Below are 69705 nucleotides of genomic sequence, written 5' to 3' on the forward strand. Positions count from 1 at the left end.
ATGAACATATCAAAGGTTTCCTCTCTTTATGATGAAAATGAACTCGTCGATCACGAATTTCTATTTAAAAACCATCAAAAAAAGAAAAAGAAGGAAATATTTTCCCTTACACAGAAACCGCATAAAGTTTTTCATTTTGGAAACTTCTTATCAAGAAGGAAAAACCCCTCAACAAAACACGCAGGACTCATACTCTGGTAAATAAAGAAAATCTAGAGAGAGAGAGAGAGAAGACCTATCGTTTTTGCTGACACGTTTTCGGTAGAGGTTTGATCCAGTGATCGAATCAAATACTTACCAATATGGAGTCGGGTTTGAACCAATAGTGATCGAATCAAATTAGTTTTTTTACGTAACATGCATAATTTTTAGTAAACTCATAGATGAGTCGAGCTAAGAGAAACACCCATCATTTGATATTGCCTTGGCTAACACTACACGAGCTTCTTGTAACTCTTTTAAAGAGTCAAACCAAGCTTTAGGTGAGCCAAACCGATCCAAGCTATGAACAGCACGGCTTGTTTACCAGCCCTGTTTATTGATGGTCAAATATGCGTATAAATGATCAAGTTGGATTATATTAACCAAATTCAAACCCCATCCAGTGTTGTCAACGGGTAGGGTTTGGTTTGGACCCAGGTGGAATCAGACCCAAACCTGATTTGAGATGATGGTACCAGGTTCGGACCCGGGTCTAATCAGACCCACCATAAGAAAAATCATACCTGGATCCTATAAGGATTACATGAACCAGACCCAGACCATACCCGATAAAATAAATTTTTTTATCATTTTTATATTGAAATTTTGCAGATCTTAACTGAAACTTGGGTCGGGCCTGGGTCTGGTATGAAATTTCATAAACCATACCCAGTTTCATATATTAATTGGACTCTTTAAGTCTGCCCCCGATTCTAATCAGGCCTTCTTATTTATCACTAATTAGCCCTGACCCTATAGGATTTGGTATGTGTCGGGTCCAGGTCAAACCCGACCCATTGACACCCTTATGCCCAACCAAGGGAAAAATAAAGTATGTCCAAACTTCAAACGAGTGGTTTTACTAGAGGTGTAAGCGGCCATTTAGAGTTTTCTTTGATGTGAATGTGGATCAAATCCAAAAATTAGGCCCAAGATCTCGAGCCAGTATAAATCAGGTTTGAGTTGGTTTAAGTATGTTGTTATTTCAGACCCGTATTTGTTATCAGGTTTCATGCACTAGATTATGCGCAAATCAGCTAGGTATATATGGAGTGGATTTGGTTAAGATGTAAATAAAAAAAAGTCTACATAGGTTTGGGTTGGAATTGGTTGAGGCCATAAACAATTAGGCTTTCTAGTTGCATCAATCTGACAAATATCAACGATATTTTGAAAAGTTTGAAAACAAACGTTAATTGAGTTGTAACTTTAAATGGCCAAAAGTACATGGCATTTTCAAAATATCGTGACATTGTCATTTAGGTGGAATATCACAACTTTATCTCAATATGCGTGTTTATATCAGCATGACATAATTGAAATTCCAACTACATTTTATTGTGTATTACTTAATGTGCTTGCAACTTTTTTTTTCTATAATATCGTCTATTTTCAGTTTATTTGTTGTTATTGAGGTGTTGCTGATAAAAACATGAAAACACATAACTAGCTCATATCTGATTATGCAATATTCAGCAACCATGATACATGTGATCTGGGGATGTGGACTGGTCCATGTTATGTGATATATGACTTAAATTTGACTCTGATTGTCAGATTGAGTAACCAAATACGATCTGATTAATAATTGGATTTGGATCCCCTTTCATTATCTTACTACCGAATTTGATGGATATAAGATCCTGACAGATATGCAAACCCGCTTATATGTAATCATTCAGATTTGTCAGTACGCTTTCTCCATCCAAATCTAAATCGCATTAGCCAATATCCAATTAGTAGGATCTGTTACGGACTGCAACTAATCCAAATACGAACCATCTACATCCCTAATCGAAACCCAAGCTGACCCGTTCAGATCCCAGAGTCCAACTTGACTCGGAGTCCATTGTTCAACTCGGAGGCCCTTCTCGCTTGAAGAGAGGGAACAATGGCCAAAGAAGGAAGGGTCAGTCGGAGGCCCTTCTCCGGCAGCTTCAAGAGAGAAAGAGGTTACCGAGGATCGATGGCGAATCGGCAGAGGAGGAGGGCCAGCCGGTAACCAGTAGGGAGCGACGAAAGCAGAACTGAAAGGGCCAACTGCGAATGAAAACGAAAGTGAAAACTGAAAATTGTGAAATGAAATCGGTCTTGTTGAATCGTTTCCGCCTGAATCGGCCTACTTTCGAAAGGACCGATTTTGTCCCTTGTATCGTATAAAAAATCTACCATACAGTAGGTATCGGCCGTTTCCGATACTGATAACATTGGTACAACTACAAATCCGAATCTGGAAAAACTACGCTTGTACGTATCCAAATCAAAGAATCGGGCAAGCAAATATAATCCAATATGGGACAAAATCGGGTCTAACCAACTGATCCGAACTTTGACACATAAACTGTAACGCCCCAAAATTTCGAACCTTATAATTTCCTTGAAATAGTTGGAAAATTCCTTTTCTTTACAGAGTTTATTTCTAAAAATCAGCGGGAACAATTTCTTTTAAAAGAAAAAGGACAGGTTTGACAACCTTGGGCACGTTAGCGAGAAAACAAAGATTTACCATGGATGATCTGCAATAATACTTAGGAAATCATTTCTTCTATTAAAGTGAGTATCAAGTTTGTACAAAATTTGGATTTCCTCAAGGGAAAACCGTATCAAAAAACAAAATGTCCAGGAGAAGAACTACGAGCAGAAACAGTGGATCCTTAAATAATCTCGCAGTCGCGCTATCGCCTGATGCACCTAATCGTCACCTGTACCCATGAAATGGGTTAGTTTTGCGAAAAACTAGTAGGAGAGTACAAAGACAGAAAGAACTAAATTAGGCATAGATAATTTATGCAGCAGGTAGTAACGAGCAAACTAAGCAGATGGACTGAAGGAATAAGCCAAGTACAACAAACTGAAAAGGGTGAGCATGCTCAATTTAGTTATTACTTGATAACCGGCCATGCGGGTACATACATGGCACGTGAGTCGAAACAGTCGAGTCCAAGCTGAGTGCTCATTATGTTAAGTATTTTAAGATACCTCGATTGTCTAACTGAATCCTATTCCTATGGAGACGACTGATGGTCGAGAGAGTAAGTCCCTAACGCCTGATAGGGATGCATCCGACTTTTGCAGAAGTGTTAGGCTAACTTATGTAGCCCCTATCCTTCCCCCTAACCTCTGATGACTGGGGAAAAACGAGTCTTTTGCCCTTTTAGAAAGTCATAAATGGACTGTCCATCGGAGTTGGTACCCTTCGTCCTCTCTCTTGACTTGAATTAAGCGCGACGGGGTTTATTAGCCGTTGCCTCATTCTTCATGCTCTGGTCCATTAGACCGAAACGAGCATCTTGCCTATGAAGGCGATCCCACTTTTATATGTGTTTTCAACAACATGCACTAAGCATTAATCGAGGTCATAAGACTCTCTCATTCAATCATCGTAGTACTAACATGCCTCGCATGTTCAAGAGTACACTTACGAGGAAAGGGATATACGTCCTTAATAGGAGCCTCGGGAGTGTATTTCGCAGAGATATAATGTTTTTAAAAGCTATTTTAACATTTCAAATCTTTCAAAACGACACACAACTTGCCAACATATGGCATGTGATTTTCTCGAATCTGACATCCGATGACGTAGTGTCTGGATGCTATGTAAGTCACGACACTGGTTTTGGTAAATGAGCTTCACAAATGAACCCATCACCCAACAACTTGATCTTGCCCCAGATCAAGGGTTTTCCCAAAACATATAGGGTAAAAAGAGGAATATGTATTCCTCCCGAATACGCTGAGTCTATGGGAAGGCAAAAACGAGAGACAATAATGCGAAAAGCAAGAGCCTGGGCGCGAAGCGCGACGACAACCGAAAACAGAAAATGCAAAAGCAATGGACAAGAATCGCGAACCCGCGTCCTTGAATTAAAAGACAGTAAGCAGTAAATACGAAAGTAAAAGCCTGGGCGCAAAGCGCGACGGGAAACTAAAACAGGAAATGCGAAAGCAAAGGACAAGGATCGCGTAACCGCGTCCTTGAATTAAAAGACAGTAAGCAGTAATTGCTAAAACAAAAGCCTGGGCACAAAGCACGATGACAACAGAAATAGGAAATGTGAAAGCAAGGACAAGGATCGCGAAACCGCGTCCTTGAATTAAAAATGTACTTATATACGTATATGTATATAAATATATCATTAAGTCCTTTCGATCTTTAATTATTTAAGCTTGATTTAATTATTTAAGTCCTTGTGCAACTTCTCCTGCCTTGGGGTATTGCGAGAATGGAGTCGTCTACGAACGTAGGTGATCGTCGGTTTAGTTCGCGGGGTGCGAACGGGCTCCATTGCGTAAACTGCAAAAATATGATTTTAGAAGGCATAAAAAATGAGCAAAGGTAGAGAGGAGACTCGGCTTCTCCAACCTCGAATGGAAGGGGGGCTTCCCACCCCCTTCCGTTGGCCTGACAGAAGGCAAAACAAGAGAGAGACGAGGTCGCAGGGGCCAAATGCACACCTGCGGCCCTCAGAAGACAAGGTAGGGGCCAAATGGCCCCTGTCGAGTTTTGCTCGATAAGAAATGGAACAGGGGCCAGAGGCCCCTGTCGGTCTTGAAAGGGGCAGGGGCCATTGGCCTCTGCTGGGTTTTAAGGAAAAGAGGGGGAGTGCGGGGGCCAAAGGGCCCTCGCCCTGCGGCTTATCAGGAGAGGTGGCAGGGGCCAATGGCCCCTGTCGAGCCTCTGCTCGACAGGAAAGAGAGACAGGGGCCAGAGGCCCCTGTCGGTCAAGGGAGGGGTAGGGGCCATCGGCCCCTGCTGGGTTTCCAAGAGGTGAGGCAGGGGCCGAAGGCCCCTGCTTCTTTTCTTAAGAAAAGGGTAGGAGCCATCGGCCCCTACACGAAGGGAAGGGCAGTGGCCATGGCCCCTGTCGGAAAAGTGAAAAGGGCAGGGGGCGGAGCCCACCCCCTGCCTGCTAAAAAGATGATGGCAAAAGGGAGGCTCGGCAGGGGTCGCCGGCCACCTGCCGGCCTTCCGGCGAACTAGAGGAAAAAAGAGGGGAAGGAGGTTTACTTGGGCTGCCAAGGGAAAGGAGGTCGCCGAAAAAAGGTTGCCGTGAAGAGGGGCTCGTCGGAGAGGTCGTGCCATGAAGGGGGGTTGGCCGGCGTCGGCAAAGAGAGAGGCGAGAGATAGAGTCGGGGGAAAGAGAGAGTAGAAACAGAGGGGAGAGAGACGAGAGATGAGAGAGAGAGTCGGGGGGGGGGGGGTCGGGGAGGCTCGTAAGCCCTCCCCTCTCCCCTCTTGTCTTAATATAGGGAGGGGGCGCACACAGGGCCCGCCCCCTGTGTCGCCGGAGATCCCCCTCCCTCTGCGGGCTGCCAGCCCCTCTGAAAAGGGTTTTCGAGGGGCTGGCACGGGTTGGATCCGGGTCGGGTCTGGACCCGACCCGGGTCCGATCTCTTTAAAATTTTTTTTACTGGCTTTTACATAAACAGTAGCTTTTACATGACTCTCTACCACAGATCCTGCTCAGACCCGGAGTTTCACTAAGTTGTCGGTTCAGGATCCCAATACGGGCGCAGCACTTCCAAAAAATAGACACAATATTGGTTTAAACTTGACCCGACTCATATCCGACCCGTTTTTATCTGAGGACGCGATGGCGTCAAAAAGGCCGCGCGAGGTTGGGAAGATTAGATCCCATATTGTGGCCACGTTTTGAAACCACCATCGTCCATCACTTTAATCACTACCGTTCATTATAAAATGATGACATCATCACTTATAGTTGACCCCACTGCCTGCACAAATGAATGGTTGTGATGGAATTGTGATTTACAAATGTCAAAAAACATAAAAAATTTGTGTTTTTTCAAATCATTCTGATCGCGTCCTCTACAATTTGCCCTAAATTCAAACATCCGGATTCCCACCCGACGGGGGCGCGCACTCGCAGGAAACTATGGCGTCTTCGCCGGAGAATCACCCCATTGGCGTGAATTCCGTCAAGGATACAGTCTCCCTATACACAAGGAACGCTGTAACGAGGATCTACGGCTTCCTCCCGTCGTCCGATTCGAGACTCTTGCCCGTGATCCAACGCCTCTACCTGCCTAAGCGATCGCGCCGGAGGAGGATTCCGGGCCTCCCTCTCCCACTGCCGTCCAGATCACTCGAACAGCTCAGGTAATGATTTCTTCACTTGTTATTTTCTGCTTCGAATCGAAACGTTGCATTTCTTCCTTGATTCCATGGGGTTTGGATCGTGAGTTCTTGGTTTAGGACTTGGCCTTCTAGTCCGTTTCATTGTATCGTGATCGTGTCTCCGATTTTGTTGCAAACCGTTTAGAGTTTTGGGTTTTCATGGGGAATTCTCAAGCTGCTGCAGTCGTAATGATTTAGGTTCAAGTGTCTCCGATTCAAGTGATTTAGGTTCAAGTGTTCTACATGGTCGGTGTGTAATACTAACTGATGCATGTTGGAAAATGTCCAAGTTTAGTTGTTCTGCATTTATGATTGTAATTGCGTATTAGGAGCATCTGGTGTTAGGGGGTCGGGGTTTCTTGAGGAATTCTGAATCTGCTGAGGCGATGATGGTTTGTAATACTAACTGCTAAATATTATGAAGGTTTCCGATTTTAGGTCGTTAGTGTGTCTATTTTATATGAGGCGATGATGCATGCTATCCTCGTAGGTAAGGATCTTCCTAGATGGAAGTCATAGAGAGAAGTTATTTTGACCAAATCTGACCCCATGGATGTGTTCAACATGGTCAAAATAGTAAGAAACTAGAAACTGTCCCTTAGATTGTATTTTTTTAAGTAAAATATGATTTTTGAAGGTTAAAATTTCAGTACATTGTAGGGCATTGATTTCTCAACCCCCGAGAAGTCCTTACTTCGGAAAAACATGATCTAAGAGCTGATTTTTGTTAAACCAAAAAAATGTATACCAGATTTAGAGGGTCAGATGTGAAAAAAGAGAGTTTTTCACTAGTGGGTTCCTTACCCCCATGAGGGTAGCAAACATTGTCCCTCTCTAGAAAACATAGTTGTAGGTGTTGCTTGGTCCAAAAATGCAGATATGTGTGCTGCTACACAAAGGCCTGCATAATTTAAAGCATGACCTGCATTTCGTTGGCCTACATTGGTGTTACTAAGGCTTGGCTTAGAGAATCAGTTGAATCCTGGTGGATTTGGCTTATTTGCTTAATTCTATGAATGGGTTTATCAAGTCTAATGATTCCTGAGTCAACTCTGGTTGTCGTTATGTGTGATATAGATTCACTTGTCTGACCCTTCTGATGATTCCTGAAACAACTTTGGTTGTGGTTGTGCGTGATAAAGTACAACTTGTCTGACCTGGAGACATTCTGTTAATCATATGACAAAAATATTTGGACTGAAAACTTTAAGATCTAATCTATGTCAAAACTATCTTTCAGTTATTAATATTATAGTTGTAAAAGGTGCGTATTAGACACAAGGACATTATCATGGGAAAAGAGGGGAAAACACCTTTAACAATGTAATTAACTATGAGATATGAACAATAAAATGAACTAGGTGATCTAGAGTGTGTAAGGGACATGTTATAAAGTGCATGACTAAACTAAAATAAAGAAATGTTCCTTTGTTGTTTACTTCAGAATCCAGACGGAAACATGCAGAGCCTTGCAACTTCTAGAAGAAATTCAAGAGCGCATGCTTTCATTCTTACATTGCATTCGGAAGAGCTTATGTTTTTGGCAGTCACGTGCTGAGGTGCTTTTCTTTAACACCTCTACTTGAGTTTCTTGTTTAAGGGATTTATGGATTGTTTTTTGTGGTATAACTATGTTGCTAGGATTTCATATTGGATGTCAATCATTTCCCTTATTTTTCAGGGGACAGATGCTCAAAAAGCATACTTTATGGTCTTTGAGAGGGGACCATGGGCTTTTGCTGAAGAAACAATTAAGTTGATACGTGGATGCATGACAAAGGGACCAACTATACAACATCTTGCATTTTCTGCCTCTGTTAGAATTTCTGAAAGAATTTCAATCTTAACACATTTGCAGCATTGGTTAGCTATGTTTTTAGCACAGGTTTGTTTGACTCTATTTATATACTAATACTATAATTTATTATTATTATTATTATTTGTTCTTTGTGCTTCTGGTTTATACGACTAACCTTGACATTTTGAGTAGCGCAATTTTATTTTAGTTATTATATTTCTCTAATTTACAGCTTAGATCATACAATCTCTTTGATGTTCTTCTCTTAACTAAAATGAGTAAATTCTTTGGTCTTTCTTGCTCAGTTCTTCTCTATAGGATTTATTTATTTTAGTTGCTAAAAGTTTATTGTTGCGACCTGGTTCTCTTGAATAATATATTTTAAGAGAATCATATATTTAGAAACTCATATAAGTAGCATTTTTATATTACAAAACCATAGAGTTGAACTATTTCTTTTATTAGATAGAATTAATTGTGTATGTATGATTCATTGTATTGATTTACTTGTAGTTTTACATGGAAATTGACTCATTCGGGGAAGCATTGACAAAGGATCTTGACAAGTCATTGCCTTCATTGCTAGTTACTATCAATAACCTATTTGCAGATCTACAACAGTATTCTTTACATGGAATTGAAAAGGTTTGAGTGAAAATTTTATGTTTTTCATTGCGGATTGATTAAAATATGGGACAATTTTTTAATAGCTTTATTACATTATGATGGGTAACTTCTTGCTTTAAATGCTTAATTTTTTTTTATATCATTTTTGTAGGGAGATTATCCAACATATGTGGAGAGGGTTGATGGTAATTCACTTACTCCAGAATTTGCGAGACTACCTGAGGTTTTACAAGAGAAGTCTCAGTGGACAGATGTTGAATTAGGAGATGCTATCGATATAATACATTTAAATCTTGATAAACTTGATGCTTACTCATCTCTACTTGTAAGTTATCAGTTCCTGTTATCTGTAAATCATTCAAGAAGTCCTTTTTCTTTTTGAAAAGTAATGAATTGTCACTCTTGAAAATGACTATTTGACATTCTTATTTGGTGCCTTGTGCATAGTATTCTCGACTAGTTCCTTCTTTAATATAATGAGTATATTATATTGTTTTCACTTTTTTTTTCTTCATCAATGTGTTTCTACATATTAATGGTTCAAATGCTAAGTTTTATTGTTATGCATCATGGATGTTTTTCATGCTATAAGTTTTGCTTACTATTCTTTTCTTCAAGCACTTTAAGATGCATCCTACTACTTTGATTAATGCTAATTTTCATTCTTGGATGTGAATTTGTATAAAATATATTTGCACAAAGAAATTTATATGTTTGCAAGATGATAAATTTCTATTAGCACTAGTAGTCCCATTTTGGTCTTTTATAGTGGAAGTCATAATTGTTAACTAAGCTTCACCCCTTTGTATTTGCCTTTTCTTTCTCTGTTTTATTGGCAGTCTGCTTTGATTTATGCACTGTAATTATTAGTATTGTAAGTATCGTACGATATTGTATGATACATATCATTACTCTTGGCTTTTGGGATACGATACACACTTGTATCGCGATACGACTGTGCATCGTACCTATATCGGGTGTATCATATCCTGTATCGTGCCGTATCGTACGATACACCTTCGACACACTTTAAAAAGGTCATTTTTTTTTCATTTTGGGTTTTAAATACCTTTTGAGGGATGACTTCTCCATTTCTCTAGAGGCCATTAGAAGTTCATTTCCACCATTTTTTCACCCAAAGAAGTGGGTTAAAGTAAAAAAAAAGTGCATTTTCACTCAAGAAAATGGGTTGGATCCACGAAAATTAAAGATTTATATCAAGGTAGAAATAAGACTCCACACTTCTCCTACAAAGATGACATCAGATGATCCGTCATGACAATGGGGCACTCAAGTAATGAGTGGAAACCGATTGAAAATCGAGTGCAACTATTGACATAATATTTTTGTTTATGTAATATGAAAGTATGAGTCTTGTGGCATGTTCTTAATTGCAAGATATTTAATATTTTGTATTGTTCTTGTGAGATAATTGATGTTTGATGATGTCTTATGCATCTCATAGAGATATAAATGCTTCATATATGATTTTATAGTTGTATTTTGTGCAATTCATCATTGTTTCATGTGATATGATTTTTTTAGAATTTTTGCAAATTCTTTCTGATTTTCCTTGATTTTTTATTAAAAATTTATGATACTTTTACGATACGATACAATACAGTGTTACTTTGGGCCCGACCGATACGGGTAACGATATGATACTTACAACCTTGGTAAGTATTGCTTGTCATTTTGAGTTCAGACTCAACCCGAAATTCCAAAGAAGGAAAACCATTAAAGAGCCAACATTCTATTTGCCTTTTGAAAAAAAAAATCTTCCCTTCATTAGGTGAAGGGTAAACAAGATACATAAAGCAGAAGGAAAACAATAAATGCTAGTGAAATCTTTATTATCAATGAAATCTGGTGGGACCCTTTTGCTACTATACCATCTTTTTTTTGAAAGAAAAATAAAATTATGGATTAACTCTCAAGATGGAAAGAATTACATCGAAGATTCTAAGTGATGAGGATGAGATGGTGATTACATTAGATGATGCTCACTCATACCATTGGTAAAGTGCCAACAAGATGAAAATTACAATTGTAGACTAAGTACATCTTGAGGTCCTCCTTGAACACTTAGGCATATTACTTGGAGTTCACATTTAGCATCTCAATTTCAGTCCTTTTTGGCCTGCACAAAAAGGACTGAAAATGAGATCCGGTGTTTTTTTTTGCTCCTATATCACCATATCAAAGGCAAACATGAAAATAATTAATGGCATGAACAAGAGTGAATGCAAGGAACAACAAAACTGTGAGAGGGAACTAAAGAGATTGGAGGTCGATTAAGTTTCTTTATACCCTAAGCAGATCATGTTTCTAAGATTTATTTTTTCATCATTATTTCTCTATAAGCTAGTTGTTGACATCTTGATTGTCTTGTATTATTTGGCAGATCTTGCATTAATTACTTCTGGTTTGTTTGCAAGTTTTGATCAGTGCTGATCTTCTTTTATGCTTATGCTTCATAATGAGAATTGTGTCTGTTATAAAGTTTGTGATCGAATGTCTTCCTTGCTTTAAAAACAAGTAATATAGGAGAAAAGAAAATAAGGACTATTGAACTATACGTATTGAAGCAATATCTTAAAACTCAACTTCGAAAAACTACCCATATATAGTGGCCTGTTGTTGAAGTTTGTTTGGAATCCCAATACCTTTTCTTTATCATAGTTGTTGAGCTATTCACTAAATTAATATCCACTGGATACATGTTAGCAAAACTTTGTACTCTCTATTAACTATCACTTGGCTTTCAAAGACAAATTATAGGTTTCATCACCTCTTATTCCATTTTGAAGCATGAACTAAATTGCTTTTTTCTTTTGCTTTGAAGATTTCAAAATATCAGAAGCCAAAGAGAGTAACTTTATATTGGCTACGTTATACATGTGGAACAGTTGGGTTATCCTTATGTTCAGCATGGCTTTTGAAGCATAGTAGTTTGATGGGCAGTTCTGATATTGATAATTGGATTCATGATGCAAAGGAATCAACTACTGCATTTTGGAAAGATCATGTGGAGTTTCCAGTATGTTTATTAATCTCCTTTTCTCTTTGTTTATTTCCTAATGTTTAAGTTTGCTAATTGTTAAGATGAGTTTGGGATTTCTGACAAAATACGTTACAAGATTTGGATGGTTGTGGGAAGCTTATATTTCACTGTTGAAACTTTTGATATGTGATAAAATGATTTCTTGTACGTTATTATTGCTTTGCCTCTTAAGTGCTACCTTATTCTTCTGTTATTTTTTTTATATAAAAGTAGTTATTGCCAGTTATTTCTTATGAACAATTATTACGTTACCTCCAACTATTCACTTGCTATATTATATATAGGATTCTGGTTAAAAAGTTCACATATTTATTTTATGTTGTCTGACGGCACAGTCAAGGTTGCTAATACATTTCCATCAGCCAAGTTGTATGTTCAGCTGTAGATCAATATTGCTCTGTGCCCAAGAGTGGAAATCTTTCTAGATAATATTGTGCGAAGAAGATTGTGACTATAAGCTTTGTAGGTTTTACATAAATGGTGTCAATTGCTAAGAAGATTACTTTATACGATTATGGACTACAATCTTGTCATAGTTGGTGGTTTATTTTTTCTTAAAAGTATTTCTTATTATGAAAAAAATGATGTGTTATTAGTGCAATATTTAAACATTCCTTATTATTATATATGTTCTTTCCTTAGCATAATTTCCTTTTTCTTGATTAATCTGCATTTTACACTTTTGAAATAACTAAATTTAGGCCCTTGTTTTATTGTATTACTTATGCTAAGTATGCCACTTTCCAGCTTTTGTCTATTAGAGATGAACTTTGTGAAACATTCAAAAGGCGGCACAAAGGTGTAATGGAGCTTGAAGAAGTGAAAATGACTGCAGATACTCTTCATAGGTGGGTTTTTCTTATATTTCTTGTGCAATTTTGGTTCTGTGGATGTTGAACTTGCTCATTTTCTTCTTGATTGTGTGTCTTCACCTCAAAATTGCTGATAAAATACCAAATTTTTGTTAAACCTGTTGGAAATCCTCTTTTTGTTTTGTTCTCAAGTTTCTATTAACATGATTTTTAAAGGCTGACAGATCCACATGTTATTAATGGATCCTCGTTCGGTCCTCATGAATATCTCACTCTTATATTTTATGAGATCAATGTATCTTGTAATGAATGTAAATTTTTACTGTCTTTATAGTTTGTTCAGAGTGATAATAATGATAATGTCATATGCTGCTGCTGCTTAGTGGGCTACTTGCATAGGGAATATCTGATGCATTTTCTGCTTGAGAACCTTGTGTGATATAATTAATGGTTCTCTTTAAAGGATAACATATTAGTTGCTAATGTTATTCAGTAGCAGCAGCCATCAGGTACTTTGATGTCTAGCTTTCTCTTGTAGCTAATTGGTTGGTCAGTTAACTGTCACGGTATTATGCCTGACTTTGTCCTGGTTGAATATAACAATACTTTATAAAAGAAAAAAATTGTTGTTTTCTTTTGGCTTCAACAATGTTACCATGAATTCATGTAGCATCTCATGTATTACGTTTTTCATTTTTTTTCTAATATCAGAAACTATGGGTTGCACTGTAAGGATTGCTCTTGTGACCCTGCATGATTTCATTTTCCTTTAGTACTTATAAAGATGAAGGTCTTAACAGAATGTCGCTTACACTATGGATACATGTTTTCGATCTTGCCTCAGTTGTTATAAAAACAATATTTGCTTCTTGCTGCAGTGCAAAGTAGAGAAAGGGTGAATCTAAAAGAAAATATATTTTAGTTGTTGTCTGATAAGGAAAATTATGTTAGCTGATTTGATGTGAATATACCTGCAGTCTTGCACCAGTAGTCATTGAGATTATAAAAAATTTGCCAGAAATGTTTATGATCTGCTTTGTTTTATAGTATGACTATTATTGTGCATTAGAGCAATAAGTTTACATCATTAATGTATGTTGTATTATCGGTAACGTGTTTCAAGATTATTGGGTTTGTACACATATTATGTAATTATTCAAGAGCTGCTAACAACCTTTCATTAGAAAAGCATTATTTTCACAAACTTTAGTTTGATTACAAATTTCATGTGCATCTAGTGCATGGCACACACATGTATATGCACTAATAACATATAATGTAAAACTAAAGATAGATCCTATCATCTTATTATCTTTTTTGTGGCTGACTTGCAGAATGTTGTTGGCTTTCTGTGAGAAAACAAAAGATCAAAAGCTTCCAGAGGATGCTTCTGATCATGAGATGATGGAAATGGTGATGGCCAGGTGAATGTCTTTTTGTATAGAAATCCTCTTAACAGATACTTAGGCTGTTCTACACATTTTTTCATGTTGTGCATTTGAAATAGCATGCCCTTGATTTTACATTGTACTTTTGAAAATAATGTGGAATCATTGCCTATACTTTTTTTTCCACTTATATAACTTTTGAAATTATCCTCATCTTTTTTTCAAAAAAAGAAATTGCCCTGATCCAGTCTCTTATTATTATGTTTTTTGTGTTGATTTTCTCGCTAATTGCGTCAAGTCTAATGAGAAAGGCTATTATAAGATGTAGGTTAACATGTTTTTTGATAAAAGGCTAACAAGTAGTAGTGTAGTACAGGTATGAGAAGGAGCTCATGCATCCAATTCAAAATCTTTTGGGTGGAGAGCTTGCCCAAGCTTTGCTAATTCAGGTAAACTTCTTTCTTTGTGTAAGACCGTGATTTACATTTTTATGCATTCTCTAATATTTCACTTTTTTTCTTTGCAGATACAAAAGCTAAAACTCGATATTTATACGTAAGGCCAAACAACAATTTTTGTTTTTCTTTTCTTTTGTGAAATTATTAGTAATTCATTAAAAAATTAAATGATTTTTTGCTTCTCAATACTTCTCCAAACAGGGCAAATCTTGAGATAAATCAGATTCTTAGAGCCAATGAAATCAATTTTGCCATTCTTGCTGCTCTGCCAGCCTTCTTTTTTGTACTCATTTTGGTCATGGTGGTGCAACCTTTGTTCACTAAGGTTAGTCAAGTTTTAGTCACAATTCTGATACAAATGAAATTGAAGTATGAACTTGTTGGTTATATATGAAACTATGTTACATGTAGGCAGACACAGACAAGGGCTTAATACGAGTATGAAACTTGAATATACAATTTTTAAAAACTAAGACATGAGGACACAAAATTTGTCATTATTTAATTGATAAAACATATAAAAATATATTTATATTATTGAAAGTTATTACAATTTATTAAAAACCATTAAAAATATAAAATAATGTTAATACTTGTCATAGCGTGTTTACATGGCATGTCCCTTAGACATGGGGCCCTAAGGGTATGTTTGAATCACTGCCCCCCCGCCCAAAATTAGACGAAATAGACGCGGGGGACGGTGATTTTAACAAACGTTGGATGCGGTGGACGCTCGGAACAACGTCTGCCGCATCCTTAAAAACTTGTTCTTTTTGTAACACCCCTCCCCCTGTTACAAAACGAACAGGACGCGGGGAACACGTTTAAAAAAAATCGGGGGTAAGGGTCCCCCGACTCTCTCTCCTTGGCAACCAGGGGGTCACCGATGCCGGGGATGAGGCCACCATCGAGAGGTCGGCGAGGCGATGCGAGGCCGGCAACGCCACCGGGGATGAGGCCGCCGGTGAGGTTTCCCCTTTTCTTCTCTCTTCCTCTTTTTGTCTTTCTTCTTCTTCTTCTTCTTTTATTTTGATTTGAATTAAATTTCTTTTTAGGGCATTTTTAGGTTTTCATGTGAGGGTTTTCTTAGATTAGGGTTTTTTGTTTGATTTTCATAGATTAGGTTTTTGTTTGATTTTATTGATTAGGGGTCTCTTCTTGATTAGGGTTTCTTCTTCTTCATTCTTCCCCCATGAAACAAAGTACATTTGTTGGACTTAGAACAAAAAGAACAGAACGAACAAAACCAATGTTCTGTTCCGTTCTTTTTATTCATTTCGTCCAACCCTGGACAAGCGATCAAATATACCCTAAATAACATGTCTTTATGAGATGGATATGTGTAATGAAGTAAGCGGAAATAGAGACATGGAATGCTAAAGCATACCCAATGTCCTATAAAGGACAACCACAAGTGCAATAGCAATGAACAAGTCCATAAGGGACAAATACAAAAGCCAACAACGAACTTACAAATAAAAAGAGGATGTTATTGAGCATTAGGGCTTAGAAAAGCCTACTTTATAATGGGGTGAACACCCTTATTTATACAACTAAAAAAGGGAGAGAGATGGTTGAAAAAGGAGACAACATTGGGGGCTCAACTAGGAGTAGTTGGGCTCACAATGGTCATATTAATGACCGTTGGGGGTCCCAACGACTCTTAGTTGGGACCCCCAATGCATTACACTATTTAAATTAAAAAAGAAAGAAAAGATAAAACTAGAAAATAAGAAAAAAGAGAAATAAAGAAAAATAAATAAATAAATAAAAGACAGTACTACCCTTATTGGGCAGATTTACAGAAATGCCCATTATCGGGTATGAAATAACATATATATATACTTGAGTACATATGTTTTAACACCCTCCCTCAAGCTTTACGGGGAGATGACCGAAAGCTTGTTAAGTAGAAAGATAAAGCGAGGAGCAGCAAGAGCTTTGGTGAAGAAGTCCGCCAATTGGTACTCGGGTGTAACGTATGGCAATGTAATAGTCCCTCTTAGATATTCATCACGTACATAGTGACAGTCCATCTCAATGTGTTTAGTACGCTCGTGGAAGGTGTGGTTGCTTGCGATATAATTGGTGCTTTTATTGTCACAACACATATTCGAAGGTGTAGAGATGACTATGCTCATATCACTAAGAAGGATGAGAAGAAGCCATACAAGCTTCATGGTTGTAGTGGCCATTGCACGATATTCTGCTTCTGTTGAGGACAAAGATATTTTGTGTTGCTTCTTGCATCTCCAGGAAATCATAGTCACCTAAAAACATAGAAACTTATAGTTGAGACTCTATCATTGGGATTTCCTTCCCAATCAGCATCAATATAAGCAATTAAATTAAGTGACGAAGATGAAGAAAGAAAAACTCCCTTGGTTATAGTGTTTTTAATGTATCTGATGATTCTTAAGACTGCACTCATGTGCACCGTTGTAGGTGCATGTTGAAACTAAATGATTGAATGAACTGCATGAGCAATGTTTGGCCGAGTGATGGATAAGTATGTCAGAGACCCAACAAGTTGACAGTAGGGAGTAGGATCTTTAAGAAGAGTTCCATCTTTCAATCTTAATTTGGCATTGATAACTTCAGGGGTTTCTGTCTTCTTGTCGTTGGAAATGCCGGACTTCGAACAAATGTAAGAATCCAAGATCAACATGTCAAAATTTTCTTTTAAAACTTTCTTGATATCATTAATTCCCTGCTTATCACTTTCAGTGATAATCATTTCATCTACGTAAAGCAGGAGAATAACCACCAAAGACCCTGTACTTTTCACAAAAAGTCCAGTGTCAGTATAACAAGAACAAAAACCCAAACGTGTCATTACTAAATTTATCATACCAATCTTTTGGGACTTGTTTTAATCCATATAAAGCTTTGTTGAGTTTAAGAATTTTATCATTACCAATACATACCCCTGGTGGTGGATCCATGTAAACCTCTTCATTTAGTTCACAATTTAAAAATGCATTTTCAGCATCTAATTGATAAATAGGCCATCTTTTAATAGAAGCAACAACAATAAGGGTCTTAACACTGATCATTCTAGCAATCGGGGCGAAGGTTTTCTTATAATCAATACCGTATTCTTGTGAGTATCCTTTAGCTACTAACCTAGCTTTGTAGCGTTCTAAGGACCCATCACTCTTAGTTTTGACTTTAATCCATCTGCATCCTATAGATTTCTTTCCTATAGGTAATGAATTTATTTTCCAAGTTTTTGCTTTTTCAAGGGCACTAAGTTTTAACTTCATGGCTTCAACCCATTGGGGAAAATTCTTAGCTTCATTATAGTGGGATGGTTCATGGAATGAGTGTAACGCAATTAAGCATGACCTATATTTTGGTGTTAGTGAATCATAGGAAACAAACCTGTTAGAGGGATTGGAGATACAACTGGATCTTCTATGTGAAGTTTCCTCTATGCTAAAATCATGTGAGTATTTTTCCAATGCATTCATGGGAACTTGTTGACCACACCGAATATAGGTTTGAATTGGTCTACTATCAATGATATCGTTTTCATCAACATTTTCATTTTCAATATTGTTAAGAGGAGTGTCCTCTTGGTCATTCATGGAATTTTCATTCCGAATCACTTCTTGAGGAAGAAGATCAAACAAGAATGCATATTCGCTTTCATTAATGTCTTTAGTTTTTTCAAAACCATTTTCATTTTCCAAAAAAGTTACATCTTTAGACACATATAGTTTGTTATTTTTGGAGTTGAAGCATCTAAATCATTTTTTATTTTCTCTATAACCTAAGAATACACATTCAATAGCTTTTGGTGATAATTTATCTTTTTTATGTGAAAGAACAAAACATTTACAACAAAAAATTCTTAATCTATTGAAATCGGGTATTCTTTTAAATAGTTTTTCATAGGGAGATATATTTTGCAAAGATAAGATCATTCTATTTATCAAATAAATTGATGTTAGAGCGGCTTCGTCCCAATTTTTTTGGAATTTCTTTTGAAATAAGAAGAGTCCTAGTAGTTTCCAAAATGTGTCTATGTTTTCTTTCGGCTAAATCATTTTGTTGAGGAGTTCTAGGACAATATTTTTTATGGCAAATTCCATTTGTTTCTAGATAATTTTGAAACTCTTTTGACAAGTATTCTCCACCCGTATCAGACCTAAGGATAGAGATATTACTTGAGAATTGATTTTTGACAATCATATGAAATTTCTTAAAGAATGAGAAGACATCGGATTTTAAGTTAAGAAAATAAATCCATACATATCTAGTAAAGTCATCAATAAAAGTAATATAATATGAATATCCTCCTTTTGATATGACAGGAGAAGGCCCCCATGCATCCGAATGAACTAATTCAAAAGGCCTTTTAGACACAAAAGTTCTATTTGGAAAATGAGTGAATTTCATTTTTCCAAAAATGCAATCCTTACAAACAAATTTTTCCTCATTACAAAAATTTTTTCCAAAGGGAAAAAATACATTTTTGAGAAACTTGGATGTCCAAGTCTTTTGTGTCAAGTCTCAAAATTTTTATCTTGGATATAATTACAAAAAGAGTTGGTGGGGAGTTTCAAGTAGTTCATGTAATAGAGTGTAAAAGTATCTTCAACAAGATACTAAAGTCAAAGGAACGATATAAATGTGCAAGCATACACACACCAAGAACACTTGGAACGCTTGTGCACCAAGAGCACAAAATACGAAATCACAAAAGTGCAAATGCACTCATAAGTTTTATAAACACTAAAATGGTTGGGCAATAAATCCCAACAACCACACTACCAAATACAAGAGAGAATGCCCATATTTATAGGGCTAAAGGAGACCTTGGAAGGGGCTCCACATAGTCGTTGGAGCCCCTCCAACGGTCACAAATGTGACTGTTGGAGGGGTCCAACGACTAGTGTGTTGGGCCCCTCCCAAGGTAGGTACAAGGCATTTATTAAATGAAAAAATAAAAATAAAAAGGGAAAAAGAAATTACAAAACATATTCGAAAAAGAATATGTGTAAAAATGTCTAAACTACCCCTAAGACTAAAGATAGAATTATATATATATTTTACATATATAATAGGTAGATACATGTACATATATTATATATATGTATATGTATTACCTTATATATGTAAAATATATATACGAAGTTACAAGATTGAATTACATAATTTAACACCCCCCTCAAACTTAGGGCAGGATGACCGATAGTTTGCCAAGAAGGAAGTTGAACCGCGGAGCACACAAGGCTTTGGTAAAGAAGTCTGCCAACTGATATTCGGACGTAACATAAGGAAGATCAATGACTCCTCGGAGATATGCTTCGCGAACATAGTGACAGTCCATTTCAATGTGTTTGGTCCGCTCATGGAATGTGTGGTTTTTCGCAATGTAAATTGCGCTCTTGTTGTCGCAACACAGCTTGGTGGGCCCTTCGATTGTGACTCCCATGTCTTCAAGCAGTTGATGAATCCAAACAATCTCCATGGTAGTAGTTGCCATGTCACGATATTCAGCTTCTGTTGAGGAGAGTGACACCTTTTGTTGCTTCTTGCATCTCCATGAGATCAGTGAGTCACCTAAGAATACACAAAAACCAGTGGTGGAGTGACGATTTTTTGGGTCACCTCCCCAATCAGAATCAGTATAAGCGATTAATTTTAAATCGGAAGAAGATGACAGAAAAACTCCCTTGTTTAGAGTACCCTTTATGTATCTTACGACTCGTAAGATGGCGCTCATGTGAACGGATGTAGGCGCATGTTGAAACTGACTTGCAGTATGGACTGCATGGGATATATCTGGTCTGGTAATACTCAGATACATCAGAGATCCTACAAGCTGTCTGTAGGGTGTAGGATCCAAAAGTGGAACCCCATCATCAATTTTCATCTTTGCTCCTACTACCGCAGGAGTTTCGCAAAGCTTCTCATCCGTAATACCTGACCTGTCAATGATCTCAGATGCAAGCTTAGTTTGAGATAAGAAATATCCTCTAAGAGAGTATGCTACTTCAATTCCCAAAAAATAAGTTAGAAAACCCAAGTCAGACATTTCAAATTTATCTTTTAAGATAGATTTTATACTCTTAACCCCGTTAGAGTCACTCCCAGTGATGAGCATGTCATCAACATACAGAAGTAAAATAACAATCCCTGTATTGGATTTTCTAACAAACAGAGCAGTGTCAGTAAAACAAGAGGAAAAACCATTCTCAATCATAACAGAGTTAAATCTATCATACCAAGCCTTGGGGGCTTGTTTTAGTCCATAGAGAGCTTTTTGAAGACGAAGTACCTTTCCCTTAGGAGCCTCCATTCCAGGAGGAGCATCCATATAAACTTCTTCACTTAAATCACCATTTAAAAAGGCATTTTTAACATCCATTTGATAGATGTTCCATTTGTTGATAGAGGCAACGGTTATCAGGCATCGGACAGTGACCATACGGGCTACATGAGCAAAAGTTTCTTCATAGTCAATACCATATTCTTGACTATATCCTTTTGCAACCAAGCGAGCTTTATACCTTTCAAGGGATCCATCACTTTTAGTTTTTACTTTAAAACCCATCTGCATCCTATTGTTTTCTTACCTTTAGGAAGATGTTGAAACTCCCAAGTTTTGGCTCTTCTCAGAGCCTCAAGTTCACTGTCCATTGCATTAATCCATTCAGGGCACTTTCGTGCTTCTTCAAAGTTTCTAGGTTCTATATAGGAGTGAATGGCACTAAGGCAGACTCTATATCTTGGTGAAAAAGAGTAATAGGAGATGAACCTAGAAGGAGGCCTTCTACTTCTTTCGGTTCTACGCGGGATTATTTCATTCTGTGAGCCACTGGGACTGACATTACTATATCTGTCAAGAGCACTCCTAAAGTTGTTTTGATCTCTATGAGTATATGTGATAGGGTCTCTAGGTAAGTCAATATGTTGATGTGACAAAGAAGGCAAGGAGGAGTTTTCCTCGGTTTCAAATTCATTTGGGTTACTTTGATCTGACTCATTATCACTAGTATCATCGTCTTTATTCAGTAAATCGAATAAAAAGGAGTAATCCATATTTTCATTTTGAGGGTTACTATGTTCGAACCCACTAACATTTTCCAAAAAACTCACATTTCTGGAAACATACAATTTATCACTTTTGATATCATAACAACAAAACCCCTTTTGGGTTTCGGAATAGCCAAGAAAGGCACAAGGAATGGCTTTATGAGAAAGTTTGTCATTCTTATCAGTAAGAACAAAACATTTACACCCAAAGACCCTTAACCTGCTATAATCAGGTTCCTTATCATACAGTTTTTCAAAGGGAGAAATTTTGTTTAAATTCTTCGATGGGAGTCTGTTTATGAGATAGACAGACGTAAGGGCTGCCTCAGCCCAGAGATTTTTTGGAATGTTTTGAGAAATGAGTAAAGTCCTGGTTGTTTCAATGATGTGCCTGTGCTTTCGCTCGGCTAACCCATTTTGTTGAGGGGTTTTCGGGCAAGATTTTTGGTGAAGAATACCAAAGTTTTCAAGATAACTTTTAAATTCATTTGAAAGGTATTCTCCTCCAGAGTCAGACCTAAAAATTTTTAAACATCCATTGAATTGATTTGAAATCATTGTGTGAAAACTTTTAAAGGTTGAGAAAACTTCATGTTTATGTTTAAGGAAATAAATCCAACAAAACCTAGTGTAGTCATCTACAAAGATCACATAATATGAAAATCCTCCTTTAGACATTACTGGAGCCGGTCCCCATACATTGGAATGGACAATTTCAAATGGTTTTGTCGTGAACTGGATCTTTGAGGAAAAGGCAAACATTTCATTTTCCCAAGAATGCATTCATTACACAAAAAGTCACTTTTACAAAGATGTTTAACAAAAGGTAAATAAGAGATTTTAACAATATTGGGATGACCCAATCTCTTATGCCATACATGAATGTCTTTGTTTTGGACGACGTTGCAAAATTGACTCTTAGGAACTTGAAGAAAATCTACGTAGTAGAGGTCTCCTCTTCTAGAGCCTTTCCCAATCAATCTCCCGGACTGACGATCCTGTATCCAACATTTATTAGAAGAGAATTTTATATCGCAACCATGGTCCGAGAGTTGGGAGACGGAAAGAAGATTTAAGTTAAGGTTTGGGATAAAACGAATTTTTGGAACAAAGAAGTCTTGTTTTTCAAAATTACCTACTCCTTTAATCTCAAGAGATGTTCCGTCCGCGGTTGAGACAAAAGATGGAAAAGAATTTTTAGAGAAATTTGAAAGAGAGCAAGAGCTAGGGGTCATGTGAAAGGATGCCCCGGAATCTAAAAGCCAAGATGTCTTACCGGGGGAAGAGGATGACATAGCGGCTCCGGAAGTGCCTCCCTTGAGAAGAGGTTGGAGTGCTTCTACAATTTGTTGAAGAGAAAGAGACTCATTTGATGAAGAAGGTCGTTCTTCAACTTGGGATGCCATAGCCATTGCAATCAATTTCTTTCATTTAGGACACAAAGGTTTGATATGTCCGGGTTCTTTACAATAGTAGCAAGTCACTTTGCTATAATCTCTTTTGCCATATCGATCATTTCCTCCTTGACCTTGATTCTTGAAATGAGGAGGTCTATAGGTTTTCATGTTGTTTCCCGGTCTTGACACGACATTAGCCATTTCACATCTTCTTGAGTAGAGGAAGCAACAAGAATGCTAGAATTATTTTTGCCAATCCCCATACAGGTTTCTTCACCACTTAGCTTGGTGATAACATCTTCAAGCGAGGGAGATGTGAAAGCGGAGAGAAGAGAGGACCGAACTTGTTCAAATTCGGGTCTAAGGCCATTTAAAAAATTGAAGAACCGGTCTTCCTCAAGTTGTTTGTGCCTTAATTCGATTGCCTCACCACTCTACTTAGGTTCAAGAATTGCGAGTTCGTCCCAAATAGCGGATAATTCGGCAAAGTACTCCCGAATGGTCATGTCATTTTGTTGGAGAGTCAAAGCCCTCTTTTGGAGAAAGTACTTGTGGGATAAATCTCTTGAGGTGTACATTTTCTCAAGATATACCCAAGCTTCGGAAGCCCTTTTAAATTTGATGATGTTGGCATTTATCTTGGTCTCAACGGATGAGAAAATCCAAGATAAGATCTTGAAGTTCTTCATTTCCCAATCATCATGTTTTTTAGAATACTCTTCAAGGGCCTTTTGTCTTTCATCCCCTTCGAGGATCTTGATATCCCCTCCTTCAACAATGGTAATTTTAGGCTCCGGTTTCGGTATGGATCCATGGACGTAACCCCAAAGACCCTTTCCTTTAATATGAGCTTCCATATTACCGGCCCAAACATGATAGTTTGAGCCATTAAGCTTAAACCCAAGAGAGAAATGGGAGTCTTTTTCACCCATTAGAGAGGAAAGAAGCCAAGGAATAATACGTACCTCAATTACTTTTCGCGTCTTCCTTGATACAAGAGACTCCTAAAATATTGCTCGAAGAAGGTGATCCTCTTTGATTTCAAAAAACTTGAAGGCACGCTTTTCGAGGAATGCTAGAGAGGGCGAATCGCAATTCTCCTTTTTCAACGAGGCTCTGATACCATGTAAAAGTATCTTCAACAAGATACTAAAGTCAAAGGAACGATATAAATGTGCAAGCATACACACACCAAGAACACTTGGAACACTTGTGCACCAAAAGCACAAAATACGAAATCACAAAAGTGCAAATGCACTCATAAGTTTTATAAACACTAAAATGGTTGGGCAATAAATCCCAACAACCACACTACCAAATACAAGAGAGAATGCCCATATTTATAGGGCTAAAGGAGACCTTGGAAGGGGCTCCACATAGTCGTTGGAGCCCCTCCAACGGTCACAAATGTGACCGTTGGAGGGGTCCAACGACTAGTGTGTTGGGCCCCTCCCAAGGTAGGTACAAGGCATTTATTAAATGAAAAAAGAAAAATAAAAAAGGGAAAAAGAAATTACAAAACATATTCGAAAAAGAATGTGTAAAAATGTCTAAACTACCCCTAAGACTAAAGATAGAATTATATATATATTTTACATATATAATAGGTAGATACATATACATATATTATATATATGTATATGTATTACCTTATATATGTAAAATATATATACGAAGTTACAAGATTGAATTACATAATTTAACATAGAGATCCCCCCTCCTATGGCCTTGCCCAATCTGCTTCCCGGAGCGGAGATCCTGCTACGAGCAACCCTTATCCATGATCGGAAATTTGAGAAATAGAGAGAAGGTTTAAATTTTGTTGTGGAACAACTCTAACATTTGGCACAATAATTTTTTTAAAAGAGCTTAATGTTCCAACACTTTTAATTTGTAAAGATGTTCCATCGGTAGTTGAAACATAGGAGGTTTTTGAATTAGAACATAAGTCGGATAGCCCATTTTCAACCGGTGTCATATGAAAAGAAGCTCCTGAGTCAAGGATCCAAGAAGACATACCTGGAGGAGAGGAAGAGGCAATGGCGGCACCGGATGTAGATGGAGATTTGAGTAGAATTTGAAGCGCCTCTGATAGTTGAGCAAGAGAAAATGAATCTTTTCTTTTGGTTGAATCTTCCTTTCTTGGAGTGGTTTTCTTCAACGAAAGCAACTCTAGGTTTGATAGCTTCATTTATCTTGGAACACTTTGGTCTTATGTGTCCCGGTTCTTGACAATGATGGCATATGACCTTCTTATAATTACCATTATAGCCATTTTGCCTCCCAAAATGTAGAGGCTTGTAGGTCTTAACATGGTTGCCGGGTTTGGATACGGCTAAGACTTCATCTCCTCCTTTTATCATGCCAAGACGAGTTTTTTCTTGGCATATTTCGGCAACCATGTCTTCTAGGGAAAGATGCTTAGATCTATGGAGGAGAGAAGATCTAACTTGCTCATAATCGGGCCTAAGCCCATGTAAAAATTGAAAAAAATATTCTTTTTCCATTTGTTCTCTTCTAAGCTCTACATCTTCACTAGCCACCCACTTGGGTTCTAGGAGAGAGAGCTCATCCCATAAGGGACTAAGAGAGCTAAAGTAGTCACAAACACATATGTTCCCTTGTTTAATGGTGCAAATCTTTTCTTGAAGAAAGAATTGTCTAGCGAGGTCGTTTTGAGTGTACATACCTTTCATGAAGAACCATGCCTCGTTAGCTTTACGAAATTTGGCAATGTTTGCACAAATTTTTAACTCCACATTGTTCATAAACCATGCAAGTATCTTTGCATGTTTACTCTCCCAATCCTCAATCTTGGATTGATATTCTTCAATCGCCTTGATTCACGCACCTCCTTTCAAAGCCTTTTCTTGATCTCCTTCCATTTTGGTAAGTTGAAGTTAAGGTTTCGGAACAGTGTGTTAAAATGTATACTCAAAAACATTATTGTAAGTATAAATATATATATTTATATACATAGATATACGTATACATATATTATATGTATACGTATCTCTATATATAAGTATATATATTTATATATTTTTCCCTTTTACCCAAAAAGGGTATTTCTGTCTTTTTACATCTTGCGCATATTCCATTTGGAATATGCTGTATTTTTTTCCTTTTATTTTTTTGTAATTCTTTTTCTTTTATTTTTCCTTTTTGCATAACAAAAAGGTACATTGGGGGTCTCCCCAATAGAGTCGTTGGGGGGCCCCCAACGGTCACAATTGTGACCGTTGGGAGCTCCCCAACGACTCCTTTGGGGAGCCCCCTCTTGCACCTCTTCCCTCTTGTATAAATAGGGGTGTTCCCCCTTGTTGTAAAACAAGCTTGAGAGTCTCAAGCATTTGCTTTCATTTTATGAAATACATGCATTATTACATGTTTATTATTTATACTTTTTTTGCGTATTTTGTTCAAGTGTTGTGAGAGTGCTTTCATGCACTTCTTTTATAAAGTATTTATGCTTGTATGCGTATTGTCTCTTCGTAGACAATTTCACATGGTATCAAAGCAAGGTTGGTGATTGAAGAACGTGTGATTCTCCTTTTTTCGAGTGCCTCGAAAACCATGCTTTCGGATCTTTAGAGATTGAAGTGGTGGATCTTGCTTCTCAAATATTTTAAGAGGATCTTGTGCAAGCTAGAAGTTGAAACATTGTGTTGGTACGCCCCTTTTCTCCTTCTCTTTACGCATTAATGGGTGAGAAAGAGTCTCACTTTGCTCTTGGCTTCAAGTTGAATGGGTCCAACTATCATATTTGGGCCGGGAACATGAAGTCTCACATAAAAGGAAAATGATTGTGGGGTTATGTGCAAGGCACAATTCCGGAACCGGAACCCAAAATAACCGTAATGGACGGAAGTGAAATCAAGATTCTTGAGGGAGAGGAAATGATCAAAGCTCTTGAAGAATACTCCAAGAAGCACGACGAATGAGAAATGAAGAACTTCAAGATTCTTTCTTGGTTCTTCGCATCCGTCGAAACAAAGATTAATGCCAACATTATCAAGTTCAAAAAGCATCGGAAGCTTGGCATTATCTCGAGAAAATGTATACATCAAGAGATCTATCCCATAAGTATTACCTTCAAAAGAAGGCTCTCTCCCTTAATCAAGGTGAAATGTCTATTAGGGAATATTTTGCCGACCTTTCCTCTCTTTGGGATGAGCTTTCTATGCTTCAACCAAAATGGAGTGGAGAGGCAATTGAACTCCGCCACAAGCAACTTGAAGAAGATCGGTTCTTCAATTTTTTGAATGGGTTAAGACTGGAATTTGAGCAAATAAGGTCATCACTTCTATCCTCATTTACTCTTCCATCTCTTGAAGATGTTCTCACCAAATTAAGTGGTGAGGAGACTCGTATGAATTTATGTAAACAAGGATCAAATGTTCTTGTGGTTCCTTGTAATCATGAAGAAAACAATGAGGTCAATGCCGTATCAAGACTCAGAAATAATGTAAAGACTTATCGTCCTCCTCATTTCAAATTCCAAAATCAAGGAGGAGATGGTGGACAAAGAGGAAAGAGGGACTATAGCAAGACTATTTGTCATTTTTATAAAGAACCGGGGCATATCAAGCCCGTATGTCCCAAATGGAAGAAGCTTCTCGCTATGGCCACTACCGGTGTACCACAAAAGGAAGAGGCATCATCAAGTGGGTCACTCTCGTTAAATCAAATAGTGGAAGCCCTTCAACCTCTTCTCAAGGGAGCTACATCCGGTGCCGCCGTGTCTACTTCTTCCATTCCAGGTAAAGTCTCTTGGCTTTTGGACTCAAGTGCATCTTTTCATATGTCCCCAAACATGTTTTCACTTTCCGATTATTCAAAAACTGTTTCTCCATCCTTTGTTTCCACTGCGGATGGAACCTCTCTTGAAATTAAAGGAATAGGTAATTTTGAAACTCAAGATTTTTCCATTCCAAAAATTAGATTTATACCTAAACTTAACTTAAACCTTCTCTCTGTTTCTCAACTCTCGGACCATGGATGCGATGTTAAATTTTCATGTGACAAATGTTTAATACATGATCGTCGGTCCGGGAAATTGATTGGGGAAGGCTTTAGAAAAGGAGACTTATACTATATGGAATCTCTTCAAGTTCCAAAATCTTTTTGTAATGTTGCCCGAAACAAAGATATAAACATGTGGCACAAAAGACTTGGTCATCCTAATATCACAAAGTTATCTTATTTACATTTTGCAAAGGATCTATGTAAAAGTTCATTTTCCTGTAATGATTGTATTCTCGGAAAAATGCAAAGTTTACCTTTTGAGCAAAAAACTATGTTCTCATCTAAAACCTTCGAAATTGTTCATTCCGATGTTTGGGGACCCGCACCTGTTGTTTCAAAAGGAGGCTTTTCTTACTATGTTATTTTTGTGGATGATTTCTCCAGGTATTCATGGATCTATTTCCTTAAGTACAAACATGAAGTTTTTACATGTTTTAAAACCTTTCACTCAATGATCAAGAATCAATTCAACAGTAATATAAAGTTTTTTAGAAGTGATTCTGGAGGAGAATATCTCTCCAACCAATTTAAAATATATCTTGAGGATCACAGAATTATTCACCAAAGGTCTTGTCCTAAAACCCTTCAACAGAATGGGTTGGCCGAAAGAAAACATCGGCACGTCATTGAGACCACTAGGACCCTGCTTATTTCTCAAAACATTCCTAAATTTTTTTGGGCTGAAGCAGCTCTCGCTTCTGTTTATTTGATAAATCGCTTACCATCTAGGATATTAGGAAAAATATCTCCTTTTGAGATCTTATATAAGCTTGAACCTGATTATAATAGGTTACGTGTTTTTGGGTGTAAATGTTTTATACTTACGGATAAAAATGACAAGCTCTCTCCCAAAGCTATCCCCTGCGCCTTTCTTGGGTATTCCGAAACTCAAAAAGGGTTTCGTTGCTATGATCTTCGAGATGATAAGTTATATGTTTCTAGAAATGTAACGTTTTTAGAAAATGAGAGTGGATTTGAAAAAAATGTTTCTCAACAACAAAATTTTGATTACTCATTCCTTTTTGATTTATTGGCTAGTAATGATGATATATCTAGTGATGATGTATTATCAAACCATGATGAGGAAAATGATGGTGATGTTGAAGAACATAACGCTCTCAATGATCAAGAAAACATGATTTCAAGTGATCCGATAACCTACTCACGTAGAAACCAAGACACCTTTAGAAGTGCCATTGACCAATATAGTGAGCTTGTTCCTACTCTCGATCACCGAAGATCTGAGAGGAATAGGAGACCGCCAACTCGTTTTGTCTCTTTTGAATAGGGCTTGTCTTAGTGCCATTCACTCTTATTTTGAGCCAAGGAATTTTAAAGAAGCTAAAAAATGTATAGAATGGCAAGAAGCCATACAAAATGAACTTAATGCTCTTAAAAGGGCTGAAACTTGGGATTTCCAAACTCTACCCATAGGAAAGAAAACTATAGGTTGTCAATGGGTTTTTAAGGTTAAAACTAAAAGCGACGGATCTCTGGAAATGTATAAAGCTCGCTTAGTTGCAAAAGGATATGGGCAAGAGTATGGAATTGATTATGAAGAAACTTTTGCTCCTGTAGCTCGAATGGTTACAGTTAGATGTCTTATTACTATTGCATCTATTAAAAATTGAAACATTTTTCAAATGGATGTGAAAAATGCCTTTTTAAATGGTGATCTTAACGAAGAAGTGTATATAGATGCCCCACCAGGCATGAAGATTCCTAAAGATAAAGTTTTTCGTCTTCGAAAATCCCTCTATGGTTTGAAACAGGCTCCCAAAGCTTGGTATGACAGATTTACCAATGTAATGCTAGAAAATGGTTTCTCCTCATGTTATACTGACACTGCTCTATTTACTAGAAAATCTAATGCAGGGATTGCCATATTATTACTTTATGTTGATGACATGTTAATTACAGGTGATGATGTTCAAGGAGTCAAGGGTATTAAGTCCGTCTTGACTTCAAAATTTGAGATGTCAGACTTGGGTTTTCTGACATATTTTCTTGGAATTGAGGTTGCCTATTCATAACGTGGTTATTTTCTATCTCAGTCTAAACTTGCTTGTGAGATTATTGACAGATCCGGGATTTCTGATGACAAAGTATGCGAAACTCCTGAAGTTGTGGGAGCGAAAATGAAGATTGACGATGGTGTTCCCTTAACCGATCCTACCCCTTACAGGCAGTTGGTAGGTTCTTTAATGTATCTTAGTATTACTCGACCTGATTTGTCACATTCTATACACATCGCCAGTCAGTTTCAGCACGCTCCCACAACCGTTCATATGAGTGCTGTTCTTCGCATCATCAGATACTTAAAGGGCACAATAAATAAGGGAGTATTTCTATCTTCTTCTTCTGATTTAAAATTACTTGCTTATAGTGACTCAGATTGGGGAGGTGACCCTAGTAACCGTCACTCCACCACTGGTTTTTGTGTTTTCTTAGGTGAATCTTTGATTTCATGGCGATGTAAAAAGCAACAGAAGGTCTCTCTGTCATCCACTGAAGCCGAATACAGAGCCATGACATCCATTACCATGAAAATTGTATGGATTCGACGCCTTTTGGAAGATATGAAAGTGCCTATCAGAGAACCAACAAAGTTGTGCTGTGACAATAAAAGTGCAATCTATATTGCCAAAAACCACACCTTTCACGAGCGAACAAAGCATATAGAGATGGACTGCCATTATGTCAGGGAAAAATACTTGAAGAAGGTCATTGATTTACCATACGTGACGTCTGAGTATCAACTTGCGGACTTCTTCACAAAAGCTCTTTGTTCGCCTAGATTTCATTTCCTTCTTGACAAACTTGCGGTTATCACACCGTAAGTTTGAGGGGGGGTGTTAAAATGTATACTCAAAAATATTATTGTAAGTATAAATATATATATTTATAAACATAGAGATACATATACATATATTATATGTATACGTATCTCTATATATAAGTATATATATTTATATATTTTTCCCTTTTCTCTTTTACCCAAAAGGGTATTTTTGTCTTTTTACATCTTGCGCATATTCCATTTGGAATATGCTGTATTTTTTTCCTTTTATTTTTTTCTAATTCTTTTTCTTTTATTTTTCCTTTTTGCATAACAAAAAGGTACATTGGGGGTCTCCCCAATAGAGTCGTTGGCCCCCCCCCCCCCCAACAGTCACAATTGTGACCGTTGGGAGCTCCCCAACGACTTCTTTGGATAGCCCCTCTTGCACCTCTTCCCTCTAGTATAAATAGGGGTGTTCCCCCTTGTTGTAAAACAAGCTTGAGAGTCTCAAGCGTTTGCTTCCATTTTATGAAATACATGCATTATTGCATGTTTATTATTTATACACTTTTTGCGTATTTTGTTCAAGTGTTGTGAGAGTGCTTTCGTGCACTTCTTTTATAAAGTATTTATGCTTGTATGCGTATTGTCTTTTCGTAGACAATTTCACACGGTGTCCATCACATAACTCCAAAGCTTTTTGCCTTTGAGGTTGTTTTCCATAGCGGATGCCCATACTAAATAGTTTGAACCATTTAGCTTGAAAGAAAGATCTATCTTTTGTTCACCTTCCATGGTGATTAAGAGAGAGGAGCAAGAAGAGAGATACAAGAAAAGTAAATACAACTTTAACAAGAATCAAGAGCACAACCTTGCTCTGATACCATGTAATGAAGTAAGCGAAAATAGATATATGGAATGCTAAAGCATACCCAATGTCCTATAAAGGACAACCACAAGTGCAATAGCAATGAACAAGTCTACAAGGGACAAATACAAAAGCCAACAAAGCGCTTACAAATAAAAAGAGGATTTTATTGGGTATTAGGGCTTAGAAAAGCCTACTTTATAATGAGGTGAACACCCTTATTTATACAGCTGAAAAAGGGAGAGAGATGGCTGAAGAAGGAGACAGCATTTGGGGGATCAACTAGGAGTCGTTGGGCCCCCAACGGTCATATTAACGACCGTTGAGGGTCCCAACGACTCTTAGTTGGGACCCACAATGCATTACACTATTTAAATTAAAAAAGAAAGAAAAGATAAAACTAGAAAATAAGAAAAAAGAGAAATAAAGAAAAAGAAAGAAAGAAATAAAAGATAGTACTACCCCTATTGGGCAGATTTACAGAAATACCCATTATCGGGTATGAAGTAACATATATATATATATATATATATATATATATATATATATATATATATAGACCTCTCTCTCTCTCTCTATATATATATATATATGTACTTGAGTACATATGTTTTACTTTTAACAATATGAAGGTGTTTAAGTAATCTGAACAAATGATGTGGAATATGAAAAAATAGTCTACAAGTAGTGCGTGCATATATAATATGGAGAGGCATATGCATGCAAGATACCTGTTAGTTGCAGATTTGTTATATATCCATCCAAGAATAGGCGGCAGAAAACTTGTAATTTATCATGCTCAGCTGGTGCCATCCCTAGTGGTTGACATTCACATTGTTTTTAGCAGTATGCTTGTAATTACGTTGTATTATGTAACAGCCCTAATTAGGGCTCTGTTTTAGGTGAGATCAGTGTTATTAAAAACGTGCCTCAAGGCGCAAAAAGCACGCCTCGCCTCAAGGCGAGGGCCTTTGTGCCTTGAGGCACTGGTATAAAGCGCAATACCCATGAGGCGTGCGCCTCATAGGCCTTGAGGCGCACGCCTTGAGGCGAGGTGCGCCTCGGACTGAGGCGTACACGCCTCTTTTTGCTGTAGTTCATGCACAGAAAATGCATTCAACTATTCTAATTTATTCTTTTTGTTTTCAGTTAATGTGGAAAACCATACGCCCCTTAGTAAAGGTGCTGCATCGCACAAATTTATACCCTCACGCAACCACGCACCCCAATTTTTTTAAAGTGCCGCAACCACGCACCCACACCTATGTGACATAGATGATCAACATGGGAACCTGTGGAATTTCTGTTTAGGTCTGTCGACATGGGCTAGGTGACATGTTGACAGGCCTAAAAGAATGAGATAGCTGGATTGTAAAGTAGCACTATCACAACAAAGAGTCTCATGTTCAAGACCTGAGAGGCTAACCCCAGCCTGCATATCATAAGAAAAAGGAAAATTAAAAAGAAAGGGCTGGCTGACATTTTGCCTTCCTTCAATGGATTTTGGATTATCAGCTTTTAACAGTGTGAAGGACTTTGTTCATTTTAGAGCCTCTGCTACTTAAGGGCATAGTCACCAATCAGTCATGATGATGATTGTGGAGTGCCACAGATCTTCTGCTTCTGATGAGCCTTTTGACATGATTGACTGCAGTCACCTTGGTTGAGGTGCTATTGTTGATCTTGTAGCATGTTTATGCTAAACTTTAACATTTAAGTTAAGGGGATACATAACCTACTGACTAAGATATAATTTTTGAGCTAGTCATGATATTACTATCAATGTTCAGTGAGTCGATTAGATGAGATAACTCAAGCACACCTATTTTCCATGAGAAAAGCTTAGCAATTGTGGATAGAGAGAAAAAATGGAAAAGTCAGGAAATAGAATAGAAATAGGTTGTCTTTCATGCCAAACTATGGAAAATAGAAAAAAGATAATAGATAGAAATAATATGAAATTGAGAAAAAGATGTTAAATCAGAAATCTAGGAAGGGGAAATATCACAATGTTTCATGATAATATCATTGCATGCTTCAAATTTTCATTATTTTGAAAAAATGATGACAAAATACTTTAATAATGTTTCATGAAAATACTGCTAAAACATTGTGATAGTTTGAAAATATTGGAGATATGTGTGTTGTATTTTCAAGCTTATGAAGAAAAATCCTAAGGCTTAAAGTTTTATTTTTGATGAACTCACTATTCTTGTTTGAGCTTAAATATTGGAGATATGTGTGTTGTATTTTCAAGCTTATGAAGAAAAATCCTAAGGCTTAAAGTTTTATTTTTGATGAACTCACTCACTATTATTTTTGATGAACTCGCTATTTTTTGAGATTTTTTATTTCCTGTTGGTTGTTGCTTCATCAATAAAGATTTTTTTATTTTTTTATAATTTTAGATAATTTTTATATATTTTTTAAGTTTTAAAAAAAACTTTGAGGCTTACGCTTTACGCCTCAAGGCTTACGCCTCGCCTCAAATTTTGGTAGAGTGCCTCGCTACGCCTCAAAGCTTTTCACAACACTGGGTGAGATCATTATGTCATGCCCAACACATTAAAGTAAAGCAGTTACTATTCGTGTTGAGTCTCTCTCCTTCCCCCTCATTGTCTATTTTACGAAGTTGTTAACACATGCACAAACACTATAAAAATGTGCTGGAAAATAGTATGTGTATGTCAAATTTGGCAGTTATGCTCATTGTACTGTTGTATAATACAACAATACATGTAAATGATTGGTCACATAAAGGCGAACACATAATTTTTTTGACCTTTTAATGCAAAAGATATAGGCCTGATGTTGGATGGTTTTGTTAAAGTGTAATGATCTTTATATATATATATATTGTTGTTAGGAAACACTCAAGTAAGAAAACGAAGAAACAAGAACAATCAAAACACAAAGAAGAGGGACACAGAGATTTACGTGGAAAAACCTTCCCTCAAAACCGAGAGAGAGTAAAAAACCACGACCGCCCAGAAAAAAACCTTTATTGCTCTTTTTCGACTGTTACAGGAGAGAAAGAAAAGAAAGTATTTATAAGGCAAGGGCGACAACCCTAAACCTAAACAAGTCGGGTCTGATCTATAAGAAATCGGGTTCCAAACATAAGCCCCCAAAAAAAATTCTTTCGGGGGGCGTTGCCCCCCTATGGGATACGCGCCAGGGGAACCCCCCGGACCCCCCTTACTGGAAGGTCAAAAACTCTGAATCAGGCTCCACAACTCATCAATCTCCCACTTGGAGACTGATACAAAAAAGACCTCCATCTACCTTGTCTTCCCAATCTCTTCTCTGCATCTCTGGAACGACAACCCTCCCTCATGCTTAATGAAGGAGTCCAATTGAGGCAATGCACAACCTCAATTTCTCAGTGGTCACACCCTTTGTCAACATGTCTGCTGGATTCTTGGCACCAAGGATCTTCTCTAATGACAACGTCCTATCATTTATCATCTCTCAAATATAATGATACCTCAATTGAATGTGCTTTGTCCTTGAATGAAATATTGGATTCTTTGCAAGGCACAAAACACTCTGCGTGTCACTGAAGAGAACACTTTTGTCCTGTTCCTTGCCAATCTCCTTCAGAAAATTCTTCAACCACACCATCTCCTTTCCGACCTCGGAAATAACAATATAATCAGCTTCTGTGGTTGAGAGGTCAACACATTTCTGAAGTCTTGACATCCAGTTGATCGCTGTGTTACCAAGTGTATCTATCTAAGTGTATATATATATATATATATATATATATATATATATATATATATATATATATATATATATATATATATATATATATATATTAGTATATTTTCAAAACCAAATAAAGGGTATTTTAGTCATTTCTCATTTTGTGCATATTCTCATTTGAGAATATGACTGTATTTTTCTTTCTTTTAATTCTTTTTATTTTTTTTTTATTTTTTGTATTTTGTGTCACATGGGGGCCCCTCAACATAGACGTTGGAGCCCCCTCCAACAGTTATATTTATAACCACCGTTGGAGGGGCTCCAACGTATATGTTGGACACCCCCCCCCCCATTCCTCCAACATTGTATAAATAGGGGTGCTCCCCTTCTCTTTTTTCTTATGCTTTTGTAAAGCCCCTCTTGGGACCCAATATATTGAAGTTGATATTTTTTATGCTCGTGCATTTGTATCCGTGCCTTTGTGCACTTGTGAGAGTTCTCCTTTGTGCCTTTGTGCACACTTCGTGTTTTTAGCATTGTGCTCATACACAAAATCTCTCTTTATAGAGATTTTCTCATGGTATTAGAGCAAGGTTGCTTGGGAAAGAAAATCTTGTGATTCTTCTCAATATCGAGTGCCTCGTAAAGCATGCCTTCAATTCTTTTTGTGATCGGCGTGAAGACTTCTCTTCATCAAATATTTTAGATTACTTCAACAAGAGTTAAAATCTCTTTTTGGTACGTATTCTTTTCCTTCATCTTATTTCTTTAATGGGTGAAAAAGATTTCCATTTCTCTCTTGGCTTTAAGCTCAATGACTCCAATTATCACGTATGGGCCAGAAATATGGAGGCCCATATTAAAGGAAAAAGGGCTTTGGGGTTATGTTCAACGCTCGATTTCGGAACCGGAGCAAAAAATTACTTTGGTAGAAAGAGGAGAAATCAAAATTCTTGAGGGAGATGAAAGAACGAAGGCTCTTGAAGAATATAGCAAAAAACATGAGGAGTGGGAAATGAAGAACTTCAAGATATTGTCATGGATTTTCTCATCCGTTGAGACTAGATTCAACACTGATATCATAAAGTTTAAAAAGGCTTTTCAAGCATGGGAGTACCTCGAGAAGATGTACACTTCTAGAGACTTGTCCCATAAGTATTACCTCCAAAAAAGGGCGCTAACCCTTCTTCAAGGAGAGATGACTATAAGGGATTATTTTGCCGAGCTTTCATCCATTTGGGATGAGCTTGCTATGCTCGAACCGAAGTGGAGTGGAGAAGCCATAGAGTTTCGTCATAAGCAACTTGAAGATCGTTTTTTCAACTTTTTGAATGGACTAAGGCTCGAGTTTAAGCAAATTAGATATTCTCTCCTATCCTCTTTCACTTCTCCCTCTCTTGAAGACGTCATTACTAAATTAAGTGGAGAAGAAACTCGTATGGGCATTAGCAAGCAAAATCAAGTGTTCTTGCAATGCCCACAAATCAAGATGAGTGTGATGGAGCTAATGTCGTTTCTAGGCCCGTGAACAACTTAAGGACATACAAACATCCTCGTTTTAAAAGCTAAAATCAAGGTGGTCAAGGCGGAAGAAGGGACTATAGCAAAGTTGTGTCACTTTTGCAAAGAACGGGGTCATATCAAACCGGTTTGTCCTAAGTGGAAGAAATTACTAGCAATGGCCACCACATCTCAACCATAAAAGGAGGAATCTACAAATGGAGCTCTATCTCTAAATCAAATTGTGGAAGCTCTTCAATCTCTTCTTAAGGGAGCCATTTCCGGTGTCGTCGTATCTACACCGTCTCCTCCAGGTAAAACTTCTTGGCTTTTAGATTCCGGTGCTTCATTTCATGTCTCCAAGCATTTTCTCTCTTTCCGAATATTTTGAAAGTTCGTCCCCATCTTTTGTTTCAACCGCGGACGGTACTTTTCTTGAAATTATGGGAATTGGAAATTTCGAAACCCAAAACTTTTTTATTTCAAAAATTAGATTTATACCAAAATTGAATTTGAACTTACTTTCCGTCTCTCAACTCTCGGACCTTGGGTGTGACATTAAATTCTTATCTAATAAATGTTTAATATAGGATCACCAGTCCGGGAGGTTAATTGGGGAATGCTCTAGGAAGGGAGACTTATACTACGTGGATTCTCTTCAAATTCCCAAACCCCCTTTTTGTAATGTGGCCCAACATAAAGACATAAATGTTTGGTACAAAAGACTTGGTCATCCCAATATCACCAAGTTGTCCTATTTGGACTTTACTAAAAATCTTTGTAAAAATACTTTCTTTTGTAATGATTGCATTCTTGAAAAAATGAGAAGTATGCCTTTTGAACAAAGATCTATGTTTACCACTAAACCTTTTGAAATTGTTCATTCGGATGTTTGGGGACCGGCACTCGTTATATCCTAGGGAGGTTTTGTCTATTATGCAATTTTTGTGGATGATTTTTCATGATATTGTTGGATTTATTTTCTCAAACATAAGCATGAAGTTTTTTCATGTTTTAAATCATATCATATGATGATCAAAAATCAATTTAATAGTAATTTAAAGATATTTAGAACCGATTCCGGAGGAGAATATCTCTCTAATTAATTTAAAAAATATCTTGAAGATTATGATATTGCCCATCAAAGATCATGTCCTAAGACCCCACAACAAAATGGTTTGGCCGAAAGGAAGCATAGGCATATCATTGAAACCACGAGAACCCTTCTTATTTCTCAAAGTATTCCAAATTTTTTTTAGGCCAAGGCAGCTCTTGCTTCCGTTTATCTTATTAATCGCCTTCCATCCAAAAATTTAGATAAAATTTCTCCATTTAAGGCTCTGTATGAAAAAGAAACCGATTATAATAAATTAAGAGTTTTTTGTTGTAAGTGCTTTGTCCTTACAAATAAAAGTGATAAACTCTCACAAAAAGCCATTCCTTGTGCTTTTCTTGGTTATTCTGAAACCCAAAAAGGGTTTCGATGTTATGATGTTAAGAATGATAAGTTATATGTCTCAAGGAATGTTATGTTTTTGGAAAATGATAGTGGTTTTGAAAAGAATGAATCTCATTTAGAAAATGTTGACAATTCCTTTCTTTTTAATCTATTATCTAAAGATGATGAGATCTCTAGTGATGATGAATCAACATATAACTGTGATAATGAAGTAGTTGAAATCAACAGCAACTCTAACCCTACTACCTCTCAAGAAGAAAATATATCTAGAGACCCTATCACTTATGCTCATAGAGATAGACGCACCTTTAGAAGTCTTAGAATTCCACCTTGGTACCTGCATTGAGAAAACGAGAGAGAGAGAGAGACGAAGAAAGGATTACAAGAAGGGGGCTGCGGCTCACGATTTCTTCGTAACAGAAATCGTGACCTAATGCCTATATTAATACACTTAAGTGTACACAGTGGGTCGGGTCTGGTGTATTATCCGAACCCGGATACAAATAAAAAAAAACATACAAATAAAAAACAGACTTATACAGAAATGAAATTCGGGTCTGGTACATGATCCAGACCCGAATCACTATTCACCTTTTCACCCCCCTCAAGTTGATCATGGTTATGGACCATGCACAACTTGCCTTTAAGCGTCCAAAAACGATCCTTGGTTAACCCTTTTCGTAAATAGGTCCGCAACTTGTCTTTCAGTATTGACGAACTCAGGCTCAATCTCTTTTTCTTCAACTTTCTGTCTCACAAAGTGTTGGTCAATCTCAATGTGCTTAGCACGACTGTGATGTACTGGATTAAATGACATGTTTATAGCACTTTGGTTGTCACATAGCAAGATAGTGTGAGAGATCTTTTCTCCTACTTCAGTCAGTAGATGTCTGATCCATGTGACTTCGGCAGTAGCAGCAGCCATATATCTATACTCAGCCTTAGTACTTGATCTAGCGATAGCCTTTTGTTTTCTACTGCTCCAAGAGACTAAATTTCTTCCAATGAAGACACAATGTCCTGATGTAGATCTTCGTTCATCAGGATCTTCTGTCCAGTCTGCATCACAATATACAATGAGTCTATGATCATCTTTGCCATATGGCTGTGGTGAGTATGTCAATCCATCCCCAATAGTCCCTTTCAGATATCTAAGGATTCTCTTGACAGCTTCCATATGTCCAGTACGTGGCACATGCATAAATTGAGACACTTAATTGACTGAATAAACAATATCAGGTCTAGTGAATGTGAGGTACTGTAACATTTCTATTATGTTTCGATACCTGGTGGGGTCATCACACAGATTTCCATCATGAGCGCTAAGTTTTTGATGAAGCACGCTCGGAGTTCCCAGAGGTTTGCAGTCTTTCATGCCTGCCTTTCTGAGAACATCTACGGTGTACTTGTGCTGAGTGAGTGTCAAGCCATGAGTCTGATTATCAACTTCTACATCAAGAAAATAGCGTAGAGCTCCAAGATCTTTCATTTTGAACCTCTGACCTAGTAAGTCTTTTACTTCTTGGATGTGGGCCGCAGAGTTTCCTGTGATAACAATATCATCGACATATATTAGTAACAAAGTGGTCACAGTCTGACTTCTGAAAATAAACAATGAGTGGTCCAGCATGGAACGTGAAAATCCATGTTTCTGAATCTCTAGTGAGAAGCTGTCAAACCAAGAGCGAGATGCTTGCTTCAAACCATAGATAGCTCTTTTTAACCTGTACACATGAGTTTTACAATTTTGTTCTTGATATCCTGGGGGTTGCTCCATGTACACTTCCTCCTTCAATCGTGTATGTCAAAAATGTTGAATTTCTCAATTGGGAAAGGAAAGATCAATCAGTTGTTGCATACATCACATCAACTCTGTCTCAAGAGATTCTCGTTGCCATTCCTGACAACTGTACAACGCTACAACTCTGGGAACGACTGGTTCAGACGTATTCGCAGGTTTCTCAAGCAAGAGTGATTTTTCTAAAAAGGGAATCTCAGTTGCTAAGAAAAGATTCTTCCCTGAAGGAAAGAGACGAAGGAAAGTGAACTCAAAGCGCTTAGGAAAGCCAACACGTGAGAATTTCAAACGCTTCCCAATGAAAAGAAAACTATAGGATGCCGATGGGTGTTTAAAGTCAAAACCAAGAGTGATGAATCTCTTGAAATGTATAAAGCTCGTCTAGTAGCTAGAGGGTATAGCCAAGAATACGGGATAGATTATGAAGAGACATTTTGCTCCAGTAGCTCGTATGGTTACTGTCAGATGTCTTATAACCATTGCTTCTATTAGAAAATTGAATATTTACCAAATGGATGTCCAAAATGTCTTTTTAAATGGTGACCTTAATGAAGAAGTCTATATGGATGCTCCACCTGGTATGAAAATTCTTAAAAATAAAGTTCTTCGTCTTCGTAAAGTTCTCTATGGCTTGAAACAAGCTCCCAAAGCTTGGCACGATAGGTTTAACAATGTAATGACTGAAAATGGTTTCACTTCATGCTATACTGACACTGCATTGTTTGTTAAGAAATCTGATGCAGGGATTGTTATATTACTGTTGTATGTTGATATGTTAATAACAGGTGATGATACCAAAGGAATCAATAGTATTAAATATGTCTTGACTTCCAAATTTGAAATGTCAGACTTAGGATTTCTGACATATTTTTGGAGAATTGAGGTTGCCTACTCTCACAGAGGTTATTTTTGGTCTTAAACTAAACTTACTTGTGAGATTCTTGACAGATCAGGAATCACAGATGATAAGGTCTGTGAAACTCCTGAAATAGTAGGTTCGAAGATGAAGATTGATGATGGGATTCTCCTAAAAGATCCCACACTTTACAGACAACTGGTTGGATCTTTAACGTATCTCAGCATTACGAGGCCTGATATCTCTCATGCAGTACATATTGTTAGTCAATTTCAACATGCATCTACTACAGTTCATATGAGCGCCATTCTTCGTATTATATCTTCAACAAGATACTAATATCAAGACCTTAATATTCTTGATATTGAACCCACCACGAAAGCACAATAAGAACACTTTAGAACACTTGTGCACAAAAAACACAACTCACAAATAACTCACAAATGCACAAAGGCATAAAAACAATGAAATCAATTTATTGAGAACTTGGGCTTTGACTCAAAGCCATGAGAGAATACAAGGGGAGAGCCCCTATTTATAACAATCCAAAAGGGAGCCTTGGAGGGGCTCCACTCATAGACGTTGGAGCCCCTCCAACGGTCACAAATGTGACCGTTGGAGGGGCCCAACGTCTATTTGAGTGGGCCCCCCAAGGTTCCTTTAAGTAAAAAATAAAAAGAAATAAAAATAAAGAAAAAGAAAAAGTAAAAAGAAATTACAAACACATTCAAAAGATGAATGTGCGTAAAATGGAAGAAAAGATGAAACTACCCCTATGACTAAGAAATAAGAAATATATATATTTTATATATATAAAAAGTAGATACATATACATATATATTAATATATGTATATGTATTACCTTATATATATAAAATATATATATATTACATTAGGTGATAAGGTACATAATTTAACACCCCCCCTCAAACTTAGGGCAGGATGACCGAGAGTTTGCTAAGAAGAAAGTTGAAACGCGGAGCACACAAGGCTTTGGTGAAGAAATCCGCCAATTGATATTCGGACGTGACATATGGAAGGTCAATGATTCCCTTGAGGTACGCCTCTCGAACATAATGACAATCCATCTCTATGTGTTTGGTCCGCTCATGAAAGGTGTGATTTTTGGCGATATAAATCGCACTTTTGTTGTCACAGCAAAGCTTGGTAGGTCCTGCAATAGTGATTCCCATGTCTTCCAGCAATTGGTGAATCCAAACAATTTCCATGGTAGTAGTTGCCATGGCCCGATATTCGGCTTCAGTTGATGATAGAGACACCTTTTGCTGCTTCTTGCATCTCCATGAGATTAATGAGTCTCCTAAGAAAACACAAAAACCAGTGGTGGAGTGACGGTTATTTGGGTCACCTCCCCAATCAGAGTCAGTATAAGCAATTAACCTTAATTCAGAAGAAGAAGACAGAAAAACTCCCTTATTAATAGTGTGCTTTAGGTATCTTACGACACGTAAGATAGCACCTATGTGAACAGAAGTTGGTGCATGCTGAAATTGACTTGCCGTATGCACCGCATGTGAGATATCTGGTCTGGTGATACTTAGATACATCAACGATCCTACGAGTTGCCTGTAGGGAGTAGGATCGGAGAGAGGAATACCATCATCAATCTTCATTTTTGCTCCTACTATAGCAGGAGTTTCACAAACTTTATCATCTGTAATACCTGACCTGTCAATAATCTCAGATGCAAGCTTAGTTTGAGACAAAAAATACCCTCTATGAGAGTATGCAACCTCAATACCCAAAAAATAAGTTAAGAAACCCAAGTCAGACATTTCAAACTTATCCTTTAAAATAGACTTTATGCTTTTAATCCCTTTAGAATCACTCCCAGTAATAAGCATGTCGTCCACATATAGCAACAAAATAACAATCCCTGCATTAGACTTTCTAACAAACAAAGCAGTATCAGTAAAGCATGATGAAAAACCATTATCTAACATCACAGAGTTAAACCTATCATACCAAGCTTTGGGAGCTTGTTTTAAACCATACAGTGCTTTCCGAAGACGAAGCACTTTCCCTTTAGGATACTCCATTCCAGGAGGAGCATCCATATATACTTCTTCGTTTAGATCTCCGTTTAAAAATGCATTCTTAACATCCATCTGATAGATGTTCCATTTATTTATTGAAGCAACGGTTATAAGACATCGGACGGTGCCCATCCGAGCAACGGAGGCAAAAGTCTCCTCATAATCAATCCCATATTTTTGATCATATCCTTTTGCTACTAAGCGGGCCTTATATCTCTCAAGAGACCCATCACACTTAGTTTTGACTTTAAATACCCATCTACATCCTATTGCTTTCTTATCTTTAGGAAGGTCTTGAAACTCCCAGGTTTTCGCTTTCTTTAGGGCTTCAAGTTCATTATTCATAGCAACTATCCATTCTGGGTATTTTCGTGCTTCCTCAAAATCCCTAGGTTCTATGTACGAGTGAATGACGCTTAGACAGGCTCTATATTTTGGTGAAAAGGACTCATATGAGATGAACCTAGAAGGGGATTTTCTTGATCTTTCGGTCCTACGAAGATTTCCTTCACTTGAAGGGGGAGACTCATTATCATATCTTTCGAGGGCACTTCTAAAAGTACTCCTATCTCTATGAGAATAGGTTATAGGATCTCTATGTGGTTCTTCATTAATGGGTTGATCAGTATGAGTTTCATCATTTTGATTTGTTTCATCATCGCTAGTATCATCATCTTCAGTTAATAAATCAAACAGAAAAGAATAATCTATATTCTCGTCATTAGTTTCAAGTTTTTCGAAACCACTAACATTTTCCAAAAAGCTTACATTTCTGGAAACATAAAGTTTATCACTCTTAACATCATAACAGCGAAAACCTTTATGAGTTTCAGAGTAACCAAGAAAGGCATAAGGAATGGCTTTAGGGGAGAGTTTGTCATTTTTATCAGTAAGGACAAAACATTTACATCCAAAAACCCTTAACCTGCTATAATCAGGTTCTTTTTCGTATAATTTTTCAAACGGGGAAATCTTGTTTAAGTTTTTAGATGGAAGTCTATTTATGAGATAGACAGAAGTAAGAGCGGCCTCCGCCCAAAGTTTTTTCGGTATATTTTGAGAAATGAGCAAGGTTCGTGTGGTTTCAATAATATGCCTATGTTTCCGTTCAACCAACCCATTTTGTTGGGGGGTTTTGGGACAAGACTTTTGATGAAGAATTCCATAATTTTCAAGATAGCTTTTAAATTCATTGGAAAGGTATTCGCCACCCGAATCGATTCTAAAAATTTTAAAATTTCCATTGAATTGATTTAAAACCATCATATGAAATGTTTTAAAGGTTGAAAAAACTTCATATTTATGTTTAAGAAAATATATCCAACTAAACCTAGTGAAATCATCTACAAAGATAACATAGTAAGAAAAGCCTCCCTTGGATATCCCCGGAGCTGGACCCCATACATCGGAGTGAACGATTTCAAAAGGTTTTGTTGTAAACATGGATCTTTGAGGAAAAGGAAGACTTCTCATTTTTCCAAGAATACATTCATTACAAACAAAATTTTCATTACAAAGATGCTTAATAAAAGGCAAATAAGAGATTTTAACAATGTTGGGATGACCCAATCTCTTATGCCATACATGAATATCTTTGTTTTGAGCAATATTACAAAATTGATTCTTGGGAATTTTAAGAAAATCAACATAGTAGAGGTCTCCTCTCCTAGAGCCTTCCCCAATCAATTTCCCGGACTGGCGATCCTGTATCCAACATTTATTAGAAGAGAACTTTATATCGCAACCATAGTCCGAGAGTTGAGAAACGGAAAGTAAATTTAAGTTTAGCTTTGGAATAAGACGAATTTTTGGGATAAAAAAATCTTGTTTTTCAAAATTGCCCATTCCTTTAATTTCAAGAGGGGTTCCATCCGCGGTTGAGACAAAAGATGGAAGACGATTTTCAGAATAATTAGAAAGAAAACAATGACTTGGAGTCATATGGAACGAAGCACCAGAATCAAGTAGCCAAGATGTCTTACCAAGAGAGGAAGAAGATGACATGGCGGCTCCAGAAGTGCCTCCTTTGAGAAGAGGTTGAAGAGCATCCATAATTTGATGAAGCGAAAGAGGTTCATTTGAAGGCCGTTCCTCCGATTGGGATGCTAAAGCCGCGGCGAGGAACTTCTTCCATTTGGGACAATTGGGTTTGATATGTCCCGGTTCTTTACAAAAATGGCAAGTTAATTTGCTATAATCTCTCTTGCCATATCGATCATTTTGCCCTTGATTTTTGAAATGGGGCGGTTTGTAGGTCTTCAAATTATTACCGGGTCTTGACACGACATTGACCACTTCATAGTCATTTTGAGAAGGTGTAGCAAGAATACTTGGGTTATTTTTACTAATCCCCATACGTGTTTCCTCACCACTTAGCTTGGTGATGACATCTTCAATAGATGGGGAGGTAAAAGCCGATAGAAGGGAGGACCGAATTTGCTCAAATTCGGGTCTAAGACCATTTAAGAAGTTGAAGAAACGATCTTCCTCTAGTTGTTTGTGCCTTAATTCAATAGCTTCTCCGCTCCATTTTGGTTCGAGCATGGCAAGCTCGTCCCAAATAGATGATAATTCGGCAAAATATTCCCGAATAGATAAATCATTTTGTTGAAGAGTCAAGGCTTTCTTTTGAAGGTAGTATTTGTGAGACAAGTCCCTTGACGTATACATTTTTTCAAGGTATAACCAAGCTTCGGAGGCCCTTTTAAATTTGATGATGTTGGCATTGATCTTGGTTTCTACGGACGAAAAAATCCAAGACAATATTTTGAAGTTCTTCATTTCCCACTCATCATGCCTTTTGGAATATTCTTCTAAGGCCTTTTGTCTATCTTCTCCTTCAAGAATCTTGATTTCCCCTTTCTCTATAATAGAAAGCTTGGGTTCGGGTTCCGATATGGAACCTTGAACAAAACCCCAAAGACCTTTCCCTTTGATATGGGCTTCCATGTTGCCGGCCCAAACATGGTAGTTTGAACCACTAAGTTTAAAACCGAGGGAGAAGTGGGAGTCTTTTTCACCCATTATGAAGAGGAAAAGATGGAAAATAAAGCGTACCTTAATGGATTTTCAACATTTTCTTGACGAAAGTTGCTTCTAAAATATTGCCCGGAGCAAATGCTTTACTCAAAAACTTCACTAGCTTGAGGGCACGATTTTCGAGGTGCTTCACAAGAGGCGAGATACACGATCTTTTTTCTTTCAACCTGGCTCTGATACCATGTAAAAGTATCTTCAACAAGATACTAATATCAAGACCTTAATATTCTTGATATTGAACCCACCACGAAAGCACAATAAGAACACTTTAGAACACTTGTGCACAAAAAGCACAACTCACAAATAACTCACAAATGCACAAAGGCATAAAAACAATGGAATCAATTTATTGAGAACTTGGGCTTTGACTCAAAGCCATGAGAGAATACAAGGGGAGAGCCCCTATTTATAACAATCCAAAAGGGAGCCTTGGAGGGGCTCCACTCATAGACGTTGGAGCCCCTCCAACGGTCACAAATGTGACCGTTGGAGGGGCCCAACGTCTATTTGAGTGGCCCCCCCAAGGTTCCTTTAAGTAAAAAATAAAAAGAAATAAAAATAAAGAAAAAGTAAAAGTAAAAAGAAATTACAAACACATTCAAAAGATGAATGTGCGTAAAATGGAAGAAAAGACGAAACTACCCCTATGACTAAGAAATAAGAAATATATATATTTTATATATATAAAAAGTAGATACATATACATATATATGTATATGTATTACCTTATATATATAAAATATATATATATATTACATTAGGTGATAAGGTACATAATTTAACACTACAGTTCATATGAGCGCCATTCTTCGTATTATCAGATACATAATGGGTACAGTAAATAAGGAAGTATTTCTATCTTATTCTTCTGAATTGAATTTAATTACTTATACTGACTCTGATTGGGGAGGTGACCCGAATAACCGTCACTCCATCACTGTTTTTTGCATCTTTTTAGGAGAATCTTTAATTTCTTAGAGATGCAAGAAACAACAGAAGATCTCACTTTCATCCACAGAAGCCAAATATAGAGCCATGTCATCTACTACCATGGAGATCGTTTGGATTCGCAGCTTGCTGGAAGATGTGAATGTTCAAGTTCAAGGGCCCACAAAACTGTGTTGTGATAATAAAAGTGCTATTTACATTGCCAAAAATCACACATTTCATGAGCGTACGAAGCATATTGAGATGGACTGCCACTATGTTCATGAAGAATACTTGAGAAGAACCGTAGACCTCCCATATGTTACATCAGAATACCATCTGACAGACTTCTTCACCAAAGCGTTGTGCTCTCCAAGATTTAACTTCCTTCTTGGCAAACTTTGGGTTATGTCACCCTAAGTTTGAGGAGGGGTGTTAAAATGTAATGATCTTTATATATATATATATATATATTTCAAAACCCGATAAAGGGTATTTCAGTTATTTCTCATTTTGCGCATATTCTCATTTGAGAATATGACTGTATTTTTCTTTCTTTTAATTCTTTTTAGTTTTTTGTATTTTGTGTCACATGGGGGGCCTTCAACATAGTCGTTGGAGCCCCAACATTCCTCCAACATTGTATAAATAGGGGTGCTCCCCTTCTCTTTTTTCTTATGCTTTTGTAAAGCCCCTCTTGGGACCCAATATATTGAAGTTGATATTTTTTATGCTCTTGTGCATTTGTATATGTGCCTTTGTGTACTTGTGAGAGTTCTCCTTTGTGCCTTTGTGCACACTTCGTGTTTTTAGCATTGTGCTTGTACACAAAATCCCTTTTTATAGAGATTTTCACAGGTTTATCTGATGCTCTTCATTTTCTAATCTTATTTAGAACTTTATTTTTTAATTCATTCAGAGCAATGGGGCAGAGGGTAGAGGAAGAGTTGCTAGACTTCAACGCAGGCTTCTTGTGGTGGAGGTTGAAAACTGGATTATGCAACATCAAAGGTGTCTTGATGAAGAACTGGTAAAATTTTAAACTTTTCTTTTGCTGTCAAGTATTTCAATTGAAGGAAATGATGCATTGATGCAGTTACAATTGTGATAATAGTGAAATTTAACAAATGTGAAATTTGCCTCTCCCCATATACACATACACATAGTTACTTGAAAATCCAAGAAAATAAAAAGTTCATTGTTTATCACTAGTTCAATTCTTTATTTATAGTTCTAGATCCATCTGCTCGTTATCATTGCCTTGTGTGGTAGGCTTGAATATTTTTTTCTTATAATTAACACATAATTTAAATTTCCTGTTTATAGGTATAGAAGATCAATTCAAACAACTCTTATTTTACATCTCTGCTTTAACTTTCAATTGTACATGGTAAATATTAATGTGGGAAAAAAATGCTTAGAACACAGATTATTTGGGAAAAATATTTAATTAACATTTCTTGGCCCCAACCGCAATCATACCTAGAACTAAAAGCATTGCCAATGAGACTTCAGGTTCTGACTGCATGCTGATTGACTACGGGAGATAGCTTCAAATTGTCATCCCTATCTGCCACACAAGCAAAATGAGGAAGAAGGACAACAACAACAACAATTGGTTGTTGCTTGAACGTATGTACATTGTCTAAGTAGAATATAATCTGAATATTTATTGAAAACAGATATTATATCATCAACTACAACTTTTTTCGGGTATTTGATGTCCTTCTTGTTGCCAAACAAAGCCATTATGACTAATGAATGATTTATTTGTGCATCCATATAATTTTCCTTGTTGGAATCCAAATTCTTCCTCTTTATCTTGTATAAAACCATCCTTAATTTCTAAATGATTGGTGATTGTGAGTTCAAATTTTAAATGGGCAACTCCATGCTTCTCATTATGAAAACCAAAGATTGAGTAGAAAACACCACTCTAGATGTTATGCATCAGGCCTATCAATAGTGTGCATTATGTTACTCTTTAATTTGGTGATTTACATGCTGGAGATGGGGTATGTGATGGGATTATCCTTATTGATGATTGCTTTTCTGTGTAGGATAAAGATGCTCGATGGACGTACGGCCTGGTTTTATATTCGTTGGACCGCCTTTATAAAGTTGTTGAGAGGCATGCGAAAAAAACTGGAGAATGGGTCTGGTAAGTACAAAGTCACAGGTAAAAGATTTTGTCAACCTTCGGGATTCAGAAGTGCTTTGTATCAAGTGACCGATCTGATCTAGTCATCATGCTGCATGGCTAGTGACTTACCCAATTTGGTTACGGGCAATGCTTTGCACGCCTGCATCTTGTCAAAGTCTAACCCTTTGATGTCTTAAGTTGAGCCTAAAGCTGATTTTCTGGCATTTCAGTTTGAGACAGGATATTGTGGATTTAGGGAAGCCTAGATTTCACAAGGTTGACAAACTTGCAATAACCTCGCGCATGGTACAAGTATACGACTGCCTTCTCCCTTCATCAAGGCGCCTCCGATGACCTAATTGGTTGCTGTCTCAATATGCATTTTTTCCAGCCCCAGTTTGGGATCATTGTAAGAGATGGTAAATTTTCAAACAGAATAGTACATGTTCAATTTTCTTCAGTTCTCGTCTTCCGTATTTCTTTTTCCTTCTCCATTCACTTTGTAGTAGCTGCTGCAGAAAATAAATTTTTTCTGGCTCCAGTTCAAAGTTGCAGCACAGAGCTATTGGCTTTATTGTAATTTTGATAGTCTTGTTAGTAGCAATATTTTGCTCCTTGTATATGGCTTACAGACATGAATCAATGATTGGAGGTGATTTAAGGGCCCTAAATTCATTCTTGGCTGACTAGAGCTGTATGGACCCTGAACAGGACACTAAGCAACCTGAGTGTGGGCTGTATACCAAGTCATTTAACCAGTCACCAATACATGCCCAATTATATATAGTTTTTCTTGGCAGTAATGCTGTCTATGGGTTGAGCCAATGGTTGCAATATACGCAATTCAAAGAAAACCTAGAGCTCCAAATACAATTCTCAAATACTGTACTATTTGATAGTGTATGCAACGTGTCATTATACAGCACAAGATTAAACAATAATTAAACTTTGAAGAAAACACTTCAAACTTAAAATATAACCTAAACTGCACGTCATTCCATAATTTTAACTGTAAAAAGGAGGCACTTAAACAGAAAGTAGTAATCAGACGATGAGTTCACACCTACGGCTTTGATAGAACTCAATTTGTTGAGTTGCACATGAACTAAATCAAAATTCAACCAAAGAGGTTACAATTACATTTGAGAAAGTATTGAAAGGCACTCATTTTCATACTTTTAAGCTATTTAATAAAAGAAAGAAAGAAAGAAAGAAAGAAAGAAAGAAAAGATTATATTTGTTTTTAAAAGCAATCTGGGATTAAGCAGATCCACACCAGTTATTATTGAACGTACCACTGGGTTTTGAACCTGCACAAGGAGACATGCACTGACAGCTCCTACCCTCCATGCGGAGACCCCGTTGGTAAGAAAAGATTTTACTTTCAAGGAAAAATAATACTGAATTCAAAGGTCTTTTTTCTTTCATAGTTCTGATGTAAAGTTTCTGGCAACATGATCGGTATCACGAATCAATGCTCGTGTCTGAATTCCAGAACTTTGTTTGCCTTAGTCATAGTGTCTATGACGCTGAATGCATTGCGTGTTATTCTCTTCAACAAGATTCAGGATTTCACACATACTGCTTCTATGACATTAAAAGTTCTCCTTTGACTTCATTTCTTAAAAGTTTACACATTGCACGATTAATGACTATAACCTTCATTTCTTAAAAGTTCTCCTTTGACTTGATTAATGACATTGCATGGTTAATGACTATAATCTTCATTTCTCAAAAGTTCTCTTTTGACATCCGTCAATTTCTCAAGATTTCACTTCCTGCTGCTTCCCAAATCCTCCTAAAATTTAAAACCACCAGTTTTTGGTTCTGATTTTCATGCTGTTTCTGCTTTGACAACTATGAGAAGGACCGATTTAGGACAATCTAATGTACATGGATTTCAGTCGAAATATAAAAAAACAGCAGATTGACTCAAACAAGTTTAGACTCTATGCAAACTTTCAAGCTGCTGGTCTGGGTGAGGCTGGATCAAGTTCAATCACATTGCACACTTTTGAGTGTGCCGCTGCAACTGACCGCCCGTCATCTTCTGTTGGGCCTCACTGCCAACAGGTTGGGTTGGATCAGGTTCAATCACATTGCACACTTTTGAGTGAGCTGCTGCAGCTGACCGCCCTTCATCTTCTGTTGAGCCTCACAACTCAGGTTGTATCCAAAGATAGAGGATGGTCAAGTGCAGCGGTATACTCAAAGTGTGCAATGTGATTGCACCCGATCCGCCTATGGTCCGGGTTGGGGAGGTATTCTAGCTTGATGTCAATAATGAATTGAGCGAACTGTCGTGTTAGACCTTGACAAAAAAGACCAAGAGCTAGTCAGCCCAATTGACTATGAGACAAATCGGGCTTTCAGCCGAGTGATTACTCGTCTTGGTTAGCCTAATGGCTTGGGCACTGAACATAGCCAAAAAGAAACTCCACTCTTTATTGTGTGAGCTTTATGTCTATGATAATGATAACTTCAAGCAAAGTTCTTAAAACCGAATCCAATTGGCCTTAATTGGTTGATTCAAATCCAATCGGCACCTAGGCACTGACCCAACAGGCCAATCTGTAGTTCCTTAACCTCCCACCTACCTTATTCAGTTTTGGACCCTGTTTTGCCCCAAAAATCATCCCAACCGGCCCTAAGTTCCTCAATTCCCAACCAATTTGACCTGAGCTCTCACCCACAACCCATCTCAAGCCAACCTGACCCTGTTTTGGACCCTAATCAATCTGAAAACCCACCTGCACCTGCTTGATATACCTCACAAACTCAAAATAACCCAAATACCCAATGTAACCCAAACCCATACTTAAACCAATTAAATCCATGTCCAAAACCAAGACCAGACCCAGACTTTATATGTTTCAAAATTCACTTCTGCTAAGATCGACTTTCCTAAGTTCACAACTTCACTGGATGACTTGATGCCGATACTTTGAGTGGTCCAAGGCAGTTGACAGTTTTTTCTAGACTTCACCAGATTCTTAATCATCGGAGAGTTCTCGTGGTTGCCACCCACTTATGTGGGTCGGCATTAGTCTGTCAGTCAGGTACAAAAAAAAAATCATGAGAACCAAATGGAATGAGTGCATACTTGGAGTGAGATGAAGAAAATGATGTGGGTTCAGTTTGAGGAACAATCACCATTTACTTTTGATCCAAAACCTCCCCATTGCCTAGATCTAGTTATCTTATATCTGAATTTAAAATCTCTTAAAGAAAATCCAATATATTGGATCTATCCAAACCCATTTTAGAATCTGTTACCCAGTCTCCAAATCAACCTCAATTGGACCTTAACCAGAATTATTTAAGCCCAATCATAGGTGAACCCTCCTATATCTTGCCCACTATCTAGATCCAATCTCCTACTACTCAATATCAATTAGTTTTGAACCGTAGTGGAAATCCCCATGTCATAGAATGTATCCCGATTAAAAAGCAACTTAAGCCCATCTTTCCTTACCCAAACCTTCAACTTTCTCGGATCGAATCAGGTTCCCTTAGAGTGGATCATGATTTTATCACAATCATCTACTCAATATCTATTTGACCCATTTCACTTTAGAGGCATCTTTTGTGATTTTGGTTGGTTTGGTAAGAAAATTCTTTGTCCTTGTCTTGCATATTGGACCAAATCTAGCAAGTTCTCTTCTCTTTCAGAAGCAACATAAAGATTGAGTTCCATATTATGAGCTCATAATCTAAAAGGTGGATTAGAATTGAAAAAACCTCAAGCTAGATCGAAACTTGAGGGAAAGTCTTTTTCAACAAGGAGAGAATGATGCATGAGTAAAGCAGAAGATCTGGATTTAGGTCCGTTTGAATATATTTTAGATTTTAGATTATTTGGGTCTTTTGTATCTGGATATTTAGATTTTTTTTTAAATATTGGATCATTACGCTTGATTGGTTTTCTAAGATATGTTTGATCTATTTAGAAAGTTATCAGGATTGATAGTTTGTTTCTTGAGGATTAAGAAACTTATGTGTTTAAATACATAAGGAATCAAAGAGTTTAATTTTTAGTAGAATTCAAGAACTGAAAAATCATATCGTCAAGTTGTATACCACAAACACTATGTTGGCTTACTTTGATACATAACGTTTGAAAGCTTGTTGATTTCTTGATGTTCTTCCTTTTAAAAATTTAATCCGAAAAGGGTCTAGAATTAGAAGATGATCAAGACCAATATTATATATATAATTTAGAATGATATGAGAGTAACTCGAGAGATGACAGATAGCCTTCAATAAAGATGATACTTACATGGACTTTCAGACAACATTATTGGCCATACCAACACTCTTTAGGGTACGGTCTAGCTTGTCATATCTGAGGTTCATGAACTCAAGTTGTGTAGCCCTTTTTCTCTTGGAGTCCTGATTTTGAGCACCCCATCGCCCTCCATCGGGTCTTGGGTCTGAGTCTCCTCTTCCCTCTTCATTGTATATAAATATAAGTCATTCCCCTCTCAAATGAAATGTGCATGATTTAATCTCAATAAAATATTATTTTTTACTCTTGTTGGCTACCTTTGGTGGGTTTTGTGTGTGAGCTTATTTGTGACTTTTTGTATTCATTTTGCGTGGAACACTTTTGAGTACCTACTTTGATGATTCGGTGAACATTTTTTGAGTTTCATTGCACCCACATTCCTGTCCAAAAGTAAATTCAATTGACCCTAACCAAGTCCAATTATATATATAGTGTTAACTTAAAACTATTAAAAATTATATATATACCCTCCGCAACCCTACACCCAAGTTTTTTTAAGTGTTGCATTCGCACCCGTATCTACACCCACACGTATGTAACATAGCATAAAACCATGTAAGTCTCTAAACTTTAGAAGAAACAATTACGGTGGAGGAAGAAAAGTGATGTCACTTTTGTAATGAGTCAAAACATATCAAATAGCAGGTGGCTACCGTTGAAAAATCATCCAAAAAGGATGATGAGGCAAACAAGAAAATGGAAGATATTAAGGATTCCATTAATCAACTAACAGAGGTACTTCAATAATTTCTTAAGACATCTTCTACTTGTACTTCTCAAGCCAACATCTTGTCCTAATATGTGTTCTTGGATACGACTCCACCCATCTGTGATGTATGTATGATCAAAACCTACTCTTATTATTTAAAGATGAGGATGAGTCTATAGAATCAAAATTGGATCTCAAAGTCAAAATTGATTCGATTCTCTATAGTCAAGTTTGTTTCATTGTTGAAACTAGCTTGAGCCCTCTTATAATCAGTCAGCACTTGACTTGAAAGCAAGTCTGAGGCTAATAGACCAAACTGATTTCTAATGTTGGGACTGACAACAGGAGAGAGAGAGAGAGAGAGAGAGAGAGAGAGAGAGAGAGAGAGAGAGAGAGAGAGAGAGAGAGAGAGAGAGAGAGAGAGAGAGAGAGAGAGAGATCTGGTGGTTTAGCTCACTGAGTCAGTAGCTAGAAACTTGAAGCCTGAAGAGCTTTACTTTCTAGGAAGGTCACTTTAGAAGCATGAAACTACACCTGCAAAAGCTCTATGATAAGTGCCCACAAGGGCTCTGCTCATCTGGTAGGGGTGACTTGTGTATGTCATCAAGTTGATGGGACATCACAAGTTCAAAACCCAGGGCAGGGAGACCTCAAGGATTTTACTGGAGGTACAATCAGTGATGGTTTTTTTTTCCTTGGATTATCAAAAAATAAGCTCTATGATAAGCACACTTTAAAACTTTACGTAGTCAATACAACCAAAATGGTTGTATAGAAAAAGGGAATATTTGCCTAAAGGTAGAAAAAAAAATTGGCGTCATGTGAAAATTGTGAAACTATAGTGGTTGTATTGGTTTTGATAAAAAAAAGTTTGGTAAAGTTTTGAAAATTTCTCTTAGGTAAGTTCCATGCTCTAAGTCTCTCCATATCAATGGATCATCAGAACATTGCATGCCTGATATGAAGTACCATTAGGACTCCCTTGACAGAGAAACATTTAACACAGATTCTCATTAACCCTCTGGCCAGTTTTGGGATGCTGCTTTGGCATGGAGTTGGGCTTGGATCATTTTATGACCTGACCATGAAAAGCCAAAATGGGATCTGAGATATATCCAATATCTGGGTCGATTGTGAATCCAATCAGTAATCAAATTTAGATTCGGTATAAGGATTTCATGACCTAATACCATGGAGATCCGATTCTAATGGATTTTTCCGGATTTGGTATTAGCATTTCCATCTGAATCCGAATTTGAACCTGAGTCCTTTTAGCCAGTATCCAAATAGTCGGATTTGGTGTTGGCTACATCTGACCCGAATCCAAACTGTTTACGTCCCTAGATCTGACCTGTTGAGCTGATAGAATCCGTTAGTCGGACTTCGGAGCCAAGCCTGCTCCATTGAGATCCCTACCCACGCTGCAGGCATGGGCTATGAGGAGCATGATAGATCCTCTGCAGACTTGCTAACGTTGCCATGGGCCCACAGCTCCCATGGATCCTTCAAAAGTTTATCAACTTGTGATCTGAGCATAGTCCACTGTCACCAAATATTGAAGATTCTGAAAATATCATTATAAAAATCATGATACTTACAAAAGCTGATGAAATGTCATGGATATGATAATTCAAAAGTAATGTAAAACATAGAATGTCATTATTTCTCTTGTGATTTTAACACTCTTCAGATATTTTCCAAGAAAACATTATTTTTTAATTTATTGTAAGAATTTTCCTCGCCAAGAAAAACCCATGACAAGATATGTGACATTGCATGTTCCGATCAGCATAGAATTTGAAGGGGTTCTTGAAACTTGTCACAGATTTCATTTGAGAGTAAATCTCAGGAAATCTGGAAATTCTTTTTTTTTTTTTGAAAAACATCAGAAAATCATGGTATACTAAAAAAATTACAATGAAAAAAATACAATGTGGCAAACTAAAAACTCATGATAATGTTCCAATTATCCAAAACAGGACATACTTGAATCCTTCAAAATTTTGGGGTTTTGGTTCTCGTGGTAAAATCTGCAACAAAAATTGGAAATACCAGTGATGCTTGTGCCTATATGCTCCAAATGAAAGAAGGACAGCGTGCCATTAGCATATGCATACTGGACCCAGCTAGATCCAGAATTTTGTTTTAGAAAACCAACACTTGACAGTGGTAGGGATGGGATCCATGGGCCTGTATTGCATTTTTAACTTTTCTTGTTGTTTAACATGCTCATGACTGAAGTAACAATGGATGTTTTTTACTGTCTGAATCCAAATCCAAATTCAAATGCATTAAGCCAATATCCGTTTAGTAGGATATGGTATTGGCCACATTCGATTTGAATCTGAACCGTTTACATCCCCAGACCTAAAGATGAAACAAGCTTCAATTTGAATGGCTATCAGATAGAAAGAAAACCCATGGATTTTGATCTATAAAAGAGCTTTACCTCCTGTTATGCCCACTGTCATGAAAGCCACTTCTTACTCGATCCACATAATCTGTTAATATCAACTATAGTCTTAATAATATTTCAGACCACAGTCATAATTTATTCTTGGACTCAGGGCAGTCAGATTTATTTTAGACAAAAAAAAAACCATAATTTATCTTTGAACACGGCAAAGTCAGATAAGATCCAATTAGGTTACGCACAAACTAAGCAAACGCATCCGACCCAAAACCGAATCCGATTAGTTGGATTCAGTAGCCAAAATAATCGGATCTGAATTCAATATCAAGTTTTGCATCAGAGTCCAAATCCGAATCCGGTTATGTGTAAATATTGAATTTCAAGTTGTCGGATCCAGATTCAGTTTTGTTTGATCCCATCCCACACTGAATCCAAATTTGAATCCAATTAGGTTGGATTTGGTAATGGCTAAATCCGACCCGAATACCACCCTTTTACATCACTATCCTTGGGAGAAAAGATGGCAGGTTGGATTCAAGAGAACAAACACCTCTGTGAATGCCAAAGCTACACAATTTGGTACCAAATAAATGTAAATAGCATAAAAGGGGCAAACTCTAACTTAGGACCCCAGTTTCTCGTATGCATAGTGACAAAAGTTAAAATCAGCAAAATATCGGCAGCCAAAATCTTGAGAGAAATTGATTTTTTTTTAAATCTCACATTTTTTGCATTGGCAATAAAAAATAAATTTAAAATGTAAAAACATATTTTGTACAAATATAAATAAAAATTATTCAAAAAATAAAAACCACACATTTTGTTTACTATAAATCGTCGATAAAAACATAAATATCACGTTTAAAACATGATATTTATGTTTTTACGAAAAACTCTCAAGAAATTGAAAATATATGAAGAGAAATTACCACTTTTAACTTTCGGTATTTTCTCGCAATATTTTTGGGATATTTTCATAAATCTCGCGAGATTTGTCACAGCAGTGTGAAGTGGTCATTGCAGAGACTGTTTGGGTCAAGCTCCCTGAATCTCTTTCCCTTTTGTACTAAAATCCAGGTTAGATAGTTACTAATAATCAGTGTTAGCTTTAAAGATGTTGGTTGGTTTCGGTTCATTATTTAAGCCTGTTAGGTTGCATACAGCTAGGTTGCTAACTCTGCATCAATCCCTTTGACTGCTAGTCCTGGCATTGAGTTTTCTATCAGAATTGTTGGAATCTGTTTTAATGTGGGCTGCTCAAATCAGGGTTCCCGAAACCAAAGTTAAAAAGGAATCCTGAAAAGTGCATCCACATGTTTAGGATCCGATCCAGTTCCGAACTAATGATCTTGACCTGAATAATGTGAGACAGTCTAGCTAGCTTTACTAATGAGAAAAAGATAGAAAGGCATAGATTATCAATGCACGGATCTGAAACTGGATCAATGGGCAAGGGGTCGCTTGCTAACTCTGGATCCTTACAGATAAGATCTAACCATTTCCAAATCTAGATAGGCTCTTTACCTGAGTGGTTAATTTGTGTTTATTACTGACTTCAACCTAAGGTTGACACTAAGGCTGAGATATGAGATGAGCCGCTTGTGGTTCAGCTCATGCTATTCGGGTTGGATCAATGAGATCCAATTATTAAATGGGTCAGGTATGGTTTATGAAATTTTATACCAAACCCAGGTCCGACCCAAGTCCAGTAAGAACCACAAATTTTCAGTGTAAAAAACTTAAAAAATATTATTTTACCGAGTATGGACCCGGACTGATTTATGTAATTCATATCAGATCCGGGTATGGTTTTTTTATGAAAAATCCGCTCAGACATGAATCTGGATCACTTAGTCTGATCGGGGTTTATACCCACCCATTTTAGTGAGAGTCTGACCCATTGACACCCCTATAAATACCTTTCCTAATTAATTTTCCCAGGGTACAGGGTTACCATGCAGATCCAACTCAAACCAGGGCCCATATATTTAGATCTGCCTTAAACCCATATCTGTAGCGAAAATCAGCTATGGACCCGGATCACTATGCAAGCCCCCGGATTGGAGACCCAAGTGACAACCATATCCGGATTCATAGTCTCCTAGTCCATAACTTAAATGGATCTGGATAGACCCACTATCTTCTGTGCTATAAATGGATGGTGCAAGTGCATTTTCCAAGTCACACACGAGTCACGGTGCTATCGTCTGCCACTCTTGAGAGAGAGAGAGAGAGAGAGAGAGAGAGAGAGAGAGAGAGAGAGAGAGAGAGAGAGAGAGACGATAATAATAAGCATCAACATTAAAGATAAAGGGTCAACATTGTTGAACCCAAGAACACAGAAGAGCATACCCGAAAGCCAAAGAAACAAAACCAGAACATAGATGCAAAGCAAAAGCACTGTCTGATCAGCCCAGTTTAGGAGAAAGCCGAGGCGTCAGAAAGCGTTGAAGGTCAGGGATCGAGAAACGTAAAATACAATGCACATATGATAAGATGCAGTGCACCAACTTTCCTAAAGTAACTGGGCATTCCCAAAACATTGCGTTGTTACGAGACATCCAAACCGCCCACCAAGAGGTAAGAAGTCATGTTCTCCGTATTAGACTCCATCTTTTGCACTTTCGAACAGATTACGGGCCCCACAACAAGTCCAGAGCGAAAGACTCTTGACGCACGATGACTTCAGGCTCGTTCCAAGTATGTCTGAAAATGTCCCTAAAGGTGGGGCAGTCCCAGAAAAGATGATACGTGGATTCTTTAGCAGACTTGCACAAGATACACCTACTTGAAAGATGAAAAAAAAAGTGATTTAGAAGATAGTCAGTCTGGACCCGGTCATGCACGATTAGCCAAGCAAGGAACTTCGAACGAGGAGTAGGCTCTCTGCCCCAGATAAGGCTAGTAGAAAAGCAATCAACACCCGATGACAACATAGACAAGTAACATGATTTAGTGCGAAAGGCGCCTCCTGGCGTGATAGCTCTTTAGATAAACTGTGAAATGGGTTGAGGGATACCCTCCTTAAAGATGATGGCCGACCAAGCTTTGATTCAGGACCTACGTAGCGGGGAAGCAAGAAGTCTGTTTGAGCAAGAATCATATTGAAGCGACTCGAAGGAGCCGCACTTAGCAAGGAGGAAATTCACGCAAGTAGATCCAGCTTGGTGTGCTTGCCAACTTAGCTTAAAGATGAGAATGATGCTACGCATATGGGAGTCAATAATCTCTAAACCCCCCCTGTCCCGAGCAACTGGCAGGAAGTTCCAACCAACCAGATGACGCTTGTGCTGAGGGGAGCGATCAGACCAAAGAAAATTTGCCATTAAGCGAGAGAACTTTTTGTGCACACCGATAAACAACATGAACATGGACATAATGAATTCCGTGATAGATGAAAGAACATGCTTGATTGGAGTTAAACGTCCCGCAATAGAGAGGTAAGAGGCCTGTCAGGATAAAAAAAAATTGTTTGGACTTTTTGAAGAGTAGTGTTCCAAGAGGTACCCGAGATATGCGAAAGATGTAGAGGAAGGCCCAGGTAGGACATAGGAATTGCTCTGTGACTGAGCAGCCAAAAATCATTTGGCCAATGTTAAGCAGAGAGGGAGACACGTTTACCATGAACAAGCATCATTTACTGTTATTTAGGGATAAACCAGACAGAGAAAGGAAGAAATGGAGGACAAGCTTGAAACGTAGCATTTGCTAAATGGTTGCGCGACCGAAAAGGTTCATGTCATCAGCATAAGAATATGAAAGAGAAATTTTTTAATTCTGATAGGATCAATTATCCGGTGCAAAACGACACTCCTTAACAAGACCACAAGGCCTTCAGCGACAACATTAAAAAGAAGAGGAGATAGAGGGCACCCTTGCCGGATACCTTGCCCGAGCTTGAACTGCTGGCCTTGGATGCCATTAATCTTAATTTGAGAGTGTGCATTAAAGACAAGTTCGCTCACCCAACTAGTGAAGCGACTACCAAAACCGAAGTTGTCTAGCATGCGGAGGAGAAAAGGCCAATAAACTGAGTCAAAAGCCTTATTGAAGTTGAGCTGCAGAGTGAAGAATGGCTGACCACTGCACTTTAAAGAGTGCATAACTTCGGAGGCTAGAATGAAACAATGTGAAATTTGCCTGCTAGGAATGAATGTGAACTGAGAATCAGAGAAAATCTGAGAGGCGATGCTCCGAAGCCGATTAGCCAACACCTTAGCAATAATACGATAAATCCCCCCCAACACGAAGATAGGACAAAATTTGGAGATGTCAGAAGATGTCGCGTCCTTTGAAATAAGAGAGACAATAGCCAGATGACAATGAACCAACAACCGACAGTTGCAATGAAATTCAGCTAGGACTTGAAGCAGGTCAGCTTTAACGCAGTGCCAAAAGATGCGAAAGAAATCAACCGTAAAACCATCAAAACTGGGTGTTTTCCACCCAGACAGATCTCGAAGAGCAGAAAAAATCGTAGATTCAGAGAAAGAAGCCTGAAGGGATCTGAAAGTAGTGCAACTCATGGATCGAACCAAGAGACTACTGATAGAGCCACATGCGGATGAGTTATGGGCATAAATATCCTTGAAGTAGCTAATAATAGCAGGGAGGTCATGCTCAGCCAAGTAGGAAACCCCTTCAATGGAGATGGAAGGAATGGCGTACCTCCGATGATGATGCGAGACGAAAGAGTGAAAGAAGGGGGTATTCCCGTCACCCACTTGAAGCCAAAGCACCTTGGACCTTTGCTTCTAACGAATCTCATCTTTAAACCTCCAAGAATGCAGTAGAAGAGACTGCTCGATGGATCTTGCTTTCAAGCCCTCAATACTGGAATTCGATGGAGCTTCATTAAGAGACAACGATTGGTGGATAGCTGACAACTTGAATTCTCATTCACCCAGATGCCTGAATTTTGTTAATCCTATTCAAAAAAAGCCACTTACGGATGTCGCGTGATAGACGAGCTAGCTTCACCATGCAATGTGTCGCAGCCCTAGTCGCTGAGCATGGTTTTGACCAAGATTAAAGGACGACCAAAGAGAAATCTGGTTCCTTAAGCCACCATTGCTCAAAACAAAAATTTTGAGAAGCGAATGAACTGTTTCCCCAGCAAGTAACTGCTTGGCTATGGTCAGAGACGGATTGAGGAAGCAACCCACAGGAGATGTTCGGAATAGAAGCCAAAAAATCAGTAGATACCAGCACGTGGTCGAGAAGCTGATAGCACGGACGGGATTTGCGGTTAAACCAGGAAAAGGCCTCCCCATGGGTGGAACCGGGTAAAGCTATTGCAGTTGGTTGAACGTCTAAAAACGGTGCATAGAGGCAAGATTGGACATCGACATGTTGGAGTCGTTGGTGGACAGCAAGCAGTTGAAGTCTCCCATAAAAATATGCATGTTCCTGAAAGAATGATAAACCCTGAACATGTCAGACCAAAAATCCTCCCTTAGGAGTTGATAGTTCAGGCCGTAGACGATGGTAACTACAGCCGCAACTGAGGTATACCTGGCATGAAAAGGCAAAGAGATCGAGATGGAGAAAAGGCCGATGTCAACTTGAGAGATGCCGATAGAGGCCTTGCTGAGAATCAAGATACCTCTGGCAAAATGAATGGTTGGCTTAAAAATGAAGTCAACACTTCTCCAAATCTCAGATACAACAGAGCGCGACACCTCGACCATCTTGGTTTCGCAAATAGCAATGATGTCCAGCTTTTCATGACGGATCCAGTTCGCCAGAAAGAGGCGCTTAAAGGGGCAGTTAAGACCCCTGATATTCCAGTAAAGTAGTTTCATAACTGAAAACCAGGGAAACACCTCATGTTACGTGAATGTGTGGACCGTCTTAGAGGAAAACTGGCTGCGGGAACAGTTAGTTGAGGCCGCCGCCGACGGCTCCCACGGCAGGAACCACTCGATGCAGTATAGGAAGCTAACCTTGCGATGCTAGAAGGTGAGATTAGGGATGCCTGATCTTGCTCAGAAGAAACCGACGAAGCCAGCGCAGGAGCTGATGGAATGAAGCATGGCGTCTTTGGTGAACTGAAGCTGCTCTTGAGAAATAGTGATGCCAAGAATCCGAGCGGCTTCACCGACACTTATATCCATTAACGAAGAATTGGAACTAAGCGGTGGCTGTGAAGCGGCATCAACATTGGATGGGGGGTATGAGAGTCGTAGTCTGTTTCAACACTTGGATCATGGTAGGCAGCCAAACTAGATGGTCAAGAAATTGCAAGATATGTAGGTGACGGGCCTAGCATGGGAGAGACGATGCAGATCGCAGAAGAGCCGCTATGAACGAGGATAGCCATTACCGTAGATGAACACCCGAAATGGCTAGTACATGGGGAAAGAAGAACTTTGGATACCCCACTACTTAAGGAATTAAAGTCCTATGCAAAGATGGAGAAAGCTGGAAAGTCAGGCGATGTGGTGGGGCCCAACCTCAATGATGACCCGTAATCTTGAAAATAGGATAGAAGATAGTCGTGAGCCTTGGAATAACGCCTGTAGCCAACGTATGTAGTTGGAAAAGTGAGTCATTGCAAAGATATCCCAAGACCTCTCTCGAGCGCTTCACCAACGAGGATTGCTTTGAGGGAAGATGAGAAACGAGAAACCACCTCTGAGACAATGAAGACCCACCTGCGTGGAAGTACTGCCAAACGAAGACGCGTCGCTGCATGGACCGAAGGTCATCAAATGAGGCGCATATGCCCAATGCAGAAACTTGAAAAATTGAAGCACGGCTCGATGATTCAACTTCTGTGAGAGAGCACTCCACAATAGAAGGCGACGACAAGCACATGGTAGATACGAGGGGCCACCTTGGCCAGCACAAGGGCAAAATTTGAGGCAAGCACTCGATCGAGATGCAGTCATCGACCAACACGCCTTAGGACGGAGCACTAGAGGTATAATACTGATATGGCAGTGGATTACTTGATGCAGAAGGCAACCCTTGCGTAGAGGCTGCCACTGAAGGGGGAAGAAACGTCGCCCCATGGCAGCAATGATTGAAGGGAGGTAATCCAAGCTTAGGCAATCCGATGGATTGGCCTGACACAGATCTCTGAGGAAGATCCGACAGAGAGGAGCAAAGATTGCCGCTGAAAGTGCCGGGGCACTTGTCGCGGATCGGTCGGCCCGAAGGAAGAAGGATTTCCCAGCAAAAGACATGGGTGTAGACGGAGAGAGGTTGGCATCCAGCAAGATCCGATCTTGATACTGAAAAACGAGGATGAGAGGTCATGTAGGTTGGCCACCTGCACCGAAGCCGAGAAGGAAGCCCTGCGCTTAGAAGATCTAGGATGATTATGCTCCCGGATGCTGGAGGGCGCAGGTAACTGCGCTAAGTAGCTAAAGCTGTCAGAGGTGCTAGCTTTTGCTCACGGAAAGGATGTCGCCTGTAGAGAGAGAGAGAGAGAGAGAGAGAGAGAGAGAGAGAGAGAGAGAGAGAGCATGCCTTCTTCTTCCTTGAGCAACAGTTCTCCTCCTCCGTCACCTTCTTCGTCGTAGTCGTCATCCCCGCATTGGCTTTCCTCCTTCACGCCTCCTCTCGCTCTGCTGGCCGGAAGAGGCCGCCTCCGAACTTTGTCCTGAGGGCGTACCCCCTGGTGGACAACCTACCGGAGCTCCTCTGCAACCACCACCGCTTCCTGGAGTGGTCAACAGAGTTTCTGGCGGCGAGCCCCACCCTCACCGTGGAGATGAACCGACCGGTAGGTCTCCAGGGCGTGACGACGGCCGACCCGCGCAACGTCAAGCACATCCTCCTCGCCAACTACCCCAAGGCTGACGGGTTCGCAGAGCAGCTCCGCGACGGCATCTTCAAAGCCAACGGCGAATCCTGGAAGACCCAGCGGAAGACGGCCAACTTCGAGTTCAACACGCGCTCGCTCCGCAACTTCGTCCTCGACACCGTCCACGACGAGATCAGTGGCCGATTCGGCACGTTCCTCACCAAGGCGTGCCGCGAGCGCCTGGCCCTCGACCTCCAGGACGTCCTCGAGCGATTCACCTTCGATAACATCTGCAGCGTCGCCTTCGGGGAAGATCCGAAATACCTCAGGCAAGCCTCGCCGGAAGATTGCCCGGAGCCGCCGACAGAATGGAATCTTAATGCGCAAGCATCTTTTCCCGCCTCCGATTCTCGCATCAAGTACTCGAAGGATCAATGCAACGGAATCTCAAAAGAAAATGAGCGGGAAGACGTGTACGACTCAGAGTTTTCGCCAGAAAATCAGAGACTCGACGTCTCTTTGCCGGACTTTAGGTTTTCGGTAAATGTGAACCCTGGCAGATCTATTCCGGTATCCGACTCTTGAAAGGAAGCAAGCACGAAAGCAGACTGGTTTTTGAAAGAAAATTGGCGGAAAATCGTGGAATCACGCCAGAGAATGTCTTAACCGGCGATTCTCTGCCGGATTCTAGGGTTTCTGGCCATTCGTTGAGGGAAAACTCGCTCTTGAACGGCGAGATAGGGGCACACTACGAGGGATCTCGCTCGGAGGAGGCCGGTTTTCCCATGAAAAAATGGCGGGAAAACAGGGATCCGAAAAAGATCTCCGGCGGTGTGCAAGAGTGGTCACTCTTGAACGAGGTCTTACCGGAGAACGAGTTCGCCCCGGTGTACAAGGACGCGACGATGCTGAGCGCCGACCACTTCTTCCACGCTTTCTCCTTCCTGTGGAAGCTGAAGCGCCTCCTCAAAACCTCCGCTCCGAGAGCCAGCTCTGCGAGTGGATCGCGCTCGTCCACGGCTTCGCCGTGAAGATAATCCGGTGCCGGAGGTCCAAGATCTCGGCCAGATCCTCCAGCGATCCTCCATGGGATCGTTGTCGACGAGACGCTATCGAAGCCCTACCTCCACGACATCGTCGTGAGCTTCATCCTTGACGGAAGAGACACCACATCATTGGCCCTCACCCGGTTGTTCTAGCTGCTCTCATGTCGTTCGAACGTTGAATGCAAGATCCTTGAAGAACTCATCGGAATTCGTCTGAATCGGCGACACTTCGTCAAAGAAGAAGAGGAGATGTTCAGGTTTGAGGAGCTATGGGAAATGCACCATCTATAGGCTTGTAAATCCACCAAAATAGCTAAAAGGACATATTTACATGTTCTCGTTAAACCGTTAAAACTGAAACAAAACTTGATGCAAAAGCCTACCTGAATTCATTGGCGCTTCGATAAATCATTGAGAGGTATGATCTTTCATAACTTGTATCCAGCCCTATTCCTTTCTTTGAACCTAATGAGAGGAATGAATTCTCTTATTTCTTATTGGGAGCATGAAGAGACGACCATTATATAAGGTTTGGAGACCATGACCTACTGTGTATCCAATTAGTACTTTGTCTTCAATTCAGCCTATTACAGAATTATAGACAGAATAAGTATCTTCACATGGTGTATTATATCATATGAGATATCACATGACCCAACCAGATTAGATCACATAAACCGGGCCTAAACCTAAGACTGTCTATAATGTGTGGTTTGACGTAAGTAGGTCTACACGATTTTCTAACAATCTCCCACTTAGGCAACATACGTAACCTTATAATCACCCATTATAACCTTACGAGAACAAAAACACTATTTTATCAATTGATATCTCTACCAATCCGATCCATTGATTATGTCAACATAGAACCAAAGTGGTCTTCATTACAAGTAGCATAATTGGACCCATCAATGATCACATATATTGACACAACCAAATGACATGGATCAAGTATGGATATGAAACATGAAACTTATATGTAATGTGATCAAACACGACTATTTTCAATTGGTCTAACTTGAAAACTTTAGTGAGATCACAATATAATGAATATAGGATGAAACTAAAACTTTAACTTTATATCGAAGTGGTAAAAGAAACTTTATTATATCATAGAACATTTAAATACAAACTCCCACTAAATCAGCATGTCATAAAATGATAAGACATCCATTTGAGCAGTATGCTCGTGAAAGACCTTAGGTGGCAAACCTTTAGTAAGCGGATCTATAATCATGAAGTTTGTATCAATATGTTCTATCGATATTTGATCATTCTGCACTCTTTCTTTAACAACAAGGCACTTAATGTCAATATGCTTTGACTTCGATGAGCTCCTGTTATTATTGGAATATAGTACTGCTGAATTATTGTCACAAAATAACTTTAGCGATCTTTCAATATTATCTAAAATTCGCAGTCCTGTGACAAGATTACGTAACTACATCCCATGATTAGATGCCTCATAACAAGCTACGAATTTTGTTGTTATGATAAAAGAAACAATGAGTGTCTGCTTGGCACTCCTCTAGAAAATAACTCTCCTAGCCAACAGAAAAATATAACCCGATGTGGATCTGCGACTGTCTTGACATCCCACAAAGTTAGAATCAAAATGCCCAATGATTTCCAACTGATCTAACTTTCTGTATGTAATCTTATAACTTTTTGTTCTCTTCAAATATCGTATAACCCGTTTGACTGATTTCAATTTATCCATACCTGGGTTACTAAGATATTTGCTTAACATCTCAGCAATGTATGCTAAATTTGAATGCGTACATACTTGAGCATACATATGACTCCCAACAATAGATGCATAGAGAACTTCATCGAGAGGGGGTGGTTCGTGGCATACAACTCGTACGCGATGGGACGAATGCCAGCCGTCTTGAGGGATGACCGCCTCGAGTTCCAACTAGAGAGATGGCTCTCCGACAACAAGACATTGCGGCCAAAGAGCCCGTTCCGGTACCAAGTGTTCCATGGCGGGCCGAGGGTCTGCCTGGGCAGGGAGATGGCGTACACCTAGTTGAAGTCCATCGTCGATGACTTGAAGTCAAGAAGGCGATTGTAATTATGGCAGGCTGAGTCAGCATCACTAGGTAAGTCTTCGATCTCGAAGGTGGTTTCTCCGTGGAAGAAAATGCATGCCTAAAAGTAAACTGAATGCATTTAGTGTCAGAGATGGATGTGTGAAAATACAATAAAAGATAAGATTCGGAACGAGGAGATACGTAAGAAGGTAGGCGTTGCACCCATTGAAAATAAGATGAGAGAGAATCGTTTACGGTGGTTTGGACATATTCGACGAAGGCCTAATGATGCTCCAGTTAGAAGGATGGAGAAATGGGAAAATATATTAGTTAAAAGAGGTCGGGGTAGGCCTAGGAAGACATGGATGGAGGTGATAAGAAAGGATATGAATGCTTTGAACCTCACCGAGGACATGGCATTGGATAGAAATGAATGGAGGAGAAGGATTCATGTGGAAGACCCATAATGATTTTCTTTGTTGGTTCATATCGCCGACCCCAATTGTTTTGGGATGAAGGCGTAGTTGTTGTTGTTTTATTGGAAGACCTGGCGTGTTCTACTCCAATTTACGTGAAAAATGCTTTTCAAGGAACTTAATTATGGATCAAATTGAACCTTTAATTTAAAACTCCATAGTTCTTGACTTTCAAGGAAAAATCTCATATCTGTTTTTTTAACCTTGTTATCCAATTATATCTTTTTCTTTGCCTTTTTTCTGTCCAACCCTTTCTAATGCAAAAGCTTTTTAATCACGTATTGAATATTTAACAGTTTTTTTGCAGTTTCACGTATTGCTAACCATATGATTCTATCACGAGAGCGGATCTTGTAAAAAGCTGGGTGAGATTAGCAGTGTTTACAACCACAAAACCCACCCCAAGCTCAATACAAGTGGGACCCACAGAGGGGTGGGTTTTGTGGTTGTAAACACTGCTAATCTCACCCAGCGTTTTAAAGGATCCGCTCTTCTATCAGCCACCCTTTTGCATCTCCACCTTATCTATGGGTTCTAAAGGAGATGCTTACCGTCTGAGCACCCCTTCTTTCTTTACAAGTCGTTCATCTAGAACTCATGACCGTTTGGATGCCCCCAAAACCTGATCAAAACCAGGTTCTGGGCGTAAACTGGGTTTTGGCCCTAAAACCCAGTGTTGGCCCTTTTGGGCATATTTGGATGCCACAAGATTGGGTTGAAAACCTAGTTTTGAAAAAACTGAGGGTAGGGTTTTTTCAAGCCAGAATAAATTTTTTTTAAGAACTCAAAATCACCGGCCATTTCCCTGCCAGAATGGTGTCGCTCGCACTGGGCAACACCATCCCAGCTGGTGGGTGGTTGGAAAATGGCCAGTAATTTTACTTTTTTGATTTTAAGTTGCCGGCCATTTCCTGACCGGTGGCTGGCCAGGCAAAGGCCAGTCATTTTTCTTTTCTTTTTAAGGTATTAATGACCAAAAACCAGGTTTTCTGGTTTTTGGTCATCCAAACACGTTAACGGCCTGGTTTTTGCCAAATACCAGGTTTTGCCCCTGCTACCTTGTTGATTTGAGACTCCTGGGGCACTTGACCTACAGACCAACTACATTAGGAGCCCTCCATATTTATGGCCGGAAACAGGAGCGTTTTAGTACCTTCCATGTAGCTGTCATTAACTAAGCATGGATTGAAAAGTTGGCAAGGCATTATTAATGAGGACGAACTCACCAACAGACCAACTACACATAGTTAGTTCGTCTGACTTGGAAAGCAACTAGTTTCAAACTGGGGAGGCAGCCGGCGTCTAGTGCGGGAAGATTACCTAAATAGGCAGTTAAGTCACTCTGAAATTACCTGAAGTAGCTAATTTCCTGTTTCTCTGTCCAGGACCCAACTAAAGTTCATATGAAACGATGGATTCATGCTTGGTTAGGTGACATCTGATTTGGATACCCAATCTACCTCTAACTACAATTAACGCATCTGATAAATACCCAGATCTAACCCAGATCCCACACGTTTCATCACAATAGGAGAAAAATAATTCGGTGCTGCATTTCGTACCAAAAACTACCGGCAGAAGTAAAAGACGGGAAATTTGGGGATCAATGAGACTGTAAATGCCTGCACTAATGGCAGTGTATAATTGAATAGCTTGCTTTTCAATCAAATGCGTAGATTATCTTCCTAAAGTACACCACAAATCTCTCCCCCTGAAATTTAAGTCTTCATCGGCAACCAATCTACTTTCATATGGTATCTGAAGTCTCTGATTGAAGTCTTTTTCGCCAACGGTGAAAGATCAAAATAGCTTCGATGAAGTACTTTTGTATGGCTCAAACAGGGGAACATACCCATCCACCCTGCAGTGCATACAAGTGTTTTCAAAG

At 38.5% G+C, this 69705-nt stretch overlaps 1 protein-coding gene across 3 annotated transcripts; it reads left to right on the forward strand.

The window, feature by feature from the left end:
- Positions 1-6003: 6003 nt before the first annotated feature.
- LOC149843892 (protein DGS1, mitochondrial-like) lies at positions 6004-49767 on the forward strand. Of its 3 annotated transcripts, XR_016430929.1 has the most exons (15): positions 6004-6322; positions 7785-7899; positions 8022-8225; positions 8652-8783; positions 8917-9090; positions 11611-11805; positions 12577-12677; positions 13976-14065; positions 14406-14478; positions 14556-14584; positions 14689-14812; positions 47873-47983; positions 48469-48585; positions 49014-49114; positions 49327-49342. XR_016430929.1 is itself a non-coding variant. In XM_090000138.1 (14 exons), exons 1-13 carry the CDS (start codon positions 6099-6101, stop codon positions 49116-49118), a joined length of 1677 nt encoding a protein of 558 aa, XP_089856264.1. In that variant the 5' UTR covers positions 6004-6098; the 3' UTR covers positions 49119-49132; positions 49327-49767. The 3 variants fall into 3 exon arrangements, 2 of the variants coding, with proteins under 2 accessions (XP_089856264.1, XP_089856263.1); XM_090000138.1 differs by lacking the exon at positions 48469-48585 and having other exon boundaries at positions 49014-49132; positions 49327-49767; XM_090000137.1 differs by lacking the exon at positions 48469-48585 and having other exon boundaries at positions 49327-49767.
- The last annotated feature ends 19938 nt before the right edge of the window (positions 49768-69705 follow it).

Source organism: Nuphar pumila, chromosome 3 (assembly GCF_984573655.1).
Source record: "Nuphar pumila chromosome 3, dmNupPumi1.hap1.1, whole genome shotgun sequence".
Taxonomy (NCBI): Eukaryota; Viridiplantae; Streptophyta; class Magnoliopsida; order Nymphaeales; family Nymphaeaceae; genus Nuphar; species Nuphar pumila.

Excerpts from the sequence above, each read along its gene's own strand:
- LOC149843892 (XM_090000137.1), top strand. The coding sequence starts at position 6,099 with ATGGCGTCTTCGCCGGAGAATCACCCCATTGGCGTGAATTCCGTCAAG. Across the intron at positions 12,678-13,975 it reads ACTGCAGATACTCTTCATAG|AATGTTGTTGGCTTTCTGTG; the intron begins GTGGGTTTTTCT and ends GCTGACTTGCAG. Across the intron at positions 14,813-47,872 it reads TGCAACCTTTGTTCACTAAG|AGCAATGGGGCAGAGGGTAG; the intron begins GTTAGTCAAGTT and ends TAATTCATTCAG.